Here is a 52,481-nt window from a genome sequence, read left to right as displayed (position 1 = left end):
TAGTGAGTAAGGGTCAAGTTGTCAGCATTTAGGCAAATTGTTACAATTTTTGTGATTTTCACTATAGTAAATGATGCAGTTAGAACTTGGGGTCTTCATAAGAGTTGTAGATCTTCTTATCTTTTATATGAGATAAATATGAGTTTGATTGGACTAGTGTAACTCCAATTGTGTTAAGTTATGTGAAAGTTGTCTTTTTACTATAGTTGATTTTAGTTAGTTGCATGTTGATACATATGGTATGATGTATGATGATGATGATGACAAGCATTGATATGCTATTAGGATTAGGTTGTTTAGCATTGATATACTATGTATGATTAATATGCTATAAATTTCATGGTTGGAATATTGAATAAGCATTGATATGCTATTATTGAATGAATTGTTGAGCATTGTTATGTTATTATTGAATGAATTATTAAGCATTGTTATGTTATTATTAAATAAATTATTGAGCATTGATATGTTATACTTAGATGAAGCGTTAAGTATTGGTATGTTATTATTGGTTAAGGTGTTAAACATTGTTATGTTATACATGATTAATATTGTTGATCTCTATATGCATTGATTGGATATGATGTATATTGTATATGTATGATGAGGTGTAGATGTTGAGAATACGGTGTGACATTAAAGCATGTTGGATAACTTAAAACTTGAGGAGATAAAATTATTTTGAAAATTTAAGATCCCACATAGGGTATCTTGGAATGGTGTTTGGGTAAGCCACTATGGAAAAACCCTTCTTGAGTAGGTGTGTCTCTTAGAGTGGATTTTTGAGACATGTTGAGTCTCCTCTAGGTCCTTAGCAAACTACCTAGAAAAGCTGTGTAGTTCCTTGAGGATATCTAACTTCATATGTGACTTGGTAATGCATGTCAAGATCATGGTATGCATATACCCAGTTGTACCATTCCTAACTGTGGAATCGAACTTTTCTAGTATAAATGATGACACTCGAGAAATTAGAAGAGGGATTGATATCCCATTTTATTGTGATCGAGTCAATGCTTTGGGGGTAAAGATAATTGTATTGATTCGATAGGGTGAAAATCACTTAGACTTCTCATGTTGTTAATTAAGAAATCTCCGTAGATGAATGTATGACGATGCATTAGTTGATATGTTTGCATAAGTGTTTAGGTTTGTCCATATGCATTGTTGATGTCTTGTGTGACATGATTTGGGTGAGATACATGTGTGCTTGGAGTGTTGTAGCTTTTATGTATGGTTGTGGTGTAATATTGTATATTATAATATTATTTTCTATATGTACATGTTTTTGAACTCTAACTTACCTTTTTTGTTTTCATGGTAGTTTGAACTACGATGATTATACAATGTATGGAAGTTGATCAGGATTAGGCTTGAGAAGCTACTACAAACAGATGATGTGATCTTTTGTTGATGGTGATGCTACTGCATATAGCTTGTATATATGTACTCGATTGCTACTAGGACATAAGATTATGTGAGATTACTGTATACATGTATATATCATGTTTATATTAGTTCAATTATTTTACTTATATATATATATATATATATATATATATATATATATATATATATATATATATATATATATATATATAATATAGAGGAGGGTTCAAACGACACCGGTGTAACTTTTACTAAGTGTTACACCGCTCAATAACTTTATGTTAAATGTGAATTTTGAAAATCCAACCGTTAGATTGAAAGTTCATATCTCTTAGATCATATATATCAAATTTTATATTAATCTAAGATGATTTAATACTTCATTCTCATAAAACAAAATTGACGTAATATATACATTTCAAAATATACTAAAATATGAACACTTTGATTACCTTCAAGTTGTTGTTCAATTTTAACAAAATTTGACATATATGATCTAAGAGATATGAACATTCAATCTAACGGTTGGATTTTCAAAATTCACATTTAATATAAAATTATTAAACGGTGTAACACTTAGTAAAAGTTACATCGGTGTCGTTTGAACCTTCCTGACTCTATATATATATAGTCATATTCTTTTCCTTAATCTAGTATGTTCTAGTAGTATAGTTTCCGTTGCTAGTAGTGATTCCGTAGAATGTAGTGACCATAGTAGATTATTACAAATATTCTTAGTTTTTTATTTTTAAATTAAATATTAATATTTTTATATAAATTATCAATAATTAAAACACTTTCTTATAATAATATAAAAATATTTATTTAATATTATTTTCAATTGATATATTTATATATTAAAAAATATTTGTTATAAATTTTAATTACATAAAATAAAAATTTATCATGCTCATTAATTTTAAAAATTAATTTTTTAAAATTTTAAAATTAGTTTTGGTCATAACCGGTTATCATATGTAACTGATTTTTAAAAATTAAAATCAGTTATGATAAATTAAAACTGATTATAAAAAAAAATAGTTATAAAATAACCATATGATTAATTTTTATAGCTATTTTTATATAACCGATTATTATAAAACCACTTAATCTAGTTAATTTTTTTTTTATAACTGACTATTTTTGTCGCACCTATAAGCAATTATTCAAATGTTTTCTCTTTATATGGTGATTAGGGCTGCTATAAATTTTAAACATCGATCTGCCGCTAAGTTTTTATAGCGTAGGCTTTTCTTACCGAAATAATTATATATTTTTATTTTTTAGTAATTTCAATGTTAAATTTTTAAGAATTAAAAATGTTTTTATTTTTTAATTAATATTTGAGTTTATAAAAACATATTAAATATTTATTATATATAATTAAAATTTATAATAAATTATATATACAAATAAATATTATATTTCAATATATAAGTTGTATTTAAAATTTATATAAATAGATATTTTAAATATATAAATTATATTCTATATTTATGATAAATAATATATTATTGAATAATATTATTTTTATTAATAATTTATTTTAAAAAATATTAAAACTTAATTCATAAATAATTGTGATAAATAAAAAATGGAAAGATTAAAATGTAATCTTTAACTATTTCCTTTTTATAAAATATGAGATCAAGATTTGAAAGCACGTATTTAAGGAGTCGTGTTTATTTCTCAGTTGAGTCGTTGTTTCAAGCTTATACATCTAATGAAAGGGAGAACCAACGATCTGAAAGGAAAGAAAGTAAAGAAATTACACGAAGGTATTATATGGGTTCATCCGTTCATTCATTCATCCCATACAATACAATAGTGATCCAATAATAACGACAACCATGAATTAAGCTCTTCTACAAAAACAAGACATATATGAGAATGAAATTAGATGAAGCTTAATTACTCGACACACGCATTATTATTTAACTAATTAACAGTGACTTTTCCGACCATACCAGCACCTTGGTGAGGCGCACAGTAGAAACTGTAGGTACCCTTGGCATCCAAAGTAACACTGTAAGTCTCGCCAGGCCCATTAAGGTAGTCTTCTTCCGACATAGAGATTTTCCCCGCATCGACGCCACCGGGAATCTCGTCCTCGTCGAAGACAACGTTGTGTGGGAAACCAGCGTTGTTCTTGAACACGATCTTCTCCCCAGGGGCCACGGAGAACTCGCTGGGAACGAACACGAGGGAACCGTCGCCGCCACCGAGCAAGACTTCGATGGCCATGGCGTTGCTGGCGAGCACTGCGCTGGCGGCGGTGGCCACCACGGCGACTCCCACGTCTTTGAGCGAGGCCTTGATGCCGCCGAACCTCGGGGCCTTGACGGCGGCGCTGACTTTGGCTGCGGTGGCTCCGGTGGCCTTGAGGCCGGTGAAGGAGGGGATAGCGACGGGGGCGGAGGGGACGGTGGCCATGAGTACGTGTGGTTGGTTGAATAAGAGTGTGGGGGAATCAAAATGGCGACACGGAAGGGGTGTTTCTTTATAGAGTGAGGGAATGGAGAAAGGGTGTGGATTGGTTTATGTGTGGCTGAGATGCGAGGAGATACAGTGGACGTGAAAGTGGGTTATCTCATCATCTTGTCACCATTGCTGCCATTGGTTGGATTGGATGTTATCCTCTGACGTGGCATGTGAGGTACATATGCATTATGCACGTAAGGGAGACACTTATTTTATTTTATTACATTTCCATTTTTTTTTTTATGATCTTACTATTTCAACTTTACTGATTTTCTTACTTTATTTTAAATGTGTGTTTTCTGTTCATTTATTCATATGCTATATTGCATTTTATTTTTTTTTAAATTCTAACGTGATGTTTTCATGAACATGCACATCAGCACCCTCTGCCCACCCATTTTTGGGTACAATTAGAAGAGATTCCTTCCTCGCGTGAAACTCTTCGTGCCAATGATAATTACATTGTCGGGAGTTTGATTAGATTATTGTCTAATGAACTAAAATTATCTGTGGTGAGATAACAAATAGTCATCTCAATATATATTTTTTTTTGTTAAATATTGTATTTAACTAACGAATCAATTAAAATTAAATAAGTTTTTAGTTCTTTAGTTTTTAAAAATACAATTTTTTTTCTTAAACTTGGTATGAAATTTTAATCCTCTATTAATATTTTTTACATAAATTAATTGTTGAGATTAAATCTTGTTTATTAATAATAATGTGCGCCAATAAGTTATGATTAACTTGATTGTTGACATGCATGTTACTTTCTAGTAGAAAATTAAAGTAATAAAAATTATTTTAATCATTTTTTATTTCAAAAAAATATTTAACCATGAGTAAATAAATAAAAAATTACTCATATTGTAAGATTTAGAATTTATTGGACAGTCACGTGACTATTAATAATTCAATTAATTATGAATCATTACTTAATAGAAAAGACTTGACTATAAAGACTAATTTATATAACAAAAAAATTATGGGAGATTTAAAGTGTTTTGGCATTTACACTTTAGATATTTAATATAATGGCTTATATATCACTTTTAAGTTTAACATAAGTTTTTGTTCTATTTAAATTAAGGTTTTTCTACATTAACTTATATATAACTTTAGTCACTTTAGACTTTTGGTTCAATATGATTGTAAAGTTTATCTTATAACATATGAAGTTGATTTAGTATTTTCAAAATCAATTATCACTTAAGATAATATTTGGTTAATATGAAAGACATATCTCATAAATGCAGATTAATCCTTTGTTGTTAGTTTTAAAATATTGCGTGAATCATGTTCATAAAAAAATATGGGTGGGGAGGGATTGGGATAACTAGAACCATGAAGACCTATGTTCAATCCTCATTGTGATCATTTTTGTAATCTTTCATATTTTTACAAAAAAAAAAATATCATTTTAAACTTGTGAATTCATTTAAACATTAATTATAGGACACATTTAAAATAATTTATTAAATAAATTTTTAAATCATCAACAAATCATTAAGGAGAAAAATAGACTCACATATTTTATATAAAAATTTTGAGTTTGAGCTTGTAAATAGAAGAGAGAAAAATGTGATTATTTTTTTTTACTAAAAATGACTAATTAAATTTTTCAAAAAAAATTATAAAACAAAATTGCTAGATACTTACACCAATAAATAAATTTTTGAATCGAAACAAATTACTGGGGAAAAACGAGATGAACCTTTAAAATATGGAAGGTTGTATCACATAAATAAACCCAAACTTTTTTCTTTTTTTTACAATCATGAAGCTAACCTTAATCTAGCCATTTCCACTTTACTAATGATAAGCCCACGGCCTTTCCGGTCCATGTACTGGGTTCCTTGTACTTAGAAGTAGGCCCAATAAGTTAGTCAATTTGAGAGAGGCCCAACCAAGTAGAGCCTGCATCACATTAAAGCATTCCTCATTCATGAAGCTCCCCAATAAAATTAAAAAATAAAAATTACCTTACTCCAAAATTATGGAGCTGAAATCATACGGAACGATCTTCACGAAAACTCGTACGATGACAGGTTTTAGGTCTAGTGATTCTTTTACAATGTCACGGAATCATTCTCCAATATTTTTAATTAATTGTATCTCGTATTAATATTTTTTCCTAAAATATCATAAATAAATTGAAGGAAAAAAAACAGCTGTAAAGTGTTAATATCTCAACACTTATTTTTAAATTTCTTATTTTATAATAAAAATATTATGTTAAAGAAACTAAATGAATGATTAATATATTATACAAAGACAATGTCACACCGAAAGATCTATTCTTTATAAAGATGAGTATAAATAATTTTTAAATATTAATTAATTAAGTGAAAAATTACTTAGAGTATCTCCTCCGTGGGATGCTTGTGTTATATTTTATCATTAAGAATTGATGCTACCATTGAATAAAAGCGATGTTTCACTTTTGTCATTTCAAGTTAGAAAATGATGAGAAAATGAAGGTTAAAGATATTAAGATTGTGAGATAAAGTTCCATAACATCATTCAAACTTTTCAAAACATGGTATGTGTACTTTCTACTGCTATTGATATCATTTAATTGGAAGAGATGACATGACAAGATTACATATATGTTGGTTTAAAATTGGAATTCAAAGTGTATAAGGGGTAGTGTATGTGTGAAAAATTAAAAGTAGTTATTTTAAAATTTTTATTATAATCTTTAAGAAATTATTTAAATTTAAAAAATTTATCAATTTGTTTTAATATATCTTACAAATTTGTTTTCTTTCTAAAATTAGGATGATGATATATTTAAATTTTGTATTATAGTTGTTTAAGTCTCTATATAAAGTCAAATAACCTAGATCCTAAATTCTAAGATTTTAAGTGTATAGATAATTCTAACGTGTGAATAAGAATTTCTCCAATAATAATGGTCTTCTTTTAAATAATTAACCTAGAAGTTTATCCAAAACATTATGAAGATTGTAAATAGAAGCTTTTCTATAAATACTTGATAAGAAATTTATTCAAAACTAAGCTCGATTAGTAAGTGCCTTTGCGTTTAACAATTCTCTGGACATTGAAGTAATGAGCACTAAATTTGAACTTTTAAAGTCAGTAACATTTATACAATGCCTAGTGTAAGAGATAAAACATCATTCAATTGAAAAAGGTAATTTTTTATTCTACGTGTTTAAACTTTGCATCACACAGAATTTTATTCGAATTTATGTTATTTAAAATTCATCCGACTCGGGCTTATTTTTTCCTTTTTCTTTTTTTTATAGAGCTCGTATTCTTAAATCAATGATTTTTGAGTCATAAAGAGCATAGACACAAATTAGTTCAGTACAATTAATTATAGTCCAGTTGGGTCACGAGTTGTTCATTAACACATCATCACGTGGCTTTTATTCAATGGTAGTATATAGTAAAAAAAAATTTAACACACATAAGAGAAAGAGAGAACAAGAGAAAATGAGAGAACGAGAGAAAGAGAAAGAGAAAGAGAGAAGGCTGGAGATATTGAGAGAAAGAAAGAGAATGAGAGAAAATTGAACGATAGGAGAAAAAAAAGAGACATTGGAAGAAAAAAGGTGTAGTGTGAGTTGTGTAAAATTAGTTGTCAAAAAGTGAAGGTACTTATAAACAATCTTCATGAGAGTAAAAATCGTAAAAATATAATATGAGTTATTTATGAGTAACGTGGCACAGTGAGACTCGTTTAAAGTGGATGGAAGTTGCTTATAAACAACTCCCATTATAAATGCTCTTAGAGAAAAGAGATTTACGTACAAAAATACATTTTTAAATATTAATTAATAGGTGAGAAGCAATTAAATGAAAAAAAAAAGATAAATTGGAAAATATTAAGGTAATTATTAAAAATATTTAAGTTATTGACAAAATTAATAATATTAATTAAGTTAGTCAACTTTCTTAAAAGTATGTAAATCAGTAAAAGGCGTTAGTATGTGTATTATAATAAAAGGACAAGTGTATAAAACATGAAAAAAGAAATAAGCAATAACATGTTATGAAAAAAGAAATAAGCAATAATATGTTAAGAAAGTAATGGACTATATTGGATTTGAATTTGTATGAATTTTTTTCAAAAAATATTATAAATAAATATAATAATATGCAATTATAAATTTATTTTAATATAAAAAGTTATATGATATTCAATTAATTTAGTAATATTTAATTAAGATAGTAAGAATTTTGTTAAAAGTTTATAAAAATTTAATAATATTTAATTAATATTTTTTCACTTAAAAAAAGATCAGTCTGTATTTAAAAACATAGAGATTTTAATAAATTATTTTGAATAATATATTTTGTGAGGCTTTTTTAAGTAAAAGTTATATGTAATTCTCTTTTCCAACAATCTTACAAAATTATTTGAGATTTCACATGACTTTTTTTTCTCTCTCTTAAATCTTCTCTCTAACCTTGTTTTTCTCTCTCTTTCTCATCTCTATTTCCTATCTCATATTCTCTCTCCTCTCTAGTCTTACTTCTCTTTATTTCTCATACATCTCTCTTGTTTTCTTTTCTATCTCATTTTTTCCTACTCTTTTTATTTATCCCTCATTCTCCTTCTCTCTATTTTTTCTACTATCTTTTTTTTATATATATAATTTATTAATATTTGTTTTTTTAATTATTAAATATTTTATATTGTTAAAATTTTAAAATTATTAAAATTTTAAAATTTTAATAAATTTTTAAACATATAATAAAAAATAGTTTTATATATTATGTATTTAAAATTTAAGAAATTTAAATTAAATTATCCAATCAAAACAATTAAAATTTCAAGTATCTTAATTTTTAAATATTCTTATTCAAACACAGCTTAAGAGAATTCTTTTAGGCTATTTATAAAATTAGTACATGAAATATACTCTCAAAAAATAAAAATTAAAAATGATATTGAAAGATTATATACAAAGAAATATTACTTAAAAAGATATGAAATTAGAAATAATTATTTAGTAAGAGATTAAAAAAATAAATATTAATTTTATTTTTCTTTATTCAAATCTTATTATTTGTTATTTTTTACTAATTATATTATATTTTAAAATTCATATTACCTTTTAAAATACCATAAAATCCGTTGAAATTTTATGATATAAATTCATTATAATTTATGTCATGAAATCTTGATTATAATTTTTTTAAAAAAATATTAAACTTTATTATATTCTTACAAAATCTTTTTAAATTTTTTTAAAAATTATTACATTTTTACAAAATCTTTTAAGTTTTTGACTTTTGTGTTAAAACAGATGAAATTTTAATCCAAAACACTCTCTAAAAATAATTTTAATAAAAAATATTTTTTTCCATTATAAACAACAAACCTATAAAAATAGTAAGCTAGTATCAACAATAAACAATAAACAAAAGTATTTTATTTGGAATATCTAAAGGTAGGAGTAGCCAAATTAGAAAATGAAAAAGGTACAATCACGAAGCATGAGAAAGCACGAGGAGTCGACGGCCACCCATTCCCATTATGGCATTATTGAGTTTCCCCCCCACACCAAAAAAGCGACATTGCAAGTTAATAACAAAAATACATTTAACAAATGCACAAGATCAGTTTGGGATTTGATTAGAACATGGCATGCTCCCGTGCGATCGGGCTCGAATATGCCAGGAACGTAGACTTGGCTGACGAGCTAAACCCGTTGAAGTTGGTCCCTGACGACGTCGTATAAGCCCCCATGTTGGGGAAGACAAGCCAATCGTTCACTTGCAGCTCCGGTAGCTGGTAATCCCTCAGAACCGTATCAATAGAATCGCAAGTTGGCCCAAACACAGTGGAAGGATACGTCTTCGAATCCCTGCATCTAGGGTTCTCAGGCCTCGAGGCGCACGCCAGTGGCGTGCACGTGACAGTAGCGTAATCAAACACAATGTTATTAAGTGTTCCGTAGATCCCGTCGTCAATCCAATACTCCCTCATCTCACCCCTAACGCGCTTCCCAATAACTTTCGTCGCCAACGTGAAAGCCGTTTCCGCGAAGTAACGCCCCGGCTCGCCAATAACCACCAGCCCCTCTTCGCTCCCGAAGCTGGCTTCAATCGCCGCGTTTATTTTCAAAGCCGCCGCGTCGAAAAGCGCGCCACAAGTGAAGCCGCCGCCAATGTCCAAAACGCTCATTCTTGGCAAGCCGAGCCGCGAAGCCTCGTCGAAGACGCTCTTAGCCGCGGATATGGCTCCTTGGTAGGCTCGCGCGTCGGCGCCGCCGCTCCCGATGTGGAAAGACACGCCGGTCACCCTCAGCCCAGCGGCTTGAGCCGCTTGGAGAAGCTCCGGGACTTCCTCGAGCAGCGCGCCGTATTTGAGGCCCAAGCTGGAGCGCGCGCCGCTGTCTTGCGGCGGCTTGATGCGTAGGAGCAACTCGCACGTGGGGTGGCATTTGCGGATCTTTTCGACCTCGTCTTTGGAGTCAAAGGTTGTAACGTTGACGCCTACAGTGGCAGCGTATCTTATGTGGGACTCCGGTTTGCATGGGTTAGCGAAGATGATTCTGTCGGGTGAGACTCCGAGGGACAAGACGGAGTCGATCTCGGCTCGGCTGGCGCAGTCGAAGCTGGAGCCGAGAGCCGCGAGCGCGCCGATCAAGGACAGGTTTGGGTTGCACTTGACAGCGTAAAAGGGCTGGACCGTGGGGAGCTTGGTGGCCCATTTGTCCATGAGGCCCATAATGACCCCCAAATCAAGGACGCTAAATGGCGAGTCCATGTCTGGTTTGTCCGCAATGATAGTTTGAATGAAATCATTGAGGCCATTTTCTTCTGCGGACAACGCAGTGACTCGCTTGCCCTTAACGCCTGAGGCACCGAAAATGGGCTTCAGGCTCAAGGGTTCTGCGCCAGTAACTAGTGTAGGCATTTTTGGTAGGGGAACGTCAAAATCTAAAAGGAGAGTTAGTATATGAGTGTAAGGACTAAGGAGAAGGGAAGTTTTTGACTTGGACGTTGGAGAATGCAATTGATGACCGTATATATACAGGTAGAGAAGTAGGGCTCTGTGCTCCAAAACCCTCGCCTGAGCCACGTGTAGCATGAACTTAATATATAACTAGACATACACCCTCACTTCATTAAAAAAGATATTATTTAGATCAAAAATATTATTATTTTATTAATTAATATATAAGTTTTTTATATGTAATTTTTTTAATTATGTAATGTAAGTTTGTTATTAATCTTTTATAACAAATAAATTTATTTTCAATAGTGAAATTACAATTAATATTGCTTCATTTTTATTTATAATTATAATTAATTTATTTGTAACTGAAAATTTAACAAAATTTAATCTCTTAATTAATAAAATCATTTTTTTTTGTAGGGGAGTTAATAAAATCATTAATTCATATATAATTACATACTAAACATAATTTTAAATTATCACACAGAAAAATATTTTTATGTTACTCATAATTAATAATAATTACATAATACTTTTCGTATTTTATTTTTTATAATGAACATTTTAATTAAATTTAACCTTTTATTGCATTATATTTTTATATTTTATCTTTTATAACGAATACTTTAATTAGATTTAATCTTTTAATTATTAAATAATATAATTATTTATATAATTATTAATTTACTCTCTTAAATAAAATGTGGAAAGATATAATATATAGAAAATATATATATATATATATATGATAGAAGATAAAAATTTTAAAAATTATTTTAAAAAAATTATCACATAAACAAATATGTTTACATGATAATATGTAAAATTAGTTTTATAAATATCATGTAACTAACAACATATAAAATTAATTTTATAAAAACATAACTTTTATATTATAATCAAATTTGGAGAACATTTATATAAATATATGAATGCATGCACACCCTAGCTAGGAACCAAAGAATTAAAAGTATGACTTTCTTACCCTCCAGCGCGACGAATCGAGAAAGCATCGAAAAGGATATCAGATCTAATCAGTCCCTCCTTTTTCTAATATATATATAGACATGAAAAACGAGGAAGGTTGTTGGAAGGAAAGAACAATTATTTTTTTTCTATTCTATGAAACCTGTTGAATTATGTGAGTTTTATTTATTTTTCAATGAGATTTGCATAAAATCCACCGATGATAATAATAATGAAGAATTATTCAACCGTGTATTTGTTGGAATGCAATCAAAGTATCACATCATTCAAACAAGAAGATAAATATGAATTTATATACACACAGTTGTCTCTATTGATTGAAAAACTTTTTAAGTGATGTTCAAAAGAAAAATCATGAGAATTGGGCTCAAAGTAAATAATATATTACCAATATAGAGACATGTGTATGTAGATACATATGTATGTGTGAATATGTGTACGTGTGTAATAACTACCGATACATAATATCTTACCATATAAATACATAATATCTCACCATATAAACATGAATATGTGTGTAATAACCCGATACTCAACAACAGTGTTCGTGTGGACAGTCTCCAAGATTAGTTCAATTTCGGACCCTTATGATGTCTTCGGTTCAGAGCCAGAGGTCACGACAGTGTGTTTGTGTGGTGATAATGACAGAGCCAAAAATGATTCCACTTTCGTTTACAGGAAGAATGATGTTTCATCTGATTAATTCAAAAGAACAAAGCATGTTGAGGTTGCAATTGTATTGCTTGTACTGCAACAAATTTGCTGATGAGGAAACCGGAAAGGATCTCAAACTTGAGAAAACAATGATATTAAATTTATTTTATAATTTTATAATTTTATGTATAATTCCATTTTAAAATAATTAAATTTACCTGTTAAAGGTACACTAACCTCCTATAGCCAGTAAAATTACTGGACCACCCACGAACCATTTGGCAAATTTCTTGACCGTAGTAGATAGTAAAAATAGAAGCTCTCGTACTGAGAAATGATATCGAGTGGAGAGTGGGGTTGAAAAATCACTGAAGTATAGTCCAAATAGAATCATACATTCAAACCTGTACAAATCCGGGTTTGGAAAGCAAATTAAAATAACGTATTAAACATAGCACGTGGTGAATAAATTAAGCATGGCTGCATGAGGATGCTTCATGCTTAGTTATACAGTTGCGGCATTTTTAACGTATTTTAAATGAATTGTATTACTTATTTAGTGAAATTTATATAAATTCGTTTAATGATAGAAAATGTGTTGACTACTTTTTATATGGCATAATGTGCATAAAATTAACTTAATAATAAGAAATTACGTTAAAAATAATTTAGACATAAAATATCATAATTTAAATATGTTAATTCTTAATATCCTTCACATTTTATTTTTTTATTATTTATTTATGTACTTAAAAATCAATGAAATATTAATTATTATTTTTTCATTTTTTCTGTTAACATCTTGATTAACTTTTTCCTTTGTCTTCTGTTCATAATTAAATGTATTATTATAGAAAAATATATTTTTGTATTTTAACTTTTTTTAGAATAATTTATTCTGTAATTACTTTCTTAATTATCCACTATTTTATCTTTTAATTAATTTTTAAACTATTCACTAAACCTTCTCTCTTTTATTTCATTATTATTTAAAAAATTGAATAAAAGCAATGGTGGATTTTTTTTTAGCCACGTGTTAGTACTATTGATAGGGAATATTCACTACTAAAATAATGGTTGATTTTCATAGAGATTATGAATAATTGAATACACATAAAATTAATACTTTCTTCTCATTATACTGTAATTTATTTTGTACTTCTTTCATTTTATAAGTCTCATTTAAATTATTTTACACAAATTAAGAAAAGTTAATAAATAGATAAAAGAGAATGATAATTTTATAAAATTAGCATTATAATTAATCTTATTTGTTATAAACAATGTAATATAATAATTATTTTTTAAAAAATATATTATAAGATAAAAGAGAATGATAATTTTATAAAACTAACCTTATAATTATTTTAAAACATTTTTTTAACACAATATTTATTATAAGTGAAAAGATTACTTAAAATTCATATTTTAAACAACTTAATTAAAATACACACGTTTACTATCAATTATGAAGTGCGGATGATAGGTTCTTATGAGAGTACAAATTATAATAACATGTTAAGAAGAACGTGGTGAATATTATAAAAGTGGCACATCATGTTGTCTGACTATTATTTTAAAAAGATGAAAACATGTTATTGCCATTATAAAACAAACAACTATCAATGCACCGTCCCCAGACACATAATTTCGAGAACTTGTGAAATTATGCGGATCTTTTTGTTAATTCAATTTATAATTTTTTATTCTCTTTGCCTTATTTTGTGTAATATTTTAATATTCGTAACTTTATTACATTAATTTGGTCTTCAATCCCGCTATGATGTATATTATTCTTATTAAGTAATTAAATTCCCACTTGTAGAGCTAGAGATTAAATTCGTTTGCTTATATATTTTTCTCTTTTGAGAGGAAACTGAGAATCAACATATTTTGTTACAATTATATCTTATTGAAATAAATATTTAAATATTTATTATATATAATTAAAATTTATAATAAATTATATATATATATATATATTATATTTAAATGTATTTATATATATTTAAATTTTGTATAAATTAATATTTGTAAACATATAAATTATATATTTTTTAATAATACTATATACATCATATTTTAGATTTATGATAAGTAACTTATATTGTAGCATAATATTATTTTTATTGATTGATAATTTATTTATACATATAATATTTAATTAATAAATAATTATGATAAATAAAAATTGAGTTAGATAAGAAATTAAAAAAAATCTCTAAAAACTCTCTCATCAAAGAAAAAATTCTTAAAAATGCTCTCACACAAGATAAAGGTTCCTCTCAATTCTATGGTCCAATTCAGCAGTCCTCTTGTCCTGTGAGAAATATGCATATAATGCTCTGAGACATTATAATGTCACGGTTCAAGTTTGTCTTTAGACAATGTTAAGTATGATATTTGTTATAGGATTGAGAGATTCCCGATAAAGTGGTATCATAACTTAACTGACTTTCAAATTGATGAATAATTACAAAATTGTTTTATATATTAATTTAAATTAATGAAATGAAATATCAAATAATTTTTAAATTCTTTTAAAATTTGCAGAATTGATCTATATATTAAGAACTTTAAATTTAACATTTAGATCATTAAAATTTGATGTAAAATATTAATTATTGAATAAAGTAAGTTTAGATAAACTTATTCCTGGATTAAATTGATTCCTCCTCGTGTGTATGTCTATATATATATATATATATATATATATATATATATATATATATATATATATATATATTATTTTTTATATATCTATCCTCGTTTATCATTTATTTCTTTATTTTCTGTGGACGGAACATTAAGGAGCAGTTTGACTATTCTCATGACTTTTATTTTTATCATTTAAGATAAAATAGTTATATGGAATAAGATACTTTAAAAACTCGTTTTAGTATAAATATAATTTTATGAAAACTTATTTTAAATCAGTTCTTGTATAATTTATTTTGAATATAAAAGCTTAACATGCTTGTTAATTCTTAAATAAATAAATTGTATCCACTTATTATAATTTCACTTAATCTTCTTATAAACATGTAAATATAAGAATCACAAAATATTAAGAATTAAAGATAATAATTTTAATATATATATATATATATATATATATATATATATATATATATATATATAGACTAAAAGTGTATTTAAGATTATAAATTAATTTGAAGAACTTATTCACAAACATAATCTTAACGTGGGTTAAAATTAATCGTGAAATCTATAAGACTCAAGTTAGGAAGGAGGTGCCCCATAATCTTGCTCAGTTAATGAGAGTTAGAATAGGAGGAGATGACTTCTTCTTTTTCCTTAAATTTTGAGACCTTCTTGTGCAACTAACTAAAGTGCTTAACATGTTTTTGAGTATTTGATAGTCAAGCTCACAACCGTATAGAGTATGCAGAACTTCTTCTTCCCTTCTTCTTTAGGCAAATTTTGGTTATACAAAGAGGTAAGGGAAGCTTACTTTAAGTATGTTTGTTTGGCTGTTATGGAAGCTATTCTTGTGTGGAGGAATAAGAGTGAATTGTGAATCTTGTAGGTTGAAGAGGGACACTCTTGAATGGGGTTCTTGAGTGATTTGGATCGAAGTGGAATGTTGATGGTTGCATGTGTTGTTCTTTGTATTGCATGTAATTGAGGTTTTTCCTTGAGCAATAGTTGATGTTACGTCGGGCATGCCTTCATAACATTAGGCCTGCCTTCATCGCTCCGGACGTAGTTCAACTAGAAGGTCCTCCTTTTCTCCATGTCGAGCACAGGATTGGTGGCACCAAGTGTGAGAAGAAGAAATGGTCTCAAGTTGGACTAGCACCATACGTGATTGGAAAGGTATCTGGCGTGAGGAGAGAAACTTATCTATGCCTGAGTTCACGCCGGGTGTTGAAGGGTGTGGTGTTAGGTGAGTCAAGTAGAAATTTTTTGCTTGATTAGGGTCAAAACTGGGTTTTGCCTCACCAAGTGTGAGAGAGTGGGGTACTTTCTGGCTTAATCATATCGGTCATGAATGGTGCAACGTCGGGTGTGAGGGAGACCAGAAGCTCTTTATCTCAATGGTGTTGAACGTCATTTGAGTAACGTCAAGCACAACATACTTGTTATATACTTGCTATTTTATGATGATCAATTGATGAATAATGATGACCATGTTGTATGTATGATGATATATAATGATGAATTATTATGTTGTAAGTTGATAGATATGAATTGATAATGTTAAAATGTACGTTATATGTTGTATTACTGTTAAGTTGTAAAGTTGTGGACATGTGGTTGAGATAAATGTTTTAATTAAGATACATAGATACTAGAGGTGAACTATGTTATTTCAAAGTTGTTCTTTCCTTTTAGCATCTATGTGGTTTGATATGGAGGTAGTCAAAACATATCCTAGCTAAATGACTAATTGAATTAAGTATCGAGTCGGAGACTTAGTCTCTAACTTAATATTGGAGTGTTGTAGTATTTGAAGGGTAGTCAGTGGACTAATCTCATAAGTGACTTAGTTTTGCATGCTAACAAAAAACTTAGAATGTGAATTTGAACATAACTCAATCTTAAGAAATTAGTTTGTAAGTCTCACTTATATATTATTTGTTTGTCTTATTTTTAATCGATGTGAAATTTGAGTTTTTTAATATACTATTTCACATTTAACTTTAATGGGCTTGATGCATGATTAAATGATGGATCACTCTTTTAAAGATTTAAGATAGGCAAGACTTAAATATTTTTTGAAAACACTCTTCATACCAAGCACTATTAATTGGATTTGATACGTGTATAAATAGTGAGTGACTCTTTTAATAGATCTAGGATAATTTTATTATCATCTTAGAATGTGAATTTGAAGTTAATTCTATTTTATAAATCTAACTTATAAAATGATTGTTATTTTTCACTTATATATTATTTATTTATTTTGTAAAAAAAAATTTCAATAATAACAAGTACTGACTTGAAATTTTTTTGCATAAATATCATGAATAATAAGATGATTATTAAAATAAATACACTTATCATAAATAGTAATTAATAATTAAATTATTAATATAGTTTTTTTACACGTAAATGTATATATTATTCAGCTAAACAATAGGATTATATGAGTGTAGTTTTAAGCATAATTATAAATTAATTTAAAAAGTATAAACTAATTTTTAATTATTAACTTTATAACACATAATTATATGAATAGTATCGGGAAGAGACGGTGGTGACACCGAAGTTGGTCTGGAATGGGGCGTTGTTTGGTTAGTGAGAGTCAGATGCTTTTGTCTGTTTTTCATAGTTTATGATATCCTTTTTATGATTTTAATCTAACAGCTAAGCCTCACATTCACAATGTGATTTTGATGGAATATTCATCAATCATCCAATGGGTATATGCCTCTGCCTCACGTCTCACGAGACTTGAGTTGAACCCTAGGTCAACAAGTTGTACTGAGTAAACTTACTTAAAGTAAAAAATTTACACAGTACGCCATAATTGTTAAATTAAAAAGCTGCATTCACTTAACTTCCCTGGATCTGATTGAGTGAATATTCATCAATGCACAGCATATGCCTCCGGATCCCGCTTTATTTATCTTTTCATCAGCTCCAAATGTTTTACTGAATTTTATTTTGACTTGATCTGTCTTGATTTCAATATAACATTATTAATATCATGTATAATTGAATTAAATAAAATATATTTGAAAATAAATTAAAGTATATTTAATAATATATATATTTTAAAATAAATAATATCATTATAGATACGATAACAAGTTATATAAAATATTATTTATTAAATAAAATATTTTATATTAATATATGATTATTAAAAAAATAAGATGTTAAATTGGATTAGAAAAACTTAAAAGATCATTTCAAGCCATCTTAAAAAAAATATTATATTTAATTTTAAAATCTAAATTTATCCAATTATCATATTATGAGTGAATCTAATATTATAAATTTCATGCATTGAATTAAATAAAAATTATTTTTAAATTGTGTCACAAAATAAGTATAATTTAGAAGAGAAAAAAAACTACTACAAGTATATTGCAATGATCAAAATGATATTCATGTTTATATATATATATATATAGTTATGAGGTGGTGTTTTGTGGTTTATATATTAGTATTGGTAGTATAGTGCCTTTACTTTCTTACATGTTATATGATTATTTTTTTAAATACTAGTTTATTTTTACATATTTCTTTATGATTGACCAATAATAATCATATTTATATGAGAGTAGGACAACAAAAGGCTCGAAGATGAGTTCCAAAATCATGTTGAAAGATGACGTTCTATCGTAGACTATTCTTATGTAGAAGTTCTATGCTATTGTTCCTCCACATTTTCAATTGTTTAAATTCATACACACACACACACATATATATATATATATATATATATATATATATATATATATATATATATATATATATTGTTACACATATATCCAGGAACTATTTGCATAATAATCTTAATTAGTTTATGTTTTTCGTTGCGAGAAATTGAATAATAAAATATGGTAATGTGATGCATCGTTATACCATCTAATATTTAAATTAAATTAAATTAACTTTTCAAACCAAATTAAGAAGTAATATTTAAGCTAAAAGTTATAAATAAAAAATTTTAAAAATACTCAAACATAAGAAAAATTATGTAACCTTATCAAGATAAAAAAAATAATAAAAAAAACTTACAAAGACACGTTTCAGCGTCTTATTTTTATTATTCTCCTTAATACATAAGTTATATCTACATGTAAAGGTCATGTAAAATATGCATACAATTGATAATTTTGTTTAACATCATGTCATCATGTGAGATCAGGGCGTTGTTTAATTAGGTGCATGAATGTACATGAAAATAAAATTATAAGAAAATGACAGAATTTTATCTTCACACGGAAACTAAGTGCCAGGTACATGACAATTATACTCTGATTTAATAGCCATATTAATATACCCTATGGCTGCTAACAGGGACGGATATAGGAAGAAATGATTGGGAGACCAATTTTAAAAATAATTTTATTTAAAAGAAATGTATAAATATTAAATTTAATATAAACTATTTATAAATTTATATTTTAAAATAAAATTAAAAATATTTAAATTTATATAATATAAAATATATTTCAATTTCACATGTCACAGATAATTTTTATTAATTTATTTTTTAAAATTAATATACACCTTATTAATTAATTTCGATTTTTAATGGTTTAAAAAGCTATTGAACTAAAATAAATCGTATTATCTTTTAAAACAGTATTAATTAATAATCACTGAAACGAAATTTATTTTTATATTATTGGAAATGTAAGAGAAAAATAATTTTGTATTGTGAGTGTAGTATTTATCGTGAAATCAAATTTTGGCAAGTCTATAGTGCAACTCAATTTTAGCAAACCTTTTCAACAATAGCACTTATAAGCAGTTTTTCCCCAATTGAAGAGTTTTTTTTTTTTATAAATAATTTTTTATCTAATTTAATTTTTATTTATCATATTTATTTATAAATTGAATTTTAATATTTTAAAATAAACTACTAATAATTAAAAATAATTTTGTGCGATTCATCCTCATTATCATACTTAAGAATTATTAACTATAAACAGTAAAACGACACACATATTTAAGATTATATATTCACGATATCAGGATATTTGCATTATAAAATATACATAAATATAAGTGTATCTAAAATTTACAAATATATGTGATGTACAATCATCCAATAAAACATAATATAAATTTAAAGGAAAAAAAATGAGTAAATTCAAATAAAGATAAAATTAGTACAAATTAAAACGGCTGAAAGAATTTTGTTTTTTTTACTAATTGCAAAAGTAATGTGTTCATGTTCAAATAAGAGAATATTAATAATGAATAATTCAAAGAGTAAGAAAGTAAGTCTCATTATCAAATTTGTGCACTCCAACTTGTGATATAGAAGTTGATATTTATACTAACAAAGTGGGATATTATTGGTAAATAATCTTATCCTTTAAAATATATTATTAGGAGTTTAATTTATTTTTTTTATACACGAGAATAAAAAGAAAAGATAAAAGGAATCCTAAACTAAACTCTGGGATAAGAAACACCCACATCTGGTCAATAGAAGTTGGTTTTTATTTTTATTTTCTAAGATAAAGATAGGGCTGACTCCCTGCATATTTTTTTTTACTACGGTTGTAAATATATGAGCACTGGTTATGATTATACTAAATATTTAACATCATTTAGAATCATGATAATTTTACTACTGAATTCCACTTTCCCCCAGTCGCTTACGTGTGGATCATCTTACTATCATTTACACTTTTGCTTGTTTTAATGAGAAATAGCTGCACATCCAAGTTTATATACATCTTACTAACAATGGGCAAAACAACTTCATATTTGTAAATTAGGGGTTCAAGATTCCAATAAAAAACTTTTAAATTCAGAAATCTTACATTTACCTGTGCACTTAGCCTCTTGTCATGTTAAGAGATGCCTAGATAACATGTTAAGAGGAAGTAGCATTCTGGAAACTTCAATTTTTCTTTTTAATGTGACATAAAATTTGTTCAGATTCCCCTCGACATATCGTCTTGGTCACATGCAGTAAAAAATCCAAAATTTCTGAGAAATTGGGTCTTGAAGATGGATCTTGGTGCCAACACCAATGAAGCAATTCCACTAACTTTGGATGAGTATGCCTTGGAATTCTAGGCCTTAAACCCTGCAAATCATTTCCACAAAACTTATTCAATTTCATAATATTTTGTGTTGGTAGCTTAAGCTATTATAGAGCTATCAAGATAGTAATATTTCTTGCACATTATCCAATGATTCTCATTAATCATAACCAACATACATAATCCAAAACACCAGTTAGTTCACTAGCATTGCATGTGCAATTTTGTTAGTTAAAGAATACCTTCTGCATCACTCCAATTGCTGCTTGCATTGGGGACAAATGTTCATAAGGAAGCTGTCGTTCAGTTTAAAAAACATAGGTGAAGGGTGTGAGTTATAAGCAACCATCGGAATACTGAACGAAAATAACACTAAAAATGTCTAAAGCACCTACTAACTCTTTTATTCTACATTTAAGTTAAATATGTTGTTACTCGCTTTTATCCTTTCCTATGCCAAAGTTTGTACATTATCCATTCACCCTATCTGACTTAATGTGGTCAACATTGGCCACAAACTTTTACTTAATACTTTTTCGGTTATAGGAAATAATCCAGCTAGTATCATTGAATCTATATACTTGGGTTAAAAGGGTGCAGTACATGTTAAGGGCCACTATTAAAAAGGACAAAAAACAGTCGTGCATGAAAAAAGTCACTATTAAAAAAAGGTGAATTCATTTTACAAAGTAGAGAAATTAAATCATTTTTGAATTGGACATGAGAAAGAATGTTTAATTCTTAATTCTATGAGTACCAAGAAAGATAAAGTCTTAAAGAGGGGAAAGGCACGGTGTATTACCTTTCCTGTGAGTAGCTCCCAAAGAACAATGCCAAAGCTAAAAACATCGACTTTGTGATCATATGGTTTATGTTCAATAACCTTCCACATGTCAAGGGGATGATAAGTTAATTTATAATCAATACAGCAAGCAAAAGAAGAAGTAAAAAACAAGAAATATCTATTTTTTAGTTGTCTTACATAACTAATTAAAGCATTTGTAGGAGAGGAAAAAAAAACAAACTAGAGTTGGTTTTGGTTTCAGCCAACAGAAGAGAAGGTAAATTGAGAGCAATAGCCTACCACTTTCTTTTGGAGATTGTTACAACATTTTTCATTTGGATGAGAGTTTTACAAAATGGGGAACACAATATTAATATTATCCATCTGCAAAGCGCATAAGCAACCAAAAAAAGTACTGAAAATCATGTTGCTTTAAGTATTGTTCACCAGAAGAACCGTCATTCTCATTCCAACCTGTTTAGGTTCATCTTATTACATCACAAACTGTTGCTTATTGTGTCCTTAAATAGCCTCATCCATGCCTGTAAGTTATACAATTCATAAATTAAAGTAATCAACCCCATGGAAGTTTTCATAAGTATATACAGACCTCTGGAGCCATCCATCGATAAGTTCCAGTTTCTGCAGTCATGATACCAGACTGATTGTGAACTCTAGCTACACCAAAATCGGCAACCTTAACTACCTGTTGGAAAAGCAGGCACAAAAGCAAAAATTCACCAACTCATAACATGACAACAAATGCAGCTAGACAAAAATGTTCAAGAAAACTAGAAAAAACTTAATCATAAGCATTATAATAGTTGGTAGATTATCCATTACAATAAAATATATTTGATTTAACACCTTATAGCATCCAACGGTAGACTTGTACTAGGCTTTCACCTTAAGGCTTTTGCTTTACTTCTTCATGTTAATATTCCTCAAATTATCAACCCAAACTTTACAAACTCTAATCTTAAATAATTTGAAACGTATTTTAACATGTTACAGTGATAAATTGAGACGATGCTCAATTCATAACTACACTATATATATTGGTTTCAAAAGTTAAGCAATTTTGATTTCTTTGACTTCATCTACCAAGGTTGGTTCAATTAATTTTTTAGAATTTAATTGATTTGCATCATAAATCACTTTATTTTCAATATATAGTCAAATGGAAGACATCCAATTATTTACCCAACTAGAAATGAAGAGTTGTTACAGTATTACAATATATACATTGATAGCATTAACAATAGTTCTGGCCAATAAAATCAAGAGTGTTACATTGTAAACTTACCCAATTCTCATCTATCAAAAGATTAGCTGCTTTGAGGTCCCGATGTATGATATCATTTTGATGTAAATATTTCATTCCTTCAGAAACATCAATGGCTACTTTGAGTAAAGATGGAAGATCAAGGACAGTCTTTTGTTTATGCAAAAAGTCGAACATACTTCCACCAGACATGTATTCTGTGAACAAATTATGTATTGAAATTGACAATATTTTTCTCAATAACTTGACCTTGTAAAATGAATAAGCAAAAAGTAACAAGGATAAATTTTACCTGTTACAAGGTATAGGTTTGGGGGTTTTGTACAAGCCCCAACAAATTTGACAACATTCTTGTGATGAATTTTACTGCAAGAATTAAATTTAAAAAGGTCATGGATTGACTACTCACTATAACTTAAGGAGACAATGACCTATATTGCATAGAATATCAACAAGGAAAACAACTAACCAAGTCTTTTCTCATTAGGTGGGATTGACTTCTCGTTGATCCATGTTATAGAGATTTAACAAAGTTTTAAATTAATAATCAACTACCTAACACAACCCTCACCTGATTACCTTTTATTTTTCCTTAAGGCTGACTATGTAAAGAAACACAACAAAGCACAACATTGACATTTTTGAATTGCATAAAAACAAAATATTATTAATTTATCATTTTCTTTTTGCCTCTCGTTCTCTATCATCTTCAGCATAGAAGCAATTGGACAATAGATTTGATATGAATCATAATCACTTGAACATGCAATTTAGGAATGGTGGCTGACTAGGCCGAATACCCGAGTTCGTGGCCGACTAGGCCGAATACCCGAGTTCGTGGCCGACTAGGCCGAATACCCGAGTCCGTGGACGACCAGGTCGAATACTCGAGCCCACCGACCACTCACAATCTGAACGGAATGTGCCGGTGTGCTCGGCCAAGTCACGGATTTACGCCAGGATAATTATGGAGAGGTTAATTTATGTAATGCACCGGATTAGCCCCCTAATTTCCCGGGGCCCAGTCCTTAATCGGGCCCAATAAGAATCACTATAAATAGGACCCCAGCGAGGTACGTAACTAACTTTCAACTACCGCATTTATTACGCCGAGCACTTACTTGAGCGTTGGAGTGTCTTTGCAGGCACACCCCCCTCACATCGGACTACCCGGATAGGAACGAGAAGACCGAGACCCAGGATCAGACCCGCTACAACAAGGATAAGTGAAGTGTGTATCCTAACACAGGAACAGTATAGGTTTGGGGGTTTTGTACAAGCCCCAACAAATTTGACAACATTCTTGTGATGAATTTTACTGCAAGAATTAAATTTAAAAAGGTCATGGATTGACTACTCACTATAACTTAAGGAGACAATGACCTATATTGCATAGAATATCAACAAGGAAAACAACTAACCAAGTCTTTTCTCATTAGGTGGGATTGACTTCTCGTTGATCCATGTTATAGAGATTTAACAAAGTTTTACATTAATAATCAACTACCTAACACAACCCTCACCTGATTACCTTTTATTTTTCCTTAAGGCTGACTATGTAAAGAAACACAACAAAGCACAACATTGACATTTTTGAATTGCATAAAAACAAAATATTATTAATTTATCATTTTCTTTTTGCCTCTCGTTCTCTATCATCTTCAGCATAGAAGCAATTGGACAATAGATTTGATATGAATCATAATCACTTGAACATGCAATTTAGGAAAAGAACCTCCAAGACATTTCATTGTTTTATTTAATATGATTGAATGATTGGACAAGTGGGATGGTTAAAATGGAGAAAGGCATAAGGAATTACTTAGGATCGTAAAATATCTACCAAACTTAAAGGAGAGTATATATATATATATATATATAAGGAGGAGTTCTTTTACTTCAGAAATAAGTCTACTTAGACTTATTCTGTTCAATAACTCATGTTCTACATTAAATTTCAACGATCCAACCGTTTAATTTAAAGTTCTTAATGCATAGATTAAATCTATAAATTTTTAAAAAATTTGAAAATCATTTAATACTTCGTTTCATTAATTCAAATTGACGGATAATCAATTATATATATATATATATATATATATATATATTATACTATACTATACTTTATGGTAGTCAATTTTATTAGTGTTACAACATAAGAGATGGCAGCAACAAAAATAAGAATGATAAGATAGATGAGAAGTCACATAAAAAACATGATACAAAAGGATTGTATATGAAGACTTCTTGGTGTGGTACTGATAGAGAGAAAATATGACAATAAAATATGTTAATGGTTCAAGCACGTACAAAAAAAGCCACAAGAAACACAATGAAAAGACATCAAAATAATAATGCAAGTGCGAAAATGTGTCACATAACGAATATAATAGAGTAATTTGAAATCACTATGATTCTTATATCTAAAGAATGAAGGCTTTGATGTTATTAACCATTATTTGTAACAAGCTAATTATAAAGATAATTAATTGAGTCTACAATAAATCATGTGGAGAGATGCAAAGAATGTAAAAGGGATTTGTTCCTCTCACATAATAAGAGTTATGTCTTGGACTTCTCAATAAAGTGAGACATGAAATATGCACGATCACGTGAGAATTGGCCAATATGATGTTTGAACATCTACTTACATATTGAGGAACATATGATTAAACTTAACGAAAATAATATTCTTATGTTTCATGTTCAATCAAAGACACATGGACGAAGGGACAAATATATTACTCCACAATTATTATGGTTGTGAAAAGTTGAAATTACATCATCAATTTTTTTCATTAATTAAGTAACAATGATGTATTACTAAATGTCAACATTTAAATATTATATTGACGATTAAGTGAGAGTTTATAAGTCGCACACATTGAATAAAAACTTAATAAGTTATATTTATCAAATTATTAGTTTATCTATAAATATACTAATAATATTATTGATATTAATTTATCAGTAATATTATTATAATAATAATAATATATAAATTTTATTTATTTAGTAATAATAAATAAATATCATTTGATACATTAATTAAAAATATAATATACATTAATTTGAATAGACAAATAATTGTATAATTTTAAAATATTGTATATATATGTATATATATATATTAAAATTATTAAATTTTTAATGAGAGAGACTAAATTGCACAATTATGATATTTGAGGGACTAAAATTGTTCAATTAAAAATTGAAGGACTAAAATCGCACAATTACAATCCTTTAAGGACTAAAATTACTCAATTAAAATCTTAGAGATCAAAATTGTACAATTACAATATTTGAGGGATAAAAATGCAATTAAGCCTAACTTTTATTAAATTATAATCTCTATTGCATGATTGTTTACTGAGTAGGAAGTAGCTATTGTCGAAAAGGAAAAAAAATAGCAAAATATGTTTTTATATATCCTCTAAGATTTTACAAATTTAGTTTTAGTTCTTAAAAGACCTTGTTCAATTTTACTCCTTCTAATTTAAAAATGCACTACTTTTAATCCTTAAAATAGTTTAAATAACGTTTTATAATAATTTTTAGTGCATTAAATAATTTCAAGGGCTAAAAATAGTGTATTTTAAATTAGAGAAACTAAAATAGTTTAAAAACATTTCAAAGGACTAAAATTGATTTTCAAAAATTTTAGAGGAACCAAAAATATTTTTTTAGAAAAAGGTTTCTGAGTAGGAAGAACATTTTAGGGGCTCTTTTCCTTGATTCGTATTATTAAACATCAATAAATTACATGAGTTTGTTTTTACAAAATTCAGTTTGAATAAAGAATATATATATATATATATAAATTTAAAAGGAAATGATATATTTAAGAATTATTTAAATTCTAAATTAGAAAATAACACAACCAAATAATGGATATTATTTGAAAATTAAACTATTCTCAAGTAAATATTATTTTATATATTATAAAATTTAAAATTTTTATTCTTTAATATAAAATAATATTTACAAGATCTTAGATTCAAATCTTATCGTATCATTGTAAAATTCTCTCTTCCAACCACACTTTTTCATTATAAGATTCAAAATTTTATTTAATATATTAAACATTAAATTAATTATACTTAAAAATTATCTTTAACAAGCTTTATAGAAAAATCCAATCGTACAACTAACAAGTTTCTAAAATCAAAATAAAAGTGGCTAAATAATTTGATAAATAGGCTCAAACTCACTTACTAATTACAGTGAGGCTAATTAAATTAAGCACAACCTTAATCCTCCCTGATGTGAATGGCTAGCTATAAACCTGGTCACACGACTGAGATGAATCATTCCTCTTCAATCATCATCGTGTGTGCCAACATTTGGGATATATCTAATTATTGTACAAAGTAGAATGTTATCAACAATTTTTTTTATCACTTATTGATTTGCTAATGAAATTAAGAATATGGTTCAAAAAAATTATGACATTTGCATAAATTTTAATTAATAAAAAATATCAAAAATAGAGATAAAAATACTCCAAATTATCTAATAAAGATTTGTGATCCACCCTAAATCCTATATATAAAGTCCGAAGTATTAATTAAAAAGTCCACACTGAGACATGTTTAAATTGGTCTGTTAGTCCCGATAGGCAATAATAAGCCCTTCAATATAGACAAATCAAAAGTCCAATAATATTAGTAAAACTTGCAAACTAACTTAATAAGTATTCAACATAAAAAATATATATATATATTCTTAAATAATAATAAAACTTAGGCCAATCTATATTGTCATTGATATAGTTTTCAACGGAATTTCATTGTAAATCATATATTTGAAGGTCTTTTTTTTTTCTTTAATCAAGTCCATTGACATTGTTTAATTTATGTAGTCTGCCTCATCTAGTGGGAGAAGGATTTTATCGTTGAATGATTGGACTAGTCTATATATCTCATTGACAATTTTCTTCGTGAAATAACTATAAAATGCGTAGAAAAATCCCTATGGTGGGGGTGATTCATGAAAGTTAGATAAGACAAACCTTAAGATATACACTTCCTGAGCAAATTCCCTTTGTATATTTTCATTAAAATTCTCGTGCTTAAGGACCTTGATAGCTACATCTTGATTGCAAAACGTACCTTTGTACCTATTTCAAGTTTCAACTAATCAATAACTCAATATTTACTAATCCACAAACAAATCAAGAGGAACAATAATACTCACAAATCACTGAAAGGTCCAGATGCAATTATTTTTTCATATCTCAAACACCCAGCACCAATTCTCCAAATAAAGTTCATCCTGGTTTGCTCTTGCTTTGCAGTAATAAGACTCCCATTTTCTTTCAATTGAAGTTGCTTCCAAATGTCCTCCCAGAAAAATAACTTATAAATGATTATCTATTATAAAAAGTTAACTTAATTTCATTCAAACTAAAATGATAACTACTGAACTTTTTAATATGTGATTACATGTTAAACATGACCAACTTTTGTTATTAACTTGGGAAATTGAACTATTAACATAACCATGATTGAACTAAAAAAATTGCTACCATCAACTACATATGGAATTTTGGGTCCAAATCCAGAGACAGGCGTAAGGTGGCTCGGGAACCTTTGATCTTCTTTCATTATAAGTAAAAAATAAAAATAAAAAAAGACATTTTTTTACTTAAGAAACAATATTTGTACATTCTTTTCTACAATTGATTGAAAAAATAAAGGTAAAAAATTGATATAAGAGTATTCTTATTTTGTTATTTAAAAGAGAAATGGTAGAATAAAATGAGTAAATGTAAATAACACTATTAGAGGTAATAGTAGATCTTCAAACATATCTGGTAAACATGTAACCTCAAATGGCATATAAAGGGCCTACCTGGAGCTTTTGAATTTTCTTAACTAGTTCATGTTTTAATTTCTCTGTCCCCTATAAATTTCAAACATGGACATGTGTCAAGTAAATTTGTTATGAAGAAATAAGAGGGAAAAAATAGAGTTGAATACTATATTCTCCTATCTTTTTGCTAAAAAAATGTGTCAATGGTACATCATATTTGATAGCAGGTTCAAAGTTGTCAATCATAAAAAGGGATTGTATGTGCATTTCAATTCCAAGCATTTTTTTCCGGTTCCATGCGAAATGCTAATTCCTTTCCTAACAATCTCAATTGAATGAACTATTGTACTTGAATCAAGAAAAGGAGGAAAATACCTCTACTACCCAACCACCAACAACAAAAACATCCAATGAATAGCCATCTATTGTTGAAAAAGCATGTGCTTCTTGAATGTCCAGTCCAGTCTCAGATAATAAGGAAGTCAACTGTAGTTCAACACAATAACTTAAATTATAAAAACCTTGATTTTTGCACATATTTGTTAAAGAAATAAAAATCTCATTTATTTTGTGGATGGTGTGAAGGAAATGAAAACTAAGGTTGCATATTAAATATCTACTCCCCTGTTTGTCAAAAATATATACAATATGCATACTGTAATATATATTGTTGAAATTGTTGTAACAGCTTCATATCAGAAACAAGACTGAACAATGTCTATTGTTAAATATTGAAATGAAATTCCATAAATTTAGTCCTCGCTAATTATTCAACAATATTAATAGTTTTGTGCATTGTAGAATACTCCAACTCTCCAAGGCCTCGTGTATCTTTTAGTTTAAATGAGAAGGAAATAAAGCAATTTAATAATATATCCTTAGAAGACAAATAAAATTGTTAACTCTTAAATTTTGATCAAACTAGCTAATAACCTAGACAAACCAACTTACAAGCTACTAAAGTGAGTTCCTTAACACACTCAAAGTGAGAAGAAAATTTAGTCCCCTTCAATTCCGTCCCAATCAAACCCTATTGGAATTGTTATAGCAAACACACAATACATAAGAAATATAGTACAATAATTTTTAAAAAAAAATAAAGAATAATTGGGCGTAGGTTTTCCTCGTTAGGTAAAAAAATTTGCACCACAATAGTAAGATTAACTACCTGGCAAAGAAGTTTTGGCTTGTCATTTGTTGAAATTGTGATTTCATGCATGGGCCTGCGGAAAATAATAGAATGAAAAGGGATAACAAGAAGCAAAATTTCAAGCAAAAATAAAGGCCTCCCTAGACAAGAAAAGATACATATCGAGAGAATTTTTAATGTGGAGGTAAAAAAGAATAATACTGCATTAACTATTAAAGTTTATGTTCTAAAAAAACTATTGAAGTTTATCATGAATGATTAAGATTAAATCATATAACTCATAAAATTTTTAAGTTATCATATGTATCTTTAGGTACGTGACTTAAATTTATTTCTCTTAATTTCATATAAATTTATCTCACTATAGAAATATCACCACGTTTCTCGACCAAAATTGATGACAGTTAGTATAATTTAAATAATTGTTATAAAACTCAACAACCATAAAATACATGACATTTGTGATAGAATAATAGTATATAGATTTGTTTATACTGTGGGAACATTAACTATTTACATAAGGAGGAAAAGTCCTGATACTAAAAACAAAACAAAACAAAAAAAAGATTTTTTTTTCCAGCCATAGATATTTTTTAGTACATTGAGTTTAAAATAATTTTATTTATGATATTATGACTATCGTTGACCCAACGGATTTCGCACATAAAAGAAATTAGATACAGATTTTTGATAAATAAATTATTTTTATAACATGTGAAGGTATGATGAATTATGAGAGGTTGAAACGAAGAAATTTAAATAAATAAACAGTATAAGTGGAAAAAGAAGAAGAAAAAAAGTAGCAAAACAAAAATGAAAGATTATCATTGAAGTTTTACCCGGCATAATGTGCATAAAAATTCAAGTAGTTATCTCTGTCTCGAACTTGTAATTGCCTCTTGCCAAGAGTAAGTTCCACATTAGCTGATGAACCGAAGGCCGGGAGAGGATGGAAGCTAAGAAAGCATGACCGAGGAATAGCAACTGTTAAAAAAGTTTCTAAGACCTAATTTATATATATATATGTGTGTAACCATAATAGGTGTATAAATGGAAAATGACAATTCAGATAATCATGCCTCATGTTGCCCGGAATACCGGAATCTTCAGGACAAACTTTACTTTGTGAGTGTGAAAGAAATGATTTACTAGAACGATCAGCAGCAGTAGAACCAATCTGCATAATAAGATAAATTGACAAGGTCTAGCAAAATCAAACAGCAAAGTTTCTATAGTGCCCGATAAAATGAAAATAAATTAGATACCGATGAAATCAAAACATGATAATTTTTATTACAAGTTGCTCTGATAAAAATATATTAAAAAGAGTGTTAATGGTATAATTAAAAGGGTATATGTGTATCAGCTATTACTAAATAATAAGCTCAAAATATCACAGATAAACGCTTTGTAGTAATGGAAGCGTGACGTAGGCCAACAATGGTTGCCTTGCCAATGGCCATCTTCAAGTGCGTAATTCATGTAGTATAGTGAGTGTGGAATTATGGAAATTTTGAGTGACGAAAGGAAACTTTAGAAGTCAAAACTTTATCCGCTATTATTTAATTAGTTATTATATATGACGAGTTTCTATTACAGTTTCTGTATGAATCAATAAAAAATTATTAACCCAAGTGCTCCATTATTTGTGTTTTTTTAACTAAAAATCATATTGAAGTTTTGTTTCAGACAATGGAATGGACATAGAGTTCCGGTATAACCTTATTTCTAACGATAGGTTATACCTCGTAGCTACAAAAATAAATAAAAAAAAGTTTCTAGATGAATTACCTGTACAAGACGAACTTGTACGGCAGGTCCGGTTGCTGTAGTTGGGGCTCGTGCGATGTCCAGTAATCTTTTATGCATAAGAACGTCTTGGGCCCTTTCCACGTTCATGTCCAATGCATATCTAACAAGTGCATAAAAAACAAAAAGAAAAACATGAAACTAGAAAGAACAGTGGTTTAACTAACTAAAAAGTAAAAAGCAAGAACAAGAACAAGAATCAACGATCGAAAGTACCTACCTAGTGGGAAGGCGATAGAAGTGCGCCCAAAGCTCGTCCTCGAAACCAGGAACCACAGCCTCTGCGACATTCAATTCCTTAAGCCTACATAAAACCTCGTTGTAGACTCCAACCTTGTGCTTCTGTTTCGGACATTGATTCCATCCTGAATTGAAGATTCCGCTGCTGCAAGATTCTGTATCTCCCATGTATATATTTTTTGATTCCGAGTCGACAACTGAAACCAAAATTCGATAATCAATACAATAGTAAGATGAATAAAAATGGCATTCGGCTACACTAGTCTCCAACGACGCGATCACCAAAACTAATGGGAAGTGAAGTGAGTTTAGAATAACATAAATGAATAGCGAGTGAGCGTAGTGCGCACCCCTATCGACGTGGATTATGCCACCGCTACTTATCCAAGAATTAACCATTTAGATTGATTATGTTATGACGACAAACACAATATGAATCGCTTTATTATAAGCACAATATGATATGATATGATGGCATCAGCAACCCACCAAACACTTTCGCCCCTTGTTTCTCTCGCTTCCCACATAAACTAAAACTACCATAACATCGCACTCACACACACAACTAATTCAAATTATACTATTTTACTCTTTTATTTAAACTTGGCACGGCAATCATTCTTCTCTCCTTATTGAGGAGTCGGAAGATTCTGCTAATAAATTAATTTATCCACTCATCATGGAGTCTCTGAATCTTTTTCTTCATGTCTTTCTTTTTTTCCTTTTCTATTCACGTTTTACTTTAGTTGTTAATTAATTACAAAGAGATCCATATATTAGTATTCCGCTCTTTATTGGATAAGTTTAATACAATTAAATAATTTTTATACGTTCATTTTTCCTTATTGATCATGTATTTTATTTTATTTTTTTCATTTTATGGCATATATATTATAATTTTTTTATATTACAAATCAATGATTTTCATTTTAAATTAATTGTGTAATAAAGATATTTTATTTTTATTAATTTCTTAAATCAATATTTGAATGTCATAAGTCACCATTAAACATAATAATATATCATTACTTATCATTCAAATAATTTTTATTAAATTATAGTCTCCATTGCATGATTGCTTGCTGAGTAGGAAGTAGTTTGTCGAAAAGGAAACAAAATTGCAAAATATGCTTTTATCCTCTAAGATTTTACAAGTTTAGTTTTAGTTCTTAAAAAATCTTTTCAATTTTAGTCCTTCTAATTTAAAATCATACTACTTTTAATCCTTAAAATAGTTTACATTGTGTTTTATAATCATTTTTAGCGCATTAAATAGTTTCAAGGACTAAAAGTGATGTATTTTTAAATTAGAGAAACTAAAATAGTTTTAAAACAATTCAAAGGACTAAAATTGATTTTCAAAAATTTTAGAACTAAAAACATTTTAAAAAAAGTTTCTGAGTAGGAAGAACTTTTTAGGTGTTCTTTCCCTTATTCTTATTATTAAACATCAATGAATTATGAGGTTGTTTTTGCAAAATTATATAAATTTATATATATATATATATATATATATATAATATTAAAATTTAAAAGGAAATGATATATTTGAGAATTATTTAAATTCTAAATTAGAAAATAACACAATCAAATAAAGGATAGTATTTGAAAATTAAACTATTCTCGAGTAAATATTATTTTATATATTATAAAATTTAAAATTTTCATTCTTTAATATAAAATAATATTTACGAGATCTTAGGTTCGAATATTTTCGTGTCATTTGTAAAATTCTCTCTTTCAACCACACTTTTTTATTATAAGATTCAAAATTTTATTTAATATATTAAACATTAAATAAACTATACTTAAAACTTATCTTTAACAAGGTTTATAGAAAAATCCAATCGTACAACTAACAAGTTTCTAAAATCAAAATAATAGTGGCTAATTAACTTGGTAAACAGGCTCATACTCGCTAACTAATTACAATTAGACTAATTAAGCGAAACCTTAATCCCCCCGGATGTGAATGGTTAGCTATAAACCTGGTCACACACTGAGATGAAGCATTCCTCTTCAATCATCATCGTGTGTGCCAACATTTGGAATCTATCTAATTATTATACAAAGTAGAATGTTATCAACAATTTTTTTTATCACTTATTGATTTTTTAATGAAATTAAGAATATGATTCAAAAAAATTATGACATTTGCATAAATTTTAATTAATAAAAAATGTATCAAAATAGAGATAAAAATAAACCAAATTATCTAATAAAGATTTGTGACCCACTTAAATCCTATATATAAAGTCCAACGTATTAACTAAAAAGTCCACACTGAGATATATTTAAAATTGGTTTGGTAGTCTAAATAGATAGTAATAAGCCCAGACAAATAAAAGTCCAATAATATTAATAAAACTTACAAACTAACTTAATAAGTATTCGACATAGAAAAAATATATATATTCTTAAACAATAATAAGACTTAGGCCAATCTATATTTTCACCGATAGTTCCACTAGCCTATTTTGACCAATGAACTGATTTTCAAATTGATTTAACTTAAAAGTAAACTACAAGTATTCTAATCAATCTTAGTTCTTGTGATTGATAATTGGGCCAAGTTTCAGCCTTGAAAAGTCTGACATAACTTGTTCACTCCTGATTAAAAGAAAAATGCATAAATTGTTTTGAAATATTACTTCGCTTTCGAAATTTCAAAACTTATTTTACAAAATAAATTTCAAAGATTTTTTTTATAATAGGAATAGAAAAAATGTGAAAGTACAAGAAAAAAATAATAAAAAGGTAAAAGTAAAAGATTAAAATATCTTTACCTTAAACCTAAAATCGATATTTTTTGATAAAAAAAATGACTTTTATAAGACATTTCTAATTTTTCAAAAATAAGTGTTGCAATTATTTAAAAAAAACAAAAATATTCATAACCAAGTGGGCCACGCTATGTTCTCTGTCCCGTATCGAGTGTTGTGTCAATAAACCATTGATCCAGAGAGTACAAAATTGGGAAGATAATAGATTGATTAAACGAAACGAAAGAGTCTGACTATCTATCGAGACTAGTTTTCTTTTTAAATAAAAAAGAAAAGAAATAAATAAAAAGCAATAGTCCTATAAACCTGAGACCAGTGGACCATTATCCACAACAATATATGTATGTAAAAAAGTCAAACAGATTATAAAATATATCTAAATCATTCATTTGCTGCCACAAAGGGTACCGGTGAGATTCTATGGACGTGCAGCTTCTGGGGTCCTAAGCTTCATCTTCTCTTTGTATTCCGTCAATTCTCTCTTGTACCTTTCTTTGTCTCTTAAGCCAATGTTCTGGTAAACCTGCAACAATACATTAGCAGTGCAAGCATCAATAATTTAAATCTTACTTTAACCAAAACTAACATTGATAACAAAATAAGGAGAGAAGAAAAATAACCGTTCTTTCTTCAGGGCTAAGACTGTTCCATGACTGGCCAATCATTTTGGTAAACTCCCTTTCTCTGTTTGGGTAGAGAGATTTGAGACTGTAATGCTTTTCAGCAAAGAAGAAGTTATAGCCACTCCTATTTGGCTTTGGATAGTTGGGGTCCCACCTTCTTTTGTTTCTCCTCCTTCGACCAGAACGGTGAGGTTTGCGGTTGAATGGTACAATTGCATTCTCATGTTGTGGAATTGACGGAGGAGGAACCAAATGTTCGGGATGGTAAAGCACCCCTCTAAGAACTTCTGAACCAAGTTTCACCGACACTAAATAACCACAGTCAAATTTTCCCTCAATAGTTCCATTTCCTGAAAGACATGAAGTATCTATGGACAACACAACAAACAGCACATTTCAGCATTTGAAAGTTCTTTAGAAGTCCAGAGAACTTAAATAAATAATAAGTACATTATTTTCTGGCTTAAAATGGCATGAGTTATAACTACTAACTAAAAGGCCTATTTAAGGAATGGGTTGCAATATGCAAGCAAATAACACCAAAAGGCTTTCAGTTTACTTGTTACTGCTATAAGTCAAACACGTTACAAGTTATAAGTTACAACAATTTTCTTGTCAAACCGGTTACTTGGTTCATTACTAGTACAATTATAAGAATTTGTGTATGTGTATTGAAGTCAACCATTTACGAAGACTCCCAGGAGTCGTATTAAATTATATGAAAGACATAAATATGCAACCAATAGTTTAGTAGAGATATCTGGTTATTATGCAACCAATAGTCTAATAAACATAAATACCTAACCAATAGTCTAATAAATATGCATCTATACGGCACATGAAAAATCGGGATTTATTAATTAGCTACCAGATATCAGTTCATTATAGAGAGAGCAAGAACATCTGTCAACCCATTCTACAGAGATGGTAAACCCAAAAATACAATTTCATCTTAGCAGTTTAATGCTTTATTTTCTGAGTTGAGAATTGCTTAATTACCTTTAACATAAGACTCAGGACCATTATTTGTAGGCTTAGGCGAATATTCCACAATAGCTAATTCAGGTCTCCACGAGGGGCTGTTGCCGGAAAATGCATCTGAACAACAATAAAGTGAAGAAAAAATAAACTAAAAAATAATCAAATATATATACATATATACACCAAACACAAAGAGTGAAAAGTAGTAGTAGATACCTGGTGGTGGGGTATAGATAGGACCCCGAGCTTTAAAGAAGTGAACTTGTTCATAATGAAAAAGAAGACTGAAGTAATGTTTTCTGAGTACAAAAGATGCGCTTGTGGTCGTAGCTGAGAATCTGAAAACACTACCAACTTCCCTCCATTTTTTCTCTGCGACAACCTGCACTTTAGGGAGTTAAAAAAACATGTACCAACAATTTTTATTTATTATTTAATTAATTAGGAGAGTGTTACAGAGGTTATACGGAGGAGTCCCACCTTCTCGTAGCCACTTCTTCTGGTAACTTCCACGTAAAGAACGTGCAAATCCAGTTCCTTCCCTCCAATAACAGGAATCCTTCAGAGGGCAAAACCGTCCAATAATATGTCACAGAAACACAAACCAAAATGAAATGTTGGGTGAAGTGAAATTAAAACCACATTTTGACGAGGATAAATAAAACAAGACAAGACATAGAGGCTCACATGAATTTGGTGCCCATGACAAAGTGAAAGCGCCTTAGAGTGTCCCAGAAGAGAGTGGAGTCCTTCACTACATCCTCGTGAGGGGAGAGTGGAGCAGGGTAGTGCTTTCCGTCCTCGCCATTGGTTCTTGCCACCACCGATGACATTATGAGGAAGATGAGTAAAGGGAAAGAGTGCTGTGTTGGAACTTTGAAGTGGTTTAAAAGAAATAAAGAAAAAAAAAATAGGAAGTAAATGTGAGGAGTAATTATAAAAACGAGAATATCGAGAAAAGAAATCGAAAATGGTGAGAGAGAGTGGGAATTAAAGAGAAGCGTTGCCGCGTGGGGGGAACGGTTACGCAGCAGAGTTGGCTTTTTCTGCCATTGCGGATGGCGTAAGTACGATGCAAAGTCCGAAGGAAGAAAAGGAAAAACTTATATATAATTATAATTAATTATTTATAATAAAATAATAATAATAATAATAATAATAATATTTCCTTATTTTTATTTTATTTATTTGGTTTATTATCTCTCTTGCTTGGTTGATGTTTTGATGATTACTCGGGTAGCTTCTCTGTTTCTTTTCTCTTGTGGTGTTATTCGTAGCCTGACACTGCTCTGCTACTCACTTTTCTATGACCAGCTTCCAAGCGTTGACATGCACTTGTGCTTCTGACTCCTCTGCTCTTCAATGCCTCAAAGCTGAAACGTATCTTCCCTCTACATCAAAGAATCAAATGGACCATACACACATTTCAAATATTTTTAATACTCACTTTATATTTTAAATATCAAAAAATTAATACGGATTATAAACTTGTCAACCAATGGTATGACTTTATCGTAAAAAAATTTAATTAACTTTATTTAATAATTATTTTTAAAATATAAGATTAATCTTTTGATATGATAAATTTGCTGTGCATTTAGTACACGTTAAATAGGAGAGAAATACAAAAATAAAAAATAAATAATGTTTAAAGTTTGACCAAGTACAAAGAAGTGTTGATTACTTTTAATTTTTTTGAGTTTTTTCTATCACGCAAAAATGAGTACAAATATGATGAAAAGTACAACATTATTAATTTTAATAATGTTACTATTTTAATTGAAGTGTGTTTAGGATAACAGTGAAAATTATACAATTTTATAATTGTATATAGTAAATATCTATTCTAAATTATTATAATTGTAATAAAATTTTGTTTGAGTAAATTTATAGAAAAGTATTTTTAAGATATTTAATTTTTTTTAATACAATAAAAAAATCTAATTATACATGATAAATCAATTTAAGAAGTGTTCCTAGCGTAAGTCTACGGTCATCGTTAAGGTCACTGTATCCGAGGTATTGTCTGTTTTGGCCTCGTTGGACTGTCATGGTTTTATCCTTTAAAAGGCGCCTCGGTGGGTTAAGGAGGAAGGAAGCCCTCCTTCTAGCGCCAAATGTTCTTACCGTAAGTCTACGGTCATCGTATCCGAGGTATTGTCCGCTTTGGCCTCGTTGGACCATCACGATTTTATCCTTTAAAAGGCGTCTCGGTGGGTTAAGGAGGAAGGGTGTTTATAAACTACCCTTAGCCTCGACTCCTAAGCGATGTGGGACTTTTAGGCATACTTGAACAAGAATAAAACTTTGTTGAAAAATAATTATAATACTTAAATTTTTATATTTTAGATTTATGAAAATAACTTTTTTTAATTTCTAATATTGTCCAAAAAGATACAACTTACTCTTTGAATATAACCAATGTGAAACCCGAAATCTTGTACTCTTATTTTTCCCTCTTCACTCTCATTCTTCTAAAGCTTCTTCACTGTTGATTTCCTTCTCAAGGTTGAAGTGTTGTTGAGCTTAGGTTGTGAAGGAAGATATTTTTTCATCCATTTTTCTTCTTCTTCTTCTCTTCTCCATGAGCTTGGAATCGAAATTCTTCTCCCTCCAAGCAAAGGAAAGTTAGAAAGCTTGAGTTTTTGATTTGCATGTTAGGTTGTTTGAATGAATTGAGACTTCAAATTGGTAGGATTCTGAAAATTTGCAACTAGGGGATGAATTCAAAGTGATTTGCATGTTGAAAACTGAGGTTCTGATTTCTTGATGGAAGGTTGAATGTTGATGATTTTCTTTGAGCTTTGGTGCATGCATGTTGAATTTCTTGTGTTTTATGAGTAGTATGAACAAATTGGGTAGAGATTTTGAGTGTAGATCATGTTTATGGGGAAATGGGTGAAGTGTAGGTGAAAAACGAAGGTGGGAAGCCATGAAAGTGCAAAAAAATTTGCACTTAGTGCTGGAGTGCTGAAGGAGCGTTGAAACTATGAGAGATAACAAGGTGGCCAAAATCTGGGGCTACAGCTCTAGGTTAAGCACTGCAGCCCTGAGAGAAATTGATCTGGCAGAGATCCCGCACTACAACTCCAAGTTGGGCGCTGCAACTCTAGGAGAAAATGAAGTTGGCAGAAAGCTAGAGCTAGAACGCTGAATTGAACGTTGTAACACCAAGGGTAGATGACCGAATTTGGTCTTGGGGTCTTCATGAAAGTTGTAGCCTTGGATGTTATCTTTCCAATGGCACTAGAATCACATAAAAAGAAGGTATAAAGCTTCAATTATAACATTTTTAGTGAGAAAATATCAAGTCAACATTTAGAAAAATGGTTGTAGTTTTTACAATTTTTAACATGGTAGATGAGGAAAATAGAACCTGAATTCTTCATAAAAGTTGTAGAAAATTTTATTGTCTTTCATATGTGGTAAGTATGAGAGTGATTGGAGTAGTAGAACTCCCTATGGGTTGTTTTATATGAAGGTTATCAATGTAGGAATAAGTGATTTTGATAAATTGCATGTGATGAGCATTGGTATGCTTTATATGATTGATATGCTATGTTAAATTAATTGTGGGGCATTGATATGCTATTATTATATGAATTGTTAAGCATTGGTATGCTCTTTTTGGTTGAGATGTTAAGCATTGGTATGTTGTACATGATTGATGTTATTGATCTCTATATGCATTGACTGAATGTGATGTATATAGTAGATGTATGGTAAGGTGTGGATGCTAAGAATGCGGTGTGGCATTATAGCATGATAGGTAACTTGGGATTTGAGGAGGAAAAATAATTTTGAAAATTGAAGATCCCACATAGGGTATCTTGGAGTGGTGTTCGAGTAGGCTATTGTTTGGAAAACCTTCCTTAAGTAAGTGTGTCTCTTGGAGTAGGTTTTGAGGTGTGTTGAGTCTCCTTCAAATCCTTAATTAGTGGTTGAGTAAGGTAGGAGGTTGAGGGCTACAACCCTTAACCAAGTATTTGGAAAGGTTGCATAGTTCCTTAAGGATAATTAGTGGGTGAATTCCATATGTGACTTGATAATGTATGTCAAGGTCATGACAAGCCTATAACTAGTTTTACTACTCCTAACGGTAGAACCGGACTTTCCTAGTGTAAGTGATGAGACCCGAAAAACCAAAGGAAGGATTGGTATCCTATTTTGTTGTGATCGAGCTAGTGCTTCGGGCGTGAAAATGATTGGGTTGGTTTGGTAGGGTGGAAATCACTTAGACTGTTCATGTTGTTAGGAGATTTCTGTAGGTGAATGCATGACGATGCATTGGTCAATGTGTTTACATATGATGTATGTTGAGACGTGTTCATGTGCATTTGATGTCTTTTGAGACATGATTGGGTGAGGTACATGCTTGTTTGGAGTGTGATTAGTTTTCATATATGATATTTGGTGTGTTGTTGTATATTATAGACCTGTTTTTATATGTATAGGTTTTTGAACTCTAACTTACCCTTTCTGTTCCCATGGTGGTTTGGACTGCGATGATCATACATTGTATGAGAGCAGATTAAGGTAAGGCTTGAGGAGCTAATGCGGGTAAGTGTTGTGACTTTTCAATAGCGGTACTACTGATGTATCTTGTACAGGTGTGCTTGAACGACACTAGGATGTAGGATTATTTTGGGAGAACTATATACATACATACATAAATACACACACACATAAAAATTATTATTATCATGTTTAAAGTCTTTATTATTAGCTTAAATGTATTTAAGTGGACAATTAATTAAAAATTACCCTAAAATAGTTTTTACAACAATTATAAGCAATAAAACAAATTAATATACACGATAACTTATTATTGAATGATGATATATAAAAATAATATTATTAATGTATTTAAATAAAATCAATTATTATATATAAAATACAAAAAGTTATCTTGCACGAAAATTTACTTAGAGACTTTAATTAGTGAGAAGAATTTTCGAGGTTCTTTTAATTTCATAACTAATTAAATTTTTATTTATTATAATTATTTAAGAATTTAATTTTGAAATTTTAAAATAATTTATCAATAAAAATAATAATTATGTGTTATAATATAAATTATTTATAATTAATTTAAAATATAATTTATATATTTATAAATATCTATTTATTGAAATTTATATATGATTTATACATTCAAATATAGTATTTATTTATATACATAATTTATTTTAATTTTTTATTTTTTATAATTTTAATTTTTAATTATATATAATAAATATTTAATACATGTATTACCCAAATTAAAATATTAATTTATTAAATTTTTACTAAGAAATAATAATGTGCATATAACTTAATATTTGTTTTTTAACCTTTAAAATTGGTGCAAATTACATTATCAAAGTACCCATAACCCATTATCATTAAGATTTTTGTGTGTGCAAAATATAGTTATTCTTTTTATGAAGATGAATTTATATCAATTCAGTGAGAATATTATAGGGGGTAAAAAATATGGGTATTTAATACAATTTTTTTTAATAACACATTGTTATGTAACACTTATATTTTGATGTATTTATTTTTTTATAGGAATTGTGTTGTGTGTTAGGTTGGATCAATTAAAGGTAAGTATAAAATGATTCCTCATTCATAACTCAAATTTTTAAAATATGAATTGTGTAAATAGAAAATTAATTAACTAAGGGGTGCATATTTAATAATATTTTATTAGTACAAAATAGTTATTAATGTTGTGAGAATTAATTTTCATAAAAAAATTTAACTTATTATCTTTAATAAGATTTTTTTTTACAATTTTTTCTATTACAAAATTTAATCTTAAAACTAAAGATAATAATTTTGGACACAAATTTTAGCAAGCATTGTTCATGATGATGTTGCACTCCAAACTCAAAATATATTATACGAAAGAAAAATGCTTAATATTTTGAATGAATTGATCAAAACCTGTTTGGAATTATTAAAAAATTCATTTAAATAATAAAATATTAAATTAAATAATTATTTTATAATAATTATTAAAAAATATTAATATTTTAATTATTTAGAAACTCGTTCAAAATATTAATCCTCTATACGAAAAATAGTTTTTAGAATATCCAGAATATATCCTCCGACTCAAGTGTTTGGTAACCTTATCCGTTTAACAATGTCTCAGCCGTTGTCCACCTGTCACCTGTACTGCACTGGGTGCTCTATCACTGCCAACCTGGCAAATGCAACATCAATCTTCCATTCTTTAGTTTTTATCAATTAATTATCAAATAATTAATTAATTACCAGAATAATATTGGCACATCTGCAGTTTTATTCCCTGAAAATAGGCGTATAGAATTTTGTTTTCATGTATTTAATTTTGTTGAATAATAAATGAAATACATTAAAGAAGTGTAAGTTCAAATGTATTATGAAAATATGAACTATACAATGAATTATTTCTATTATATATAAAGGAAATATTTTAAGTATACAATGAATTTTTTTTGTTATAAAAAATAAACATCGTAAATTTGAGACATACAATCGTGTATGTAATCAAAATTAAAAGTTAGTTAGAAATTACATGATTACTTAAAAAATGTATATCTTTCAATTTCAGTTATTTAAATATGATCTTATTATTTATGCTTATGGTTCATATTTTTTCACGATAAAAGATACTCTCTTTATACTTCACCCAGACTGACATACAAGTAAAATAAAAATTCACGTGTAATAAACTAAAATATAGGTAAATTTAAACTATTGTTTTCAAAATAGCTTTCATTTAATTGAAATTTTACTTTTAACAATTTTTTTATTCTTTATATAAACTTTCAATGAAAAAAATTAGAATTTTTTTTAATGATATTAATTAAATTAATTAAAGTTTTTTTATTAGCATGAATCAATTTTTTCCTTATAGATTAATCCCGAAGGAGTGTATATAATAAACACTAACAAAACTGCAAAAGATAAATATGATTTTTTTTTAAACTCAAAAGTAACTAACGCGATTAAAAAAAATAATGTAACGTCATTCCCTAAAAAGAATATGGCCGGTGATAAACACACCTCCATTGTTATATAAATACACCTCTTTTTTTTTTAAATATATGAAATCCTTAAATTACCCTTATTTATACCTCTCTTTTTCTTTTTTCCTCTGTGCACCTCTCTTCTTCTTCCTCCTCTGCACGCACACCTCTCTTCTTCTTTCTTCTCTGCACACCTCTCTTTTTTTTCCTCCCTGCACCTCTCTTCTTTTTTTACACCTCTCTTCTCAAAAATTTTATTATTCCAAAAAATTCTTTTCATAATAAAAACTTGATTATTCCAGAAAGTACTTTCTGCAACAAATTTTTCCTATTATTCCCCTTTTCTGTAACAAGAATATAAGCAAGTTAGACACATTGCTTTCAACCCAGTGTTGAGATCACAACTTCATTATCTTTCCTTATTGTTCAAATGACTATGTGGGTCTGCTTTTTCTCAATACCCTCGGCTGTAACATTTGACTTTTTTGGCGCAATGTGGGCCGTTTGTGAGATTTCCCCTCCAAATCATAAGATTCTCTGCAATTTTTTTTTCTTCTGTATTTTTAATTTATTTTATTGGATGTTGGTTTTATGCTTGATTGGCGGTGGTCGAAGTAGTGTTGGAAGCTTCGTTTATTCAATAATGTAATTGTTTTTCATTCATGGGGTATTCTTGAAATATACCAAAAATTAAATGCCAACTTGTTGTTATGTATGACCTCAAGCAATTTCCGTCTACTTATGTTTTTAATTCAGAATAATGGATCCTGGGTCTACTGCTCCAGGTTTACAGATTGGCACAAGTTTGAAAAAAAGAAGAAGAGAGGTGTGCGGAGGAGAAAGAAGAAGAGAGGTGTGGGTGCGGAGAATGAAGAAGAAGAGAGGTGCAAATAAGGATAATTTAAGGATTTCATATATTTAAAAAAAAAAAAAAAAAAGGGGTGTATTTACATAAAAATGGAGGTGTGTTTATCACCAACCAAAGAATATATTAGCATAGACAATTGAAAAAGCCCAAACATAGACAATTGAAAAAGCCCAGCACAAAATCTGAACAGAAAGTTAAGCTCAAACCATTAAGCATGGATACTATGTATTGATTAATCATTTTGATTGCTTTAATGAAGTACAGCATCGAAGGGCATTTGGTCTAGTGGTATGATTCTCGCTTTGGGTGCGAGAGGTCCCGAGTTCGATTCTCGGAATGCCCCAAATTGTTTTCTTATTGTCATATAGCTTTTACGCATCAACCTTCAACACGATAATAATTCTTTTTGTCTTCCACGCTAACGCATTACATTTCAAAACCCAAAGAATCTTTATCACTCTAAACATCAAAATACCTTCTTCGTCAAGCACAACACAATCTCTATCAGCGAAAAATCTAAATCTAATCCAGACCCATTTCACCATGATTTAAGTGGTCAAATACATCATAGGTTTACACTAAATAGGTCCCAGTATATATCATTTTATTTTTGTGTACAAATCAAAGTAGTGAGAAACAAATAGTTCACTGTATATAACATAAATACAGAGTGATCTTTCTCTTCATTTCAGACCTCGAGACATTCCAAGGAAAAGCCAGTTCCTTCATCAGTTAAAAGTAGTAATGACTTTGACCACCGAGTGCAGGAGGTGATTCCAAATAGATTTTTTATTCAAATATAAAAAGAAACACTTGAAAATGGCTTCACACCTTTAATGAATTCAACAAGGATTGGGCGAGAGCCAAATTGGGAGCGGCCACCCTAGCTGAGAAAACGAACCCGGTGGAAAACACGGCAAGGGTTCAATACTCTTATCGCATAACCTAAAAATCCCCAAATCATGCTTCCCACACGCATCATCGTCATTCAACTCCGAATAATCGTCGGTGAAATAGATGCAATCCGCAGAACAACCCTCGAAATCAGACGCACAAAACGACAGCGAAGAATTCCCCCCTACAAACAAAACGCGGTCACCCAAAGTGTCGAGCCTCTGCCACGTCAGCAACCCCCAATTCATCTTAAAAACCTCAAACGACACCGTCCGGTACACCAAGTTGGACTCCACCCCGGCAGCGTCAGAAAACTCCTGATCGAGAAGGCGAGTCACGAGCAAGAAATCTCCGGCGGAAAACACCGCGTAGTTAATGTCACCGACGAAGCCAAACGGCGCCGTTGGCTGAATAAGCGAAACCCTGGGCGGGGAGCGAGAACAAGCGGGATCGCACACCGCAATGGTCCCTCCCTTACTCACCGCGAAAAACACGCCGTTGTAGTCGACAACGTCCTCCCAGCAGTAGAGTTCCCCGTCCTCGTCGTTCACGAAGATCCACGCGTCGGAGCCGTTTCTGCAGAAGGCCAGGTTGTTCTGGGCGACGATGGCGAGCGCGGCGAAGTGGGGGCCTCGCGAGGGGCTCTGGGAGAGGACGAGCTTGGTGAGGAAGGAGGTGCACACGTGTCGCGAGCTGAGCGTGTGGACGGCGCCGTGGGGGTTGGCGACTAGGTACTCGCGGCCCACGAGGGAGTGGTTGAAGGTGAGGACGTTGGGGAAGGTGTGGAGCGGGGGGAGGGAGCGCGTGGCGCGCGTGAGGGGGTTGAGGAGGCGGAGGTTGGGGGTGTGGTCGAGGAGGGCGAGCCAGCCGTGGGAGGAGGCGCAGATTCTGGTGTGAGGGGGTTGAGGGTGGTTGCGGAGGAGGTGGGTTTTGTGGAGGGAGAGGTCGAAGAAGGCGCGGTGGGAGAGCATGAGCCATGGGAGCTGGGGAGGGAGGTGGACGGGGGTTTTCCGAACGGAGGATCGCCAGCTCCGGCAGACGGAACGGAATCGGAGGTAATCGGAGTAGATGGTTAGGAGTTTCGAGATTGATTCCACCAGCTCTTCGGGAAGTTCAGCCCAATCTGCACCCATCTTTCTTTGCCTCTTGCTTCTTTCTTTTTTTTCAAATATCTTCTTCCTATTATGCATTGGCTTGCGTCTCTTTCATTCTCCTAATCACAAAATAAATCAACACGTTGTTTAGTTGTAAGTAGGGATGAAAAAAAAAATCCATACATTTAATGATTAACATATTTCGCTGTTTTTTCTAGTTGGATTAATAAGATGTGATCATCTGTTTACTTTTGTCACCTTATATATATATATATATATATATATATATATATATATATATATATATATATTTTGTACTATCCGTACTGCCATGCCGAGTTCGAGCTCGGTATCACAGTATCACAGCGTGGAATAACCTCGGGCACGCACTGAGAGATCTCGGCCTAAGCGAGTTCCGCAATCTAATCAGATCATAACTGATCTCGGAGATCTCGCTCCAGATGAGATCCACAATCTAATCAGATTATAACTGATCTCAAAGATCTCGCTCAAGATGAGTTCCGCAATCTAATCAGATCATAACTGATCTCGGGGATCTCGCTCCAGACGAGATCTACTATCTAATCAGATCATAACAGATCTCAGGCCCAAGGCCTAACACAACCCTAACGTGCATTATTTATACGAGACTCATACTCCCATAAACACTAACTTTAGCATCGGAGTCTCTTTGGCAGGTACCAACCCCATCTTGGAGCACCAGCGTACCCGTGAAGGAGGCTCACCGATCTTACCTGGCAGATCAGCTCTACAGCAGATTTCCGGTAAGAACATTTGGCACTAGGGGTGGCAAAACGGGCCAGCCCGCCCCGCCAATGGCCCGCCAAAAACGGGCCGGGCCGGGCTGGCCCGCCAATGAAAAACGAGCTGAAAATGCTGGCCCGCCCCACCTAAGGATGGGTTGGCGGGCCGGCGGGCCGGCCCGTTTACCCAAAAATATTTTGAAATATATATATATATATGTATTTTATGTTTAAATAAAAAAAATGAAAAAAAAAATTATAAAAAATACATAATGTCTTCTTCATTTTTTTTTTACGCTAGTATCATATGATAAAAATAATTAATTTGTATAATAAAAATTAATTTAATTAATAGCTATTCTTAAAATGATATTAAATGAATTAATAATATAGAGAATTATACTGGATATGTCAAAAACAATCTCAAAAACCAATTATTTACACGTTTTGATTAAAGTAAATTTTATGATTGTTTCCAATTGCAGATTGTGTTGCCAGATGGGTAAAGTCTCATTTTAGTAAATTGATTTAGGTTTTGCTCTTTGGTGGCTGGAAATGGGCTTTGTTGGGCCTGCTTTTTTTTTAATTATATATTAAGCCTATTACTTATGCGGGCTTGGCGGGTTGGGACGGGCTAGCCCGCTATTTGGCTCGCCGGGTTGGCAGGCTTGGCGGGGCGGGCTTGGCGGGTTGGCGAGTTGAAATGATGGGCCCGGCCCGCCAATTTTTGGCGGGCCAGCGGGCCACGACCCATTTTGCCACCACTATTTGGCGCCCACCGTGGGGCCGATCAAGATAGCTCTTATCGGCCACCTGTATGGTTTTCACCAGAAGCCACAGCAGACGCGCAACAGACGACCTGGATCACTCAACTACCATGGATAGTGACGCAGCAACGTTAAGGAGGTTGATCGATCAGGTCGAACAGATGCGGCAACAACACGCCGCTGACCTACAAAGCATGCGTGCCAAGCATGAAACTGATCTAGCGGCAATGCGCACCGCTAATGAAGCCGACCTAGCAGCACTACGCGTCGAGAACGAGTGCATTCGTGCCCAACTCCCTCGGCGTCCCTCAGATCAACCCCCTCTACAGAGTAACCTGAATGAGGACGAAGGGCATTCGGTTTCTAAATCCCGAACTGCGACCAGAGTACCGACTCCACGACCTGCCACTCATCGGTCTCATGCACCGACGCACAAGTCGACTCAGGATGTCAGCAGGGCCCCACTCATGTCACAGAGGGTCAAGAAACTTTTCGCCGTCATCCTTTTGTGGATGGCATCATGGAGACTCCACTCCCCCGCAGATGGAAGCCTCTCCACCTTGATCGCTATGATGGCACGACGAACCCCGATGAACATATTGACCTGTATACGACCTAGGTAAACCTCTACACTAACAATGATGTTATCTTGTGTAGGGTTTTCCCGACCTCGCTCAAAGGGGCCGCACTCAACTGGTATACCCAGCTACCTGCCGAGTCAATTGACAGCTTTGGCACTCTGGTCAGACGATTCACGGCACAGTATGCAACGAGTCGACCTCACCTCGTAACGTCGGCTGCTCTGGCCAGCCTCAGACAGGGCGACGACGAACCACTACGGACGTTCATGGAACGTTTTGCTGGCATCTCGGTGAAGATTCGCAACTTGAATCCCGAGGTCGCCCTACACGCCATGCTCATGGCGCTCAAGCCGGGACCTTTTGTGGACAGCCTGTGTCGCCGAGCTCCCACTGATATGGACGAACTTCGTGCCCGAGTTGCCGGTTACATACAGATGGAAGAGCACTCTGCTTTTCATGACCAGGTTCGCAACAAACCACAAGGAAAGCAAGACCAAGGTCAGGCCACAAACATTTAAAGTTGGCGACCTTGTTTGGTAGGGTGAGAGAGGCAAGAATAGACCCCTCCGAAGGGAAATTCGGAACTTGGAATGTCACCCACCTCAAATTTTATTTCTCTTAACTTGTAAATTCAGGTGACGTACTCTTTTTCCTCCTCAGCCTTTTGTCCCACTAAAGAAAAGGGTTTTTGGCCAAGGAAGGTTTTAACGAGGCACACCTCAAAAATAATCAACAAAACAACTCTATTCCCATACATTTTTGGTATTGGCACATTAATCGTGACGACTTGCCAAGGCCGAGTCCGAACCTCGAGATCCCATTTTAGTAACCGAGGTCGAGTCCGAACCTCGAGATCACATTTTCTTAACCAAGGTCGAGTTCGAACCTTGTTATGCCGAGGTCGAGTCGAACCTCGAGATCACATTTTCTTAACCAAGGTCGAGTTCGAACCTTGTTATGCCGAGGTCGAGTCCGAACCTCGAGATTGCATTTTCTTAACCAAGGTCGAGTACAAACCTTGTTATGCCGAGGTCGGGTCCGAACCTCGAGATTGCATTTTCTTAACCAAGGTCGAGTACGATCCTTGTTATGCCAAGGTCGAGTCCGAACCTTGAGATTACATTTTCTTAACCAAGGTCGAGTTCGAACCTTGTTATGCCAAGGTCGAGTCCGAACCTTGAGATTACATTTTCTTAACCAAGGTCGAGTACGAACCTTGTTATGCCAAGGTCGAGTCCCAACCTTGAGATTACATTTTCTTAACCAAGGTCGAGTACGAACCTTGTTATGCCAAGGTCGAGTCCGAACCTTGAGATTACATTTTCTTAACCAAGGTCGAGTACGAACCTTGTTATGCCGAGGTCGAGTCCGAACCTCGAGATTGCATTTTCTTAACCAAGGTCGAATTCGAACCTTTTTATGCCGAGGTCGAGTCCGAACCTTGAGATTACATTTTCTTAACCAAGGTCGAGTACGAACCTTGTTATGCCGAGGTCGGGTCCGAACCTTGAGATTGCATTTTCTTAACCAAGGTCGAGTACGAACCTTGTTATGTCAAGGTCGAGTCCGAACCTCGAGATTGCATTTTCTTAACCAAGGTCGAATTCAAACCTTGTTATGCCGAGGTCGAGTCCGAACCTTGAGATTACATTTTCTTAACCAAGGTCGAGTACAAACCTTGTTATGCCAAGGTCGAGTCCGAACCTCGAGATTGCATTTTCTTAACCAAGGTCGAATTCGAACCTTGTTATGCCGAGGTCGAGTCCCAACCTGATTACATTTTCTTAACCAAGGTCGAGTACGAACCTTGTTATGCCGAGGTCGAGTCCGAACCTCGAGATTGCATTTTCTTAACCAAGGTCGATTTCGAACCTTGTTATGCCGAGGTCGAGTCCGAACCTTGAGATTACATTTTCTTAACCATGATCGAGTACGAACCTTGTTATGCCAAGGTCGAGGCCGAACCTTGAGATTACATTTTCTTAACCAAGGTCGAGTACGAACCTTGTTATGCCGAGGTCGAGTCCGAACCTTGAGATTGCATTTTCTTAACCAAGGTCGAGTACGAACCTTGAGATTGCATTTTCTTAACCAAGGTCGAGTACGAACCTTGTTATGCCAAGGTCGAGTCCGAACCTTGTTAAGCCAAGGTCGAGTCCGAACCTCGAGATTGCATTTTCTTAACCAAGGTCAAATTCGAACCTTGTTATGCCGAGGTCGAGTCCGAACCTTGAGATTACATTTTCTTAACCAATGTCGAATTCGAACCTTGTTATGCCGAGGTCGTTTCTGAACTTTGAGATTACGTTTTCTTAACCAAGGTCGAGTACGAACCTTATTATGCCAAGGTCGAGTCCGAACCTTGAGATCACATCTACTTAACAAGGCTGAATTTGAACCTTCAATTAAACAACAAATTTGGAAACTCCTCAGAAGCCCCTTTGCTCTTACATCACTCGGTGCTTGGGGGGCAAGTGTACTGGCCAGCTGAGTTATCGACTTGTCCTTCACCAAACTGCTGACTCGGTCAATGGTTTACCAGCCTAACCAAGCAGTAAGCTCATTATTGCTGAGCTCCTCAGCTCGACCATGAAACATGGACATCGGAACACCACATCGGCCCAAAAAGGCCACGCCATCAAAACAAATAAAAATACAATCTTGTCGTCGCGCCACCCACGCGTTATGGGAACGAGGTGACGGCTATGACACATGGCATCTCGACAGGCAGATGTACGCGAAGGGCCACAACCACTTGATGAGCTCGGACTTAACTCCTCGACCTACGGTCTTCGGAGCTCGGGGGGCTACTATCTGTACTGCCATGCCGAGCTCGAGCTCGGTATCACAGCGTGGAATAACCTCGGGCACGCACTGGGAGATCTCGGCCTAAGCGAGTTCCGCAATCTAATCAGATCATAACTGATCTCGGAGATCTCGCTCCATATGAGATCCACAATCTAATCAGATCATAACTGATCTCGAAGATCTCGCTCAAGATGAGATCCGCAATCTAATCAGATTATAACTGATCTCGGGGATCTCGCTCCAGACGAGATCTACTATCTAATCAGATCATAACAGATCTCAGGCCCAAGGCCCAACACAACCCTAATTCACACAAAGGTACGTGCATTATTTATACAAGACTCATACTCCCACAAACACTAACTTTAGCATCGGAGTCTCTTTGGCAGGTACCACCCCCATCTTGGAGCACCAGCGTACCTGTGAAGGAGGCTCACCGATCTTACCTGACAGATCAGCTCTACAGCAGATTTCCGGTAAGAACATATATATATATATATATATATATATATATATAATTTATTTTAAATTATTTTCATTTTTTTTATTTTAATGGAGAAACTCTTCTTAAATTAATCATAATAAGATTCAATGGGTTTGAGTAGTAATGTACTTGCAACAAAACTCTTTTACTTTTTTTACTAATTTGAAAATGATAAAGACTCCCTACTACAACTCTTTTATTATTTTTATTGACTTAAAAATGACAAAGATCAATACAATATATATATTTATTTGTGTTTATTACAAAACTCTTGTTTTTACTTGTTTTTAGGATTTTCACAATTAATGAAAACATGTTAATCAAAACATATGTTATACTACTATAATCAAACTTATCCTTATATCATATGAAAAATAATAAGATTATTTACAACTCTTATGAAAATCTAAAGTTTTAATTCTATCTACTAAATTAAAAATTATAAAACCTGTAACATTTTGAACCAATGCTGACAACTTAGATTTTACTCACTAAAAAAGTCATAATTTGAATTACAAACCTAATTTAACAACACCACTCTAAGACTCTAGAGGATCTAAGAAAAGAAAAGAAGGATTCAACAATCAAAGATTTT

The 52,481-nt window shown here is 31.2% G+C and overlaps 5 protein-coding genes and 1 non-coding gene across 14 annotated transcripts; 1 reads left to right on the top strand and 5 right to left on the bottom strand.

The window, feature by feature from the left end:
* Window positions 1–3,170: 3,170 nt before the first annotated feature.
* Window positions 3,171–3,901, bottom strand: PETE1 (plastocyanin 1). Its single transcript, XM_020363815.3, has one exon. The coding sequence runs from the start codon at window positions 3,820–3,822 to the stop codon at window positions 3,328–3,330; it is 495 nt and encodes a 164-aa protein (XP_020219404.1). The 5' UTR covers window positions 3,823–3,901; the 3' UTR covers window positions 3,171–3,327.
* Window positions 3,902–9,256: 5,355 nt separating this feature from the next.
* LOC109801723 (ornithine decarboxylase) lies at window positions 9,257–10,896 on the bottom strand. Its single transcript, XM_083073926.1, has one exon. The coding sequence runs from the start codon at window positions 10,766–10,768 to the stop codon at window positions 9,482–9,484; it is 1,287 nt and encodes a 428-aa protein (XP_082930052.1). The 5' UTR covers window positions 10,769–10,896; the 3' UTR covers window positions 9,257–9,481.
* A 9,953-nt stretch (window positions 10,897–20,849) lies between these two features.
* On the bottom strand, window positions 20,850–32,722 carry LOC109802761 (serine/threonine-protein kinase STY46). 9 transcript variants are annotated; one of them, XR_014433598.1, is made up of 17 exons: window positions 32,589–32,722; window positions 32,219–32,435; window positions 31,981–32,101; window positions 31,269–31,366; window positions 31,029–31,145; window positions 30,208–30,262; window positions 29,415–29,525; window positions 29,079–29,129; window positions 28,422–28,597; window positions 28,237–28,344; window positions 23,518–23,591; window positions 23,247–23,422; window positions 22,551–22,646; window positions 22,415–22,482; window positions 22,241–22,324; window positions 21,959–22,039; window positions 21,398–21,452 (listed from the first exon to the last, which is right to left on the bottom strand). XR_014433598.1 is itself a non-coding variant. In XM_029272032.2 (16 exons), the coding sequence occupies exons 1-16, from the start codon at window positions 32,635–32,637 to the stop codon at window positions 21,012–21,014; spliced, it is 1,773 nt and encodes a 590-aa protein (XP_029127865.1). In that variant the 5' UTR covers window positions 32,638–32,720; the 3' UTR covers window positions 20,850–21,011. The 9 variants fall into 9 exon arrangements, 6 of the variants coding, with proteins under 6 accessions (XP_029127865.1, XP_082930050.1, XP_029127866.1 ...); XM_029272032.2 differs by lacking the exons at window positions 22,241–22,324; window positions 22,415–22,482 and adding an exon at window positions 20,850–21,200 and having other exon boundaries at window positions 21,399–21,452; window positions 32,589–32,720; XM_083073924.1 differs by lacking the exons at window positions 22,241–22,324; window positions 22,415–22,482 and adding an exon at window positions 20,850–21,200 and having other exon boundaries at window positions 21,399–21,452; window positions 28,422–28,582; window positions 32,589–32,720.
* Window positions 32,723–35,204: 2,482 nt separating this feature from the next.
* LOC109803040 (HMG (high mobility group) box protein with ARID/BRIGHT DNA-binding domain-containing protein) lies at window positions 35,205–37,725 on the bottom strand. The gene is made up of 6 exons (XM_020364496.3): window positions 37,313–37,725; window positions 37,106–37,184; window positions 36,842–37,007; window positions 36,644–36,742; window positions 35,642–36,012; window positions 35,205–35,544 (listed from the first exon to the last, which is right to left on the bottom strand). Exons 1-6 carry the CDS (start codon window positions 37,456–37,458, stop codon window positions 35,440–35,442), a joined length of 966 nt encoding a protein of 321 aa, XP_020220085.1. The 5' UTR covers window positions 37,459–37,725; the 3' UTR covers window positions 35,205–35,439.
* A 7,040-nt stretch (window positions 37,726–44,765) lies between these two features.
* TRNAP-UGG (transfer RNA proline (anticodon UGG)) lies at window positions 44,766–44,837 on the top strand. The gene has a single exon. It is a non-coding gene; the product is annotated as a tRNA-Pro (tRNA).
* A 41-nt stretch (window positions 44,838–44,878) lies between these two features.
* Window positions 44,879–46,705, bottom strand: LOC109802153 (F-box protein SKIP23). The gene has a single exon (XM_020363386.3). It carries the CDS (start codon window positions 46,576–46,578, stop codon window positions 45,337–45,339), a length of 1,242 nt encoding a protein of 413 aa, XP_020218975.2. The 5' UTR covers window positions 46,579–46,705; the 3' UTR covers window positions 44,879–45,336.
* Between the last annotated feature and the right edge of the window lie 5,776 nt (window positions 46,706–52,481).

Source organism: Cajanus cajan, chromosome 4, assembly GCF_000230855.2.
Source record: "Cajanus cajan strain Asha chromosome 4, NIPB_CcT2T_4, whole genome shotgun sequence".
Taxonomy (NCBI): Eukaryota; Viridiplantae; Streptophyta; class Magnoliopsida; order Fabales; family Fabaceae; genus Cajanus; species Cajanus cajan.
This window is presented reverse-complemented; position numbering and strand designations above follow the sequence as displayed.

Coding starts and splice junctions, on each gene's coding strand:
- PETE1 (XM_020363815.3), bottom strand. CDS start 3,822: ATGGCCACCGTCCCCTCCGCCCCCGTCGCTATCCCCTCCTTCACCGGC.
- LOC109801723 (XM_083073926.1), bottom strand. CDS start 10,768: ATGCCTACACTAGTTACTGGCGCAGAACCCTTGAGCCTGAAGCCCATT.
- LOC109802761 (XM_029272032.2), bottom strand. CDS start 32,637: ATGGTTAATTCTTGGATAAGTAGCGGTGGCATAATCCACGTCGATAGG. Junction 29,130..29,414: donor TTGGTGGTTGGGTAGTAGAG/GTATTTTCCTCC, acceptor TGAAATTTATAG/GGGACAGAGAAATTAAAACA. Junction 22,040..22,550: donor ATCGATGGATGGCTCCAGAG/GTCTGTATATAC, acceptor GACATGTGGAAG/GTTATTGAACATAAACCATA.
- LOC109803040 (XM_020364496.3), bottom strand. CDS start 37,458: ATGTCATCGGTGGTGGCAAGAACCAATGGCGAGGACGGAAAGCACTAC. Junction 37,185..37,312: donor GTCATGGGCACCAAATTCAT/GTGAGCCTCTAT, acceptor TGCCCTCTGAAG/GATTCCTGTTATTGGAGGGA. Junction 36,013..36,643: donor TCCTGAGTCTTATGTTAAAG/GTAATTAAGCAA, acceptor TGTTGTCCATAG/ATACTTCATGTCTTTCAGGA.
- LOC109802153 (XM_020363386.3), bottom strand. CDS start 46,578: ATGCATAATAGGAAGAAGATATTTGAAAAAAAAGAAAGAAGCAAGAGG.